This window comes from Choloepus didactylus, chromosome 3, assembly GCF_015220235.1.
Source record: "Choloepus didactylus isolate mChoDid1 chromosome 3, mChoDid1.pri, whole genome shotgun sequence".
Classification (NCBI taxonomy): domain Eukaryota; kingdom Metazoa; phylum Chordata; class Mammalia; order Pilosa; family Megalonychidae; genus Choloepus; species Choloepus didactylus.
Genome location: NC_051309.1, coordinates 139,852,302 through 139,909,364, shown reverse-complemented (window position 1 = coordinate 139,909,364; position 57,063 = coordinate 139,852,302). Strand labels below are relative to the sequence as shown.

General features: G+C 37.6%; 2 protein-coding genes across 2 annotated transcripts; both read right to left on the bottom strand.

Moving 5' to 3' along the window:
- Positions 1 to 406: 406 nt before the first annotated feature.
- On the bottom strand, positions 407 to 1,757 carry LOC119530458 (ras and Rab interactor 2-like). Its single transcript, XM_037831477.1, is given in 2 exon segments — positions 407 to 1,570; positions 1,572 to 1,757. Coding segments are annotated over 2 exon segments (954 nt in total). The 3' UTR covers positions 407 to 802.
- Positions 1,758 to 20,386: 18,629 nt separating this feature from the next.
- Positions 20,387 to 56,768, bottom strand: SLC25A31 (solute carrier family 25 member 31). Its single transcript, XM_037831476.1, has 6 exons — positions 56,531 to 56,768; positions 48,936 to 49,063; positions 36,284 to 36,401; positions 34,144 to 34,298; positions 32,572 to 32,697; positions 20,387 to 20,744 (listed from the first exon to the last, which is right to left on the bottom strand). The coding sequence occupies exons 1-6, from the start codon at positions 56,766 to 56,768 to the stop codon at positions 20,544 to 20,546; spliced, it is 966 nt and encodes a 321-aa protein (XP_037687404.1). The 3' UTR covers positions 20,387 to 20,543.
- Positions 56,769 to 57,063: the final 295 nt, after the last annotated feature.

Genomic DNA, 57,063 nt, shown 5'->3' with positions numbered 1-57,063 from the left:
TGGTTTAAAAAACAAAACAGCACAACACCACTGAACATGAACAAGAAAACAGTACATCAGATTTCTAAAGGCATCCTGTGGCCAGTGTCAGTAACATATTGCTTCAAGAAATCCAGCAGTCTCTCTCAACAAAGTTGCCCAAACATCCAGTTACAGAAGAGAAACTTGTAAAAGGCAATACTCTCAAATCCAGCAAGAGATTCATCTTGGAATATTAAATGTTAAAATCACATGCATAATTATAGAATATTTTAAAGTTACAAAAATATTTTAAAAACCAATCCTGACAGTTTACCTGCAACTGCTATAAAAATTTCTATGAAATATATAAAAACCCAAAGGCTCTTTATCTTAAAAAAAAAAAAAAAAGAAAGAAAGAAATAGAAAATAAGAAAGGAAAGAGCCATCTACAAAGCTGAGAGAAGTACCTGATGCACCGCATCGGACAGTCTGGTCAAACACGTGCTGGTGAATTCAAGGGAAGAACTTGTATCTTGTTTTCTCAGCATATGTATACACATCTAAGACAACACGGAACCTGGCTGAGGGGTAGGTAGCTAACAATCTCAGAACTCTAGAACCATCCAACGCCTTCTCCGTCGCTGAAGGAGACACTGACTCTTGCATGGACTTTAGCTACCTTGCTTGAGCGAGGCAGCTAAAGACATCCTCGGCCGCTCCCTGAACTGAGAGGTCTCCAGAAGGTGACTGCTTTCTAAGCTCAAGCACGTAGAAGCCAGAAGGCAATGCCCTCAGCACCCTCCCCTTTGGATGTACTGCCGGGAAGTCCCTGTGTCTTCTATCAGCTGGCGAGGTCTTCTTCGTCATTCTGGAAAATGACGCCATAAGGGTCATTCTTGATGCGTTTGTAGACAAAATGGAAGATGTGGGGCTGTGGCCGGCTGTGCAGCTCAGCCTTGATTTTCTGAGGGTAAGTGTCCTCGGCTAGTTGCTGCCAAGTCTCGTCAACAAAGAGAAAGAGGCTGTACTCCTGAGGGTCCCCCACCTTGAATTTCTCAGCGCAGAGCTGGCACACATCCTCGGTGGTGACGTAAGGTCTCACGAGGAGAGTCTTTCCTGTGCAGCCACTGTTGACCTCCTGGAATGCAACTCGGAGATAATTCTGAAAGTCATCCACGGAAGGGATCGTCCGGTTGGCGGTTCTTCTTTTGTGCCACTGCCGCAGGGTGTCTCTGGCCTCTGAGCTGAGCAGGCGTGCAGCTTGTTCTTCCTGGAAATTCTTCATCAGCGAAAGTGCTCCGTAGGCGCTGGTCAAGTAATAGCCTCCTTCTCCGTGTAACAGCGACGGGTCTAATAGTTCCATCATGTACTCGATTTCTGTGTCCAGCTCGAGCATTTCACATTGAGCTACGACATAGGTCAATACTGGCAGGAAGTCATCCGCTCCATACATTCTCCCTGAGTTGTTCTCCATGACGGTGTAAATGAGCTTGCAGACTCTCAGCAGCAACATGACTTTCTTCTCTGGGGAATACGTCTTCTGCATGGTCATGAATTTGACCTTGATTTTCTCCACATCCACAAAATCGGGGGTGGGGGCGAAGACCCCCCAGCTCCTGCGGATTCCTCTGCCGCACGAGCTGCAGGCTCTCCTTCAGCTGCCTCCAGGAGCCATCGGCCACATGGAAGTCTTTCAGCATGGCCTCCACGTGCCCCTTCAGGGGCTTTAAGATGCACTTGTGCATGGCTTTCTCCAGCACCACATCTGCCAAAGAAAGTGCAGCTACTGTGATCATTGTCTGAAGAAAGAAGAAACACCATGTCTGCTTTCTCGGAATGGACCTGCGAAACTCTCTATTTTTACTTTTATAGAAAATTCACCATTTCATCTAGTTTTCAAATGTGTTGGCATAAAGCTGATTATAGTATTCATTTATCATTTTAAAAGATATGTCTTTTTCTTTCTTGGTATTATTTGAATCTGTTCTCTTTTTTCTTGGTTCCTATTACTAGTGGTTTACAAAAAGAACCAGCTTTTTGTTTTCTTGTCCTCTTTATTGTGTCTTTGTTTCCTGTTTCAACTGCTCTTTATTATTTTCTTCTATATTTTTATATTTACCCTGTTCTTCTTCCTTGTCCCTTCTCCCATCAAAGGATCTCTATTTATTTTTCCTTTTATAGTCAGTGCTTATTTAGGTTTACCAACATATTTACCAGTTTGCTGACTTTGTTGCTTCTTGAATCACCTTCCTTCTTTCTGGGTTTAGTTTTCCTTCAGTAATTCTTTCAGCAAAGTTCTCTGAATGATGAACTGTCTTAGTTTTGGTCTGAAAATGTTAATTTTGAATAGTTTACCTGAGTATAGAATTCTAGATTAAAAGTTACTTTCCCTTATCTTTTAGCATCCATTTGTTGATGAATCTAAATATTATTCCTTTGTAGGTCATGCATTGATTTTTTTTTTTTTTTTTTGTGTTTTATATTTTGCAATCTCATTATAATGTGTCTAAGTGTGGATTGTTATCCTGAGATTGAATGAATTTTTGAGGTTTTGGAAAAGTCTCAAACATTCCTTTGATTATTTTGATTATTGCCTGTGCTCCTTCTTTTTAGTTTTTTTGAGATCTCTCCTATTAGACATATGTAGGATTTCCTCATTCTAACCTCTATGACTCTTGACCTCTTTCATTTTGCCATCTGTTTTTAATTTCAAGCACTCTGTTAACCATTTTCTAGATGTTCTTTTACAGACTTACCTGTTTTATTCATACTATGCTGTTTTTATTTATTCCTCTGTTGTTTGTTTTAAAAAAATTATTAGTTTAGTCATTTTAAACATTCTAATTTTACAGTATTTTTCAGAGTATACTACCGCATTTCGGTCTTTGAATCCTGATTCTCCTGTTTGTTGCCATCTACCAACTCTGCCACTTAATGCTTTATTGCCTCATATAATTTATAATTTTTTGATGATGAATTCATCTTCAGTGAAGGCTTTTATTTCTGTGGGATTTTTGTGTGCCCTGGGTTTTGGAAGTGTCCCAGAAAGGTTTTTTTTCTTTCTTTTTTTTTTTTTTTATCATCATTTTATTGAGATATATTCACATACCACGCAGTCATACAAAACAAATCATACTTTCGATTGTTTACAGTACCATTACATAGTTGTACATTCATCACCTAAATCAATCCCTGACACCTTCATTAGCACACACACAAAAATAACAAGAATAATAATTAGAGTGAAAAAGAGCAATTGAAGTAAAAAAGAACACTGGGTACCTTTGTCTGTTTGTTTCCTTCCCCTATTTTTCTACTCATCCATCCATAAACTAGACAAAGTGGAGTGTGGTCCTTATGGCTTTCCCAATCCCATTGTCACCCCTCATAAGCTACATTTTTATACAACTGTCTTTGAGATTCATGGGTTCTGGGTTGTAGTTTGATAGTTTCAGGTATCCACCACCAGCTACCCCAATTCTTTGGAACCCAAAAAGGGTTGTCTAAAGTGTGCGTAAGAGTGCCCACCAGAGTGACCTCTCGGCTCCTTTTGGAATCTCTCTGCCACTGAAGCTTATTTCATTTCCCCAGAAGGTTTTATATTTGTCTGTACCAGAGCCTTGAGGGAGTTTCACTGGTCCTGGAACAGTTTTAATATTTTAGCTTGGAGTTTGTGATAGCTAAGCTCATGTGTCTGCTTGGCAAGGTTATGGTGTCCAGTTGTTTGGTCAAGCAAGCATTGGCCTCATTGTTAGTGTGAGGGTTCTTTGTGGATTTAAATCATTAGTCAGTGGATTGCATCTATGGCTGATTACATCTACAATTAACACAGAAGATTGCCATCAGCAATGAGAAAAGTCTTGTCCAAACTGTTGAGGATCTTACAGGGAGAACTGATAATTTCAGCAATCAAAAAGAATTTGTATCTCTACTTAAGCCAGCCAGCTTCTTTCATCAGAGTTCTCTACTTGCAGCCTGCCCTATGGAATTCGAACTTGCTAATTCCCAAGGTCATATGAGCCAATTCCTGTAATTAATCTCATAATATTTACATACATACATATCCTGTCAATTCTGTTTCTCTGGAGAACCTTAATATAGGTAGTTCTTGAACCTACAGCTAGTGTACATATATATACATATATGTTCTATAGTTTGTTGTACCGCAAGCCTAGGGTTTTGATTTGCCTTAGAATGGATAGCAATTCTCCTTGTCTAATGTGGTTTGGTGCAAATTTTTATATTCCCTCTTTTTTTTAAAAAAATTTTTAAATGCAATATTTATTGAGATATATTCACATTCTTCCTGGTCCCTCTTAAATGAAGCACTCGGCCCCAAATTTTTTTTTTTTTTTTTTTAATCATCATTTTATTGAGATATATTCACATACCACGCAGTCATACAAAACAAATTGTACTTTCGATTGTTTACAGTACCATTACATAGTTGTACATTCATCACCTAAATCAATCCCTGACACCTTCATTAGCACACACACAAAAATAACAAGAATAATAATTAGAGTGAAAAAGAGCAATTGAAGTAAAAAAGAACACTGGGTACCTTTGTCTGTTTGTTTGCTTCCCCTACTTTTCTACACATCCATCCATAAACTAGACAAAGTGGAGTTTGGTCCTTATGGCATTCCCAATCCCACTGTCACCCCTCATAAGCTACATTTTTATACAACTGTCTTCGAGATTCATGGGTTCTGGGTTGTAGTTTAATAGTTTCAGGTATCCACCACCAGCTACCCCAATTCTTTTTTTTTTTTTTTTTTTTTTTTTTTATCATCATTTTATTGAGATATATTCACATACCACGCAGTCATACAAAACAAATTGTACTTTCGATTGTTTACAGTACCATTACATAGTTGTACATTCATCACCTAAATCAATCCCTGACACCTTCATTAGCACACACACAAAAATAACAAGAATAATAATTAGAGTGAAAAAGAGCAATTGAAGTAAAAAAGAACACTAGGTACCTTTGTCTGTTTGTTTGCTTCCCCTACTTTTCTACACATCGATCCATAAACTAGACAAAGTGGAGTTTGGTCCTTATGGCATTCCCAATCCCACTGTCACCCCTCATAAGCTACATTTTTATACAACTGTCTTCGAGATTCATGGGTTCTGGGTTGTAGTTTGATAGTTTCAGGTATCCACCACCAGCTACCCCAATTCTTTAGAACCTAAAAAAGGTTGTCTAAAGTGTGCGTAAGAGTGCCCACCAGAGTGATCTCTCGGCTCGTTTTGGAATCTCTCTGCCACTGAAGCTTATTTCATTTCCTTTCACATCCCCCTTTTGGTCAAGAAGATGTTCTCCATCCCACGATGCCGGGTCTACATTCCTCCCCGGGAGTCATATTCCACGTTGCCAGGGAGATTCACTTCCCTGGGTGTCTGATCCCACGTAGGGGGGAGGGCAGTGATTTCACCTTTCAAGTTGGCTTAGCCAGAGAGAGAGGGCCACACCTGAGCAACAAAGAGGCATTCAGGAGGAGACTCTTAGGCACAAATACAGGGAGGCCTAGCCTCTCCTTTGCAGCAACCGTCTTCCCAAGGGTAAAACTTATGGTAGAGGGCTCAACCCATCAAACCACCAGTCCCCTATGTCTGTGGTCATGTTAGCAACCGTGGAGGTGGGGTAGGCGAATACCCCTGCATTCTCCACAGGCTCCTCAAGGGGACGGCCCCAAATTTTTAAAGCTTTATTGGACATTTCTTATGGTTGACAGGCATGGTGTGCTTAAGTTTCAGCACCCCAACTTTACTAGGGTCCAAGTTCATAATTCCTATCTATATGTGGGTATCAAAACTGCCCTTAGGTTCTGCATTTCTGAACCCTATGGGCTGCTATTGTATTAACTCCAACCTACCTTCCTGGCCTTGAGTATCTTGTTTCTGGTATCTGGATTATTTCCTCTTTTAGCTATGAAGCTTAGGTAGGTTTTTTTTTTTTTTTTTTTTTTTTTTAAAAACACTTTTGGATATATTTTATCCAGCATGACCATGTGTTTGTGGGGGAGGGGCAGCTGTGTCTGTTCAATCTGCCATATTGCCAGATATTTAGTACATATGCTTGGAATAAAAGCTTGCTGATCCTGAATCTATTTCAACTGGATAATTGCTATAATTGCTCTTTAGTGTCTCTACCACTAGCCTTTCCTTTATTACAGTGTCAAGCTGTCTTCCTAAAGCATTGCTTTGACTTTATTCACTTAATTAAAATATTAGTGATGGTTCCCCACTGCCTAAACTCTTCATTCTGGTATTCAAAGCCCTTCACAATCAGACTTCCAGATCTACTTTTTCAACCCTCATTCCTATCACTTTTCTACATCTATTGTTTTATCCCAGCCAGTCTGGCTACATGCCATTGCTCAAATATGCCTTGGGTTTTCCCACTGAGGTTTTGTGCCATGATCTTTGATACCTCTCCAATTTCTACATGTTTTAAATCTTCAGTATTGTTTAAGGCTCAGTTTAAAGTATGATGAAGCCTCCCAAGACTGTCCCAACTTGACTTTGTTTCCTTCCTTTGTTTAGTACTTATGTTTGTTTCTTTTGGTATTTTTCACCTTCTGTCTTCCGTCAGTTATTTGTGTTGTCCATCTCCTTTACTACATTATGAACTTTACAAGATTATAAGGATATGGAATGTTATTTGTTTTTGTATGCTTCACTAGTCCATGGCCTTGCACTAGAAGGTGCAAAAAAAGTAGTTGCTGAAATAAGTACTTTGCCTTATGATAAATGCTATAGTAGGGGTTTGTATAGAAGTCCAGAAGCTTCTGTGTTTGAAAGGCTAGTATATAAAATATATACACTATAAAATTTGCCATTTCACCATTTTGAAGTATATAATTCAGTGGCATTATTATATTTACAATATTGTGCAACTGTCATTTCCAAATTTTTTTCATTACCCCAAAAAGAAACTTTGTACCTAATAAACAATATCCACCCCCAATCCCCTTTTGCCTCTGGTAATTTGGTAACTTCTAATCTGCTTTGTCCCTATGAATTTATCTAGTCTCAGTATTTTGTATTAGTGGAATAATACACTATTTTTCTTTCTGTGTCTGTCTTATTTCACTTAACATAGTATTTCAGGGTTCATCCATGTTGTAGCATGTATCAGAACTTCATTCCTTTTGATGGCTTAATAACATTCCCCAGTATGTGGATACATTTTGTTTATCCATTCCTGTTGCTATCCAGATTTTCCTTCTTGAGTCAGTTTAGATAATTTGTGTTTCTAGGAATTTGTCCATTTCATCTAGATTATCTAATTTGTTGCAGTACAGTTGGATCACTTTTATATTTGCCCATGTAGTTACTTTTACTTTCTTCATACGGCTTCCAGTTACAATTTAGTGTACTTGTTAGGGAAGCAGCTATTGTTTGACCTGCCACTCCTCCCTGGGCTTGCCCTAATCAGAGCTCTGGACCTATAACATTCCCTTTTTAGAGGCTGGGAAGTGAGCTCACGCTTGGCCCCGGTCTTCTTGCTTATAGGGGATCCTCCCTGTTCTAGTGCACAGTGAACTTCTTTGTCTTGCTTAAATGTGTGCATCATATAGTACCTGGCCAACGTCACTAGTCTGCCTGTTCCCTGAGGGAACAGGGTCTCACACTGCAGCATGAGAGGGGTATGAACACATCATTTCTCTGCATTAGCTGTTGGGAGGGACCCACCAGCCATGGGAGACTCACACCCACTTCTGAAGCTGGGCTTGTTTTCTCTCTTCTGTATGTGAGTAAAGTATTGTTTCAACCAGTGCTTGTGTGTGTTGTCTTCCTTGGTGACACTGTGGTACCATGGAGTGGGCAGAACTGTCTGGACTTTTTCTTGCTTTCCATGTAGGGGTCTTCTACCCAGGTGGTAGCCCAGAACTTTGGTTCAACAGTGCTCTTTTTCCAGAGTTCTGACAAAGTTGGTTCTAACTGTTTCTACTTGTTTTTCACTGCTACTAGATATTATAAATGTGTTAAAAAAGCACATATTACTATATCAAATTTGTATTTTTAGTATTTTAATAACCATATTCAAATAGTTTTCTTTGAAATCTTATGTATTTTATTTTATGCACTTAAAAACTTTATTGCAAGAAGGGGTTCATAAGCATCATCAAATGCCCAAAGGTGATTATGGCACAAAAACAGTTAAGAACTGCTGTTCTGGAGGATTAGAGCAAAAATACTCTCTTAAGCCATTGTATTTTTGAATCTGTTTGTTACTGCAGCTTAGCCTTTAGCCTCACTAATACTGAGGTTATTAAAATATCTCACATGAATGACACTGAGTCCTAAATTAAAGCAATGGCAGTCAAAATGGAAAGAAAAGAACTTAGCAGATATTTAGGAGGTATGATTTATAAGACTTGGTGATCTATTTACTATATGGACTGCAGTAGAAGGAAATCAAGAATGACTCCTAGGTTTCTAATGTGGATGAATGGGTAGAAAGGTACACTATTAATCGAAAGATGGTTTAGGGAAAGAGAAGCAGGTGGTGAGATGAGACAATGAATTAGGTTTTAGAAATGTTTGGCTAGAGGCATCTGTGGTACATAGAGAGAAAGAGATGCAAAAGGCAGTCAGAAATATGCATCTGGAAATTTAAGAGGAATCTGGGCCAGGCTAGATTCCTCTTATTTGAGGAATTTGAGTGCCACTAATATGGAGACGGTATTCTGAAGCTAAAGGTATAGAGGAGATGAGCTGGGGAGCATATGAAAATTAAGAAAAGAGCACAGAATTGGTATCCAGAGAATACTAACATTTAAGAGGCCGTAGAAGAAAAGGGCCTGAATTCACATTTAGGTCAATCACGTAAAGAAGAATCAAAGTATCATTTCTCCTTTATCTAGCACAATGCTTGCTTGTGAACAAAGGAATTATTTCAGAAATTTTAGTTTGAGGGGCCTAAAGTTCTATTATTATATAGTACTAAATCCAGAGTAGGGATATGAAACAGTAAACATTTCTTCAGAGTTGTGGTGGTTTGGAGCTATGTACACCAGCTATGTACACCAGCAAAACATGTTCTCAATTTTAATCCATTTTTGTGGGTATGAACCCATTGTAAACAGGATCTTTTGATGATGAGGTTACTTCAGTTAGGGTGCAGCCCAACTGACTCAGGATGGGAGGATGGTTTTTTTTTTGGCAACTCTCTTTAATATTTATTTTTAACTTTAAAAAATGGTGAACTACAATAGACATATAGAAATGGGTGCTTAAAACAAATATATAGTTTAATAAATGGTTATAATGAACATCCATGTAACCAAAGAACATTGCCAGCACTCCAGAAATTCCACTCCCCCTTCTATGTTTCCTGTCTATATCACATCCCCTTCCCCAGAAATAATCATTACTCCAGATTTATTGGTAATTACTTCATGTTCTTCTGTTTTTTTTCCTTCTTTCTACTTTTACCACCTAAATAGACATCTCTAAACAATGCTGTTAAATTGTGCTTGTTTTTGAACTTTAGATAAACATGATCATATTGTATGAATTATTTTATGCCATGCTTCTTTAATATGACATTTTAAAGATTCATCATTGTTGCATGAAGCTATATTCATTCATTTTCATTGCTGTATAGTCTTCCATTATACAAATATATTACAATTCACATATCCTTTCAAGCATTAATGGACATTTGGGTGGGTTGTTTCCTGTTTGGAACTATTATAAAATGCCCCAGTGAACATTCTTGTATGTGTGTCCCGGTGCACTGTACCTGAGTTTATCTTGAGTGTCTTTTTTTTTTCTTTTCAATACAGTTATACTGAGATATATTCACATACCCTGCAAGCATCCAGTGTACAATCAACTATAGACAGTACCATCATATAGTTGTACATTCATCACCAGAATCAACTTTTGAATATTTTTCTTACTCCTCCCCCCCAAAAATAAAAATAAAAGTAAAAAACACCCAAAGCATTCCATCACCCCCATCCCACCCTATTTTACATTTAGTTTTTGTCCCAATTTTTCTACTCATCTGTCCATACGCTGGATAAAGGGAGTGTGAGCCATGAGGTTTTCACAGTCACACAGTCACACCCTGTAAGCTACATAGTTATGCAATCATCTTCAAGAATCAAGGCTACTGGGTTGCAGTTTGACGGTTTCAGGTTATTTCCTTCTAGCTATTCCAATACAATAAAAACTAAAAGAATGCCCTCCAAAGTGACCTCTTAACTCCATTTGAAATCTCTCAGCCACTGAAATTTTGTTTCATTTCACTTCCCCCTTTTGGTCAAAAAGAATTTCTCAATCCCACAATGCCGGGTCCAGGGAGATTTATACTCCTGGGAGTCAAGTCCCACATAGGGGAGAGGGCAGTGAGTTCACCTCCCTTGCAGGCTTAGAGAGAGAGGCCACATCTGAGCAACAAAGAGGTTCTCTGGGGGAGACTCTTAGGCACAGTTACTGGTAGGCTCAGCCTCTCCTCTGCAACAAGCTTCACAAGGGCACGCCCCAAGATCGAGGGCTCATCCTACCAACCTGTTTGTGAGCACACCAGTAAAAACCCAGGTGGGGAAGTGCAACATTTCTACATTCTTCCCTGGTTCTCCAGGGGTCCCTGCAAATATATCTTCATTCTCTGCCCAAATTACTTTGGGATGTATTGGTATTTCACACTAATCTGTACAAACCTACCAGATCTCACTTTCCAAAGTTCCATGTAATTATGGTGTTTGAACAAACTGACTGTACAAGTTAAATTATTTAGTGTGCTACAGAAAACATAGATCTTGTACCAAATAAACATCTCTTCCCTTGGTCTCACACAGAAGTTGAAGTTTTAAAACACAGTCAATATCGTCCTTTACCCTTTGGTCTGATTTGCCTTAGTCCTACCCAGATCAGCTTCATTCATATCTCTAATTGAGTTGAGCCCTTTTTCAGCTTTTTAACACTTGCTGTATGAAGTAATACATTCATAGCTGCCAAGCTCCAGCTCTGAGTTTCAGGTGTCACACAGATACCCAAAGTTTCAGAGACCAGGTGTGCCGGTTTGAATGTATTATGTCCCCCAAAACACCATTATCTTTGATGTAATCTTGTGTGGGCAGATGTATCAGTGTTGATTAGATTTAATTCTTTGAGTGTTTCTGTGGAGATGTGCCCCACCCAACTGTGGGTGATGACTCTGATTGGATAATTTTCATGGAGGTGTTACCCCACCCATTCAGGGTGGGTCTAAATTAAATCACTGGAGCCATATAAATGAGCTAACAAACAGAAGGAACTCAGTGCAGCTGAGAGTGACATTTTGAAGAGGAGCTACAGCCAACAGGGACACTTTGAAGGATGCACAGAAGCTGAGAGAGGAACTGCAGATGAGAGACAGTTTGAAGACAGCTGTTGAAAGCAGACTTTTGCTCTGGAGAAGCTAAGAAAGGACAAACACCCCAAGAGCAACTAAGAGTGACATTTTTGAGGAACTGCAGCTTAGAGAGGAACATCCTGGGAGAAAGCCATTTTGAAACCAGAATTTTTGAGCAGACGCCAGCCACATGCCTTCCCAGCTAACAGAGGTTTTCCGGACGCCACTGGCCATCCTCCAGTGAAGGTACCTGATTGTTGATGTGTTACTTTGGACACTGTTCTAGTTTGCTAATGCTGTGGAATGCAAAACACCAGAGATGGATAGGCTTTTATAAAACGGGGATTTATTTCACTACACAGTTACAGTCTTACGGCCACAAAGCATCCAAGGCAACACATCAGCAACCGGGCACCTTCACCGGAGGATGGCCAATGGCGTCCGGAAAACCTCTGCTAGCTGGGAAGGCAGCCGGCGTCTGCTCCAAAGCTCTGGCCTCAAAACGGCTTTCTCCCAGGACATTCCTCTCTAGCAAGCTTGCTTCTCTTCAAAACATCACTCCCAGCTGCACTCCCTTCCTCCCCCCGAGTCAGCTCATTTATATAGCTCCGATCAAGGCCCACCCCAAATGGGCGGGGCCACGCCTCCATGGGAACATCTCATCAGAATCATCTCCCACAGCTGGGTGGGGCACATTCCAAGCAAATCCAACCAGCACCAAAACTTCTGCCCCACACAAGACCACAAAGATAATGGCATTTGGGGGACACAATACACTCAAACCAGCACATTCCACCCCCTGGAACCCAAAATGACATTATCTTTCCAAATACAAAATACATTCATTTCATCACAATATCACAAAAACTTAAATCATTTCGGTAACAAAAGTTAAGTACAAAATGCCATCAAAATCAATTTAGGCGTGGTCAGTCGCAAGGCACAATTCCCCTCTAGCTGTGGATCTGTGAACCTAGAACAAGTTATGTGCTTCCAATATACAAAGGAGAGACATTCATAGGATATCTCGCAAAAATTCTGTTGGCTTTGCATGAAGCACACAGGGGTCAAAGCCATTAGACAATAGGACTTTCCACAAATCCTTTCTGGATAATTCCATCCCCAGTCTTGGCTTGTCCTCACGTTGGGCTGTAGCTTCTGGGATTCTACCCACTGGAAGCCCGTAATTTTCCAAGCCATCAACTTCTGGTTTCTTTGAACCCAAGAGTTCAGTTCTAAGTTTATCTCTCTCTGCTCGCATTTTACTATAAGCTGCAAGGAGAAGCCAGGATACATCCTCCACATGTAGTCTGGAGATCTCCTCAGCTAAGTATTCCAGGTTGTTGCTTCCAGATTCTTCCTTCCATCTGACACCAGGACTCAATTTTGCCAATTTCTGTGCCACTTTAAAACAAGGATCACCTTTCTTCCAGTTTACAACAACACATTGATCATCTCTGTTCAAGGCCTCGTCAGAAGTATCTTTAGAGTCCATATTTCCACAAACAGTCTCTTTAAAGCAGTTTTGGCCTTTTCTATCAAGCTCCTCACAACTCTTCCAGAAACTCCCCATTATCCATTTAAAAAGCCGTTCCAACATGTTTGGTATTTGCAAACTCAGCAGCAAAAGCACCCCACTTCTCTCGGTACCAAAATCTCTCCTAGTTTGCTAATGCTGCAGAATGCAAAACACCAGAGATGCATTGGCTTTTATAAAAAGGGGGTTTATTTGGCTATACAGTTACAGTCTTAAGGCCATAAAGTGTTCAAGGTAACACATCAGTAATCGAGTACCTTCACTGGAGGATGGCAAATAGCGTCCGGAAAACCTCTGTTAGCTGGGAAGGCACATGGCTGGCGTCTGCTCCAAAGTTCTGGTTTCAAAATGGCTTTCTCCCAGGACGTTCCTCTCTAGCAAGCTTGCTTCTCTTCAAAACGTCACTCACAGCTGCACTCCCTTTCCTCCCCCCAAGTCAGCTCATTTATATAGCTCCACCGATAAAGGCCCACCCCAAATGGGCGGGGCCACGCCTCCATGGGAACATCTCATCAGAATCATCTCCCACAGCTGGGTGGGGCACATTCCAAGCAAATCCAACCAGCACCAAAACTTCTGCCCCACACAAGACCACAAAGATAATGGCATTTGGGGGACACAATACACTCAAACTGGCACAGACACTTTATGGCCTTAAGACTGTAACTGTGTAACCAAATAAACCCCTTTATAAAAGCTGATCCATTTCTGGTGTTTTGCATTCCTGCAGCATTAGCCAACTAGAACATCAGGTTATACACAAAGAGCTCAGCATCTCAGAGTTCAGAGATAACCATTACAGCTCAGGAATAGATGTGACTGCTGTAAGAGCTTACAATCTAGGAACCATTAAAATAAACATTCCTCTGTTAAGCTGTGCTCTAAGATTTAATTCTCAGAATTTACACATTATAGTTAGTCCATATTAGCGAGGCATTATAATGTTTGTCTTTTTGTTTTTGGTGTATGTCACTCCAAATGCTGTCCTCAAGATCCATTCACCCAGTTTCATGTCTCACAGATTCAATCCTTCTTGTAGCTGCTCAATATTCTATTGTATGCATACACCACTGTTCACCATTTTGTTCATCAGTCAGTGTAACATTAGGCCACCTCAATCCACTGCCAATTGTGAATATTGCCACCATAAACACCAGTGTGCAAATGTCCATTAGTGTCCCTGCTCTCAGATCTTCCAAGTATATACCCTATAATGAGGTTCCACTTAGCTTCTTATGGAACCACCACACTGTCCTCCAGATAGGCTACTTCTGCTTCCCCACCAACAGTAACTAGGTACATCCCTTTCTCCATGTTTTCTCCAGCACTTGTATCCATCTGTTTATATTTTTCTCTGAAATTGTATAGAGATATATTCACATATCATACAACCATCCACAGTGTACAACTGTTCACAGTATCATCATATAGTTGTGCATTCATCACACAATCAGCACTTGAACATATTCATTACTTCAAAAAAATTCAAGAATAATAAAAAAGATTAAAAAAATCAAAATGCCATATAATACAATATAATAATGTCAGACACCAACACTACTACCAAGAATTCCATACCCCTTCCTTATATCCCCCTCTCATGGACATTTAGCTTTGGTATATTGCCTTTGCTACATTTAATGGAAGCATATTACAATGTTACAGTAAACCACAGACTCCAGTTTGTTTCGATTATATTTTCCCCCAATACCATCCCTTTTTCAGCACCTTGCAAGGTTGAAATTCATTTGTTCTCCTACATGCAACAAGATTTTTATATTTGTACATTTAGTCACCATCACTGACCACTCCAAGTTTCACTAGGTTACACAGTCCCTGTCTTTATCATCTATGTTTCCTTTTGGTGTCATACTTGCCCCTAGCACTCTTCCAGCTTTACTCACACACATCTTTATTCATTGTACCTACAATATTGTGCTACCATCACACAGTACTGCGTTATCCATTTCTAGATCTATACAATCAATCCTGTTGAACCTTCTATATTCCTTCATCATCAAATGCCCATCTCTACCCTCTTTCCATCTGCTGATAACCTGTATTCTCAGCTTTTGACTCTCAAAGTTTGCTCATTACTGTTATTTCATATTAGTGAGACCACACAGTATATGTCCTTTTGTTTCTGGCTAACTTCGCGCAACATAATGTCCTCAAGGTTCATCCACATTGTTATATGTTCCTTGACTTTGTTCTGTCTTACAGCTGCATAATATTCCATTGTGTGTATATATCACAGTTTGGTTATCCACTCATCTGTTGATGGACATCTGAGCTGTTTCCATCTCTTGGCAATCGTGAATAATGCTGTTATAAACATCGGTTTACACACATCCGTTTGTGTCTTAGCTTTCAGTTCCCCTGAGTATATATACCTAGTAATGGAATTGCTGGATCATATGGCAATTCTATACTCAGCTTCCTGAGGAACTGCCACCCTGCCTTCCAAAGTGGCTGCACCATTCTATACTCCCACCAACAGTAAATAAGTATGCCTCTTTCTCCACATCCTCTCCAGCACTTGTAATTTTCTGTTTTTTGGATAATGGCCATTCTGGTAGGTGTGAGATGATATCTCATTGTGATTTTGATTTGCATTTCCCTAATAGCCAGTGAAGTTGAGCATCTTTTCATATATTTTTGAGCCATTTGTATTTCCTCTTTAGAAAAGTGTCTATCCACGCCTTTTGCCCATTTTTAAATTGGGTTGCTTGTCTTTCTGTGGTTGAGTTGTAGGATGTCTATGTATATTCAGGATATTAAATTCTTTTCTGATTTGTGGTTTCCAAATATTGTCTCCCCTTGTGTAGGCTTCCTTTTTACTTTTCTGACAAAGTCCTTTGATTTACAAAAGTATTTACTTTTGAGGAGATCCCATTTATCTATTTTTTCTTTCATTGCCCTTGCTTTGGGTGTAAGGTCTAGGAAACCACCTCCTACCACAAGATCTTTAAGATATTTCTCTAGATTTTCTTCTAAAAGTCTTATGGTATTAGTGCTAATGTTCAGGTCTTTGATCCATTTTGAGTTAGTTTTTGTAAAAAGTGTGAGAGAGGGGTCCTCTTTCCTTCTTTTGGATATGGCTATCCAGTTCTCCAAACACCTTTTATTGAAGAGGCTGCTCTGTCCCAGTTGCTTTGGCTTGACTGCCTTATCAAAGATCAATTGTCTGTAGATGCAAGAGTCTGTTTCTGAACACTCAATTTGATTCCATTGGTCAGTATATCTATCTTTATGCTGGTACCATGCTGTTTTGAACCACTGTAGCTTTGTAGTATGCTTCAAAGTCAGGTAGTGTGAGACCTCCCACTTTGTTCCTCTTTCTCATTTTTGCCTATTCAGGGCACCCTGCCTTCCAAATAAATTTGTTTGGTTTTTCTATTTCTGCAAAGTAAGTTGTTGGGATTTTAATTGGTATTTCACTGAATCTATAAATTGCTTTGGGTAGAATTGACTTCTTAACTATATTTGGTCTTCCAATCCATGAACACTGTATGCTCTTCCTTTTTTTTTTTTTTTTTTTTTTTTAAGATCCTGTTTGATTTCTTTTAGCAATTTCTTGTAGTTTTCTCTGTATAGGTCTTTTGAGGCCTTGGTCAAGTTTGTTCCTAAATACTTGTTCTTTTGGTTGCTATTGTAAATGGATTTTTTTTCTTGATTTCCTCCTCCTGTTGCTTATTACTTGTGTATAGGAACACTACTGATTTTTGCATGTTCATCTTGTTGCCTGTCACTTTGCTATACTCATTGATCAGCTTTAGTAGCTTTGCTATAGATTTTTCTGCATTTTCTACATATAAGATCATGTCATCTGCAAACCGTGAACGTTTTACTTTTTCCTCTAATTTGGATGCCTTTTATTTCTTTCTCTTGCCTAACTGCTCTAGCTAGCATTTCCAGCACAATGTTTTTTTTTTTTTTTTTTAATCTTCATTTTATTGAGATATATTCACATACCACGCAGTCATACAAATCGTACTTTCGATTGTTTACAGTACCATTACATAGTTGTACATTCATCACCTAAATCAATCCCTGACACCTTCATTAGCACACACACAAAAATAACAAGAATAATAATTAGAGTGAAAAAGAGCAATTGAAGTAAAAAAGAACACTGGGTACCTTTGTCTGTTTGTTTGTTTGTTTCCTTCCCCTATTTTTCTACTCATCCATCCATAAACTAGACAAAGTGGAGTGTGGTCCTTATGGCTTTCCCAATCCCATTGTCACCCCTCATAAGCTACATTTTTATACAACTGTCTTCGAGATTCATGGGTTCTGGGTTGTAGTTTGATAGTTTCAGGTATCCACCACCAGCTACCCCAATTCTTTAGAACCTAAAAAGGGTTGTCTAAAGTGTGCATAAGAGTGCCCACCAGAGTGACCTCTCGGCTCCTTTTGGAATCTCTCTGCCACTGAAGCTTATTTCATTTCCTTTCACATCCCCCTTTTGGTCAAGAAAATGTTCTCCGTCCCACGATGCCAGGTCTACATTCCTCCCCGGGAGTCATATTCCACGTTGCCAAGGAGATTCACTCCCCTGGGTGTCTGATCCCACGTAGGGGGGAGGGCAGTGATTTCACCTTTCAAGTTGTCCAGCACAATGTTGAATAACAATTGTGACAGTGAGCATCCCTGTCTTGCTACTGATCTCAGAGGGAAAGCTTTTAGTCTTTCCCCATTGAGTATGATGTTAACCATGGGTTTTTCATATATTGCTTCAGGATGGGTCTTAATCCTATTACTGAAGGTCTTACAGGGAAGGCCACAGAGAGAGGAAGAAACACAGGGGGCACCAGAAGCTGAAAGTTAATACACTCGGAAGAGAAGGGAGAGGCCAGGAGGCCAGGAGGAGAGGATGCCATGTACACTGCCATGTGACAGAGGAGCCAAGGACGGATTGCTGGCAGCCAGCCCCACAACACTACAGTCCTCTGGGAGAAAGCACTGCTTTGATGACACCTTGATTTAGGACCCTTCCTAGACTCAAAACCATGAGCCAATACATTCCCTTTGTTTAAGCCAACTCATTGCATGGTATTTGCTTTAGCAACGAAACTAAATGACGGGTTTCTGGCCTCTTATTACCCAGAGAGAGAGAGTAGTACTTTCATATACATTTTTCCTCTCTCTAGAAAAATATGCTGTTAAGAAACAATGTGAAATTCATTAAAATATATATACTTTCAATAAGAATAAATGTCTACCAACTTAAAAGATTATCTTTCTAATGAAGGATGTATGTTAATGAATTAAATAGAGAGAAATTAAATGAATGAAGTTCTCAGTGTGGAATTTTAGGTATTAATTGGGGAGATAATTTAGGCAGGGAATTAAAAATCCTACCTAAGAAGACATTGTATAAGATGTAGTTCACCTAGTAATTTAAGATGAAAAAACTACACACATTTAAAATATGCTTTAACTACACATTTTTCCAACATTTGTCTTAACACTTAGAAAATTATTTTCTTATGAAAACACCATTATGATTTTGCTCATTATGAGTTATCTCACATTACAAAAGTTTAATGTAATATAGTTGTGCTGTTTGTATCTATTATGTCTCCCTGAAAAGCCATGTGAGAGCAGACTTACTGTGGGTGGTTGGATCTTTTGATTAGGTTGTTTCCATGGAGATGTGACCCACTCAATTGTGGGTGGGACCTTCTGATTAGATAATTTCCATGGAGGTGTGACCCCACCCATTCAAGGTGGGTCTTAATTACTTTACTGGAGTCCTTAAAAGAGCTGAGAGCCAACCCAGACCTAGATGCTTGGAGATGCAGACAAAGTTGTGGAGGTGCCAAGCTAAGAGATGCAGCCCAGAGTTTGCCCCGGAGAAGCTAAGTGAGAACCCACAGACACTTAAAAGAGAAAGCCACTGGAAACAGAAGCTGAGAGTAACGCAACCCGCGAGCAAGGACCAGCAGACACCGGCCACATAGCTGACAGAGGTGTTTGGATGCCGTTTGCCATTTCCTCAGAGAAGGTTATCTAACTCTTGATGCCTGAATTTGGGCATTTTCATGGCCTTAGAACTGTAAATTTGTGAACTACTAACAAACCTCCATTGTAAAAGCCAATCCATTTCTGGTAGTTTGCATTTGGCAGCTTTAGCAAACCAGAACAGATTTAGTTCATTCCAGGACACTAAGTAACATTTTAATTTCTTTGGTCCAACTCTACACCTTCCAGCCTTCAAAGAATAGATTTTTGTTCTAGTGACTTGGTGATTAAATTCTAGTTTGACCCCTATTAACTACATTCAGATTTCTAAGATGTTTTTCCTCAGCATGTCTCTGTACAAACCAAAAACTTTTATATTTTCTTAGTTAATCTTTACCTGGTAAACTATACTTCTCACTTGATCATTTTAATTGCCTTACTTTGGAATATCTTAAATCTTTTACTGTGGCTAACAGAACTATTTGTATTATAGAATGAAAGGATATTATTTTCCTTTTGTTTATAACTTTCTGCATTATGTACACCATTGTAAGCAATCATGTTGAGAGTTTTCAAAAGTCTTAATTTTTCCCCTTGAGTTATAACCCCAACATACTAAAAATCATAGATTGGCTTATATTCTTGAAATATACTTTGCATTTTGCACCAGAAGTTCACCTTCTCTGCTTGTGTCTACTCCCAGCCTCCCGAAATCTTTCTATATTTTAATCCCCACTAGCTTAACATTCCTTTACTCCCTGAAACTTTTGAAATCCTGGGAATTTCGAATGTATTACCTTCTACAACATTTCTGAAAAACAAGACAGACTCCTGTAAGGAAACCCTGGAAATCTGCTTATACTTCTTCACTGAGAAATAACTTTGTTCCCAGTCTTTATACCAGTTCCCAATTCTGACAAAAACTCATTATTCTCTGCTTATAATTAAGTTAGAGTCAGGAAAAAAAAAGGTCAGTTGTAACAATTTAAAACTTCCTTTATTATCATCTTCCTTTATTATTACAGAAACTAATTTTCAAGGGGAAATTCTTTGTTCCAAAATATATTCACAAAAGAATTTATTTAAAGATAGATGTTAACAGATAAGTCATTTTAGATCTTTTATTTTCAAACCACAGGCTTATAAGTGTCACTGAAGTCATTATCAAAAAATTTTATGATCAGATCTAGAATCTGTGCTTACTAAAAGCTATATGATACCATAAACACTATATATGGTGACACCTAGGCTTATTAGAGATGTTGTAGAAGAAAGCTTACTTATGCCGATAGAACCAAATGTTAACATTTCTTGATAAGCTTTTAAGAAATATTAATCATACCATATGATTTGGAAAGATGAGAGGACAGGTATATTAAAAGAATAGTAATTTAAAAGAAGATACTTTCATTTTTTAGATTTCAGCATCATACATTTTAATTTTTCATAAGAAAAGTAAGAAAAGGATTATAAACTAATAGAAATAGCATATGCTATTTATGATAAGTAAAATGTCTCATTAATGTGAGTATAAGGGAGATAAGGAAGTCCACATTTATCTCAGTTTTAGTATTCAAATCCTTGAAAAAAGCTGTTTTAATGCAGAATTAGTACTTTAATACTGACAGTAATAACACACTATCAAAATGTATACAAATGGCAGCTATATAATATGTATTTTTAACAAGTTAAACACATGTGTCTCTCAACTTAATCTCCTGATGAACTACCTCCAATGTCAATATTAAGGACGTCTTTAATTTTATCATATAATACCAGCACCAAAGCACCCCCTGTGCCACGAAGGATATTGGAGAAGGCACCACGAAAAAATGCACTGATTCCCTCTTGTTGGTATATCTTCACAAAGCAGTCCACTGTTCCTTTATATTGCCGTTCGGCCTCACCACTCTACAGAAAGAAAAGACAGTTTGCTGTCATTTTAATATTTTTATCTTAAAATAGTCTTTCTTCAGCCTTAATAATAGATAAAATTAACACTGTGTTGCGTTAGCAGGCATATAATGAATATTGTACCCAATGGTTAGAGAATATTCATAATTTTCTAATTTCTAATAATTTGAAAACTGAACATATCTTAGGCATAACAAATTTTAAAGGATAGCATCTCACAGACTGGATTTATTCTCTGACCACAGTGCAGTTAAGTGAGAAATCACTAACAAAAAAAGATAACTAGAAAAATCATGTATGGCTGGATATTAAGAAAAAAAACTTTTGAGAAAACTTTTAATAACAAATGGTAACCAAAAAATCTTTTGCAAGACGCAGCTTGAGTGGCACTTTTAAGAAATTAATGACCTTTAAATATTAGAAAAAAAAGGCTGAAAATTAATGAGCAACCTAAATATTTTTAGAAAAAGAATAAACTAAAAGTAAGTAGATGTAAGAAATTAACCAGGAGAAATAGTAGAAATAAAGGAATCTGAAAATAAAGACAATAGAAAGCATAAAAAGTTAAAAGTTAGTTATTTGAAGTATATTACCAACAAATTTTCAGAATAATGTTTTAAGAAAAAAGAGTAAAGGCCCCCAAATTATTAGAAATTGCAAAGGTAATGTAACTATAGATGACCCAGAGATGAAAGAGTGACAGGGTATTATGGGCAACTTCATAATTATTTTTGAAAATTCAGAAGAAATGGTAAATTCCTACAAAAATGTAATTTACCAACAGAATTTAAACAAAACATTGGAATAATACTATAATCATTAAAGAAGTTTAATCAGTTTTTAAAAATCTTCTCATAAAGAAAACCATGCACGCAGATGGCTTTACATGTGAGTTCCACTAAACATTCAATGGACATTTAATTCTAATCTTACAAAAATTACCTTAGAGAAGAGAAAAGCGAGAAGACTCCCCCTGCCAGTTTGAATGTATTATGGTCCCCCAAACACCATTATCTTTGAGGTAATCTTGTGTGGGCAGATGTATCAGTGTTGATTAGATTATAATTTTTTGATTGTTTCTATGGAGATGCACCCCACCCAACTGTGGGTGATGACTCTGATTGGATGGCTTCCATGGAGGTGTGGCCCTGCCCACTCAGCACGGGCCTTGATTAGTTTACTGGACCACTATATAAGCTCAGACAGAAGGAGCAAGCTTGCCATAGTTAAGCGGGATACTTTGAAGAACGCGCAGAAGTTGAGACAGTAGCTGCAGATGATAGACAGTTTGAAGATGGCTGTTGAAAGCAGACTCTTGCTCCAGAGAAGCTAAGAGAGGACAAACACCCCAAGAGCAACTAAGAGTGACATTTTTGAGGAACTGCAGCCTAGAGAGGAACATCCTGGGAGAAAGCCATTTTGAAATCAGCACTTGGGAGCAGATGCCAGCCACGTGCCTTCCCAGCTAACAGAGGTTTTCCGGACACCACTGGCCTTCCTCCAGCGAAGGTACCTGATTGCTGATGCGTTACCTTGGACACTTTATGGCCTTAAGACTGTAACTGTATAACCAAATAAACCCCTTTTATAAAAGTCAATCCATTTCTGGTGTTTTGCATTCCAGCAGCATTAGCAAACGAGAACACTCCCCAATACATTTTATGAGGCTTGCCAAGCCTTGATATCAAAACTGTATTAGGACAATATATGATTGAAAAATTAAAAGTCAATGTCACTATATCTTCTTGAACAAAAGGGGGATGCAAAATGAAACAAAATAAAGCTTCAGTGGCTGAGAGATTTCAAATGGAGTCCAGAGGTCACTCTGGTGGACATTCTTACGTACTATATTAATAACACTTTTTAGGTTTTACTGTATTAGAATAGCTAGAAGTAAGTACCTGAAACTACCAAACTCCAACCCAGTAGCTTTGACTCTACTTTGAAGACAATTGTTTAACAATGTAGATTACAAGGGGTGACAGTGTGATTGTGAAAACCTTGTGGATCGCAATCCCTTTATCCAGTGTATGGATGGATGAGTAGAAAAATGGGGACAAAAACTAAATGAAAAATAGTGTGGGATGGGGGGTGATTTGGGTGTTCTTTTTTATTTTTATTTTTTATTCTCATTCTGATTCTTTCTGGTATAAGGAAAACGTTCAAAAATAGATTGGGGTGATGAATGCATAACTATATGATGGCCCTGTCAACAGCTGATTGTACACCATGGATGATTTTATGTGAATATATCTCAATAAAATTGAATTAAAAAAAAAATCAATGTCACTGAAACAGGGATGCAAAGATCCTAAACAGTACCCAGAAAATTAAATCCAGCAAAGGATACAAAACACAATACAACATGACCAAGACAGGTTTATCCCAGTGACACAAGGTTGCTTTACCAATAGAAAACAGATTAATATAATACAGTACATTAACAATAAAAGAAAAAAAAAGATATGATCATCTCGACAGATACAGGAAACTATGACTGGCATTCATGATTAAAGTAGTTGTAGCCAGGAAGAGAAATGAACAGTCATAACATGATAAAGGGTAACTACAGAATCCCAATGCTAACATTAAATTATATAACAGTGAATGCATTCTCTGTAAGTTCAGAACGATACAAGATTACCAGGTATAAATCTTCTAATAAAACACTGAATCAGAGGTTTCAGCTAGTGAAAAAAGGTTAAGAAAAGGATATAAAAAGTAGGAAAGAAAAAAATTCCTGATAACATTTTATAATCATTCTTCACACCTTGGATTGGAATAACTCATTAAAAAAAGACATTTAATTTTGAAAATAGTTTATTTTTTAAAATATGCTACAAAAATGACAACAAAAAGTTTTTAAACTACTCTTCCTACTGCCAAAATTTAAGAGAAATCTTAATGTAACTGTGTGACTAGTCTATATGTATTTATGTATGTATGTATGTATCTACATTTACTTGGTTTTAAAATGCCATTTTATCAAGGTTTTTAAGGTACTTCATACATTTCTTTTACAGTGGACACAAGTTAACACTACATTCCAATACTGAAAACCAGGAGAGACATTAAGAGAAAGGGAACTTAGTTAATTTTTGAATTTCTTCTAAATCAATCATGACCTTTTAAAGGTCATGAAGACTAGTACTAATAACTGCAATAACTGAAGGTTGTTAGATCAGGTAGTATTTCTCCCTTGTCCAACTGTTTGAAAAAAAGATGCAGTTATATTGGTTTTAAGGTGGGTCATAACCCTTTTTTAGCATCAGAAAAGCTTAGATGTGTTAGTTTCTTCTTAATCTGGAGAAATGTGACTTTGCTAGAAAGAGACATTTTTAGGCATTTCTGGTAACCTAAATCTCAGATTTTAGCATCCTTTAATACTATTACTTTGGGAAGGGAATATGGCTAGTTTTGTAAGAAAAGAAAAATATACAAGAAGAAATATTCACTGGATTTCATGTTACTACTATAGGCTTGAGGGGTGTGTGAAGTGATGTTATAAATTTATTGAAGTATGTTGTCATTACCAATTCATAGCATACTGCTACCAAATGGTGGATGTTAACAGTAAATGTAACAATCTTTCAAGATTTCAAAATATTACAAATTATTTAATAATCTTCTACATGGCTAAAATTGTGCTAGGTATTACAAGAAGATACATTAAAATTTATTTCCTATTCAGAAGGATTTTATGATTAATTACAGTTTGATTCATGGAAGAGATCATTATCATTGGCATCTTTCAAGGCTTATAACCTGTTCTTTATTTTTAAATTTTATTTTGATTCCATAAATAATCCATGATCATTATAAAAATAAATGAGCAAGTATAGATTAAAAAGTCATGTACAATCTTACCTTTTTCTATTTTTTTCTTGTTTAGATCACTTGGTGTCATTTCTTTAAAGACAGTTAAAAACAAATTTTAGTTTTATTGTTTAATTTTCATTTTCTTCAACAGTTGTTTTACAATTTTCTTTTTGTAGTCTAAACTCATATATTTTTAATTTAACTTTTCCTTAAATCTTGTTTCTTCAATTTTCTTACTTTCGACTAAGAGTTTTAAGTTATTTTAAATTTTATACTTAATTTATAGCATCATTTTTTACTTTATTATTATAATTTTGCAATGACTATGCTGTTTCCTCTATTTTATTCAGGAATAAGGGTTTGAAGTCAGGAGGGCAAATTCCTGTGCCTCTTTTACTCCTAACCCAATTACCTTCTTGTCAGCTTCTATGTCTCTTTTTTTGCTAATGGCTTTTTAAAAAAATCATATTTACAGAAAAGTTATAGCATAAAGAGCTTCTCTAGAACCTTTACCCATTGTTTTAGTTTTCTTGACTGCTCAAGCAAATACCATGCAATGGGTCAGCTTAAACAATGGGAACTTAATGGCTCACAGATTTGAGGTTAGGAAAAAAGTTCAAAATAAGGCATCATCAACGTGACTGCTTTCTCCCTGTAGATTGTGGTGTTCTGGGGCTACTGGCGATCCAAGGCAAGGCACATGGTGGCCTCTTCTGGCCTCTCCCTTCTCTAATGGGTTCCACTGATGTCAGCTTCTGGCTGCTCTCTCTGTGGCTTTCGCTTTCTCTGTCTGAATTTCATTCCACTTATAAAGGACTCCAATGATAGGATTAAGACCCATTCTGATTGAGATGGCCATACCACCTTAACTGAAGCAACATCATCAGAAAGGTCTACTTAACAATGGGTTCACACTCACAGGAATGGATTAAATTTAAGAACATGTTTTTCTGGGCTACATACAGCTTCAAACTACCACATTCCACCTTCTAACCTCCCTGCAAACACATGTTCTTTCCATATGCAAATACATTCATTCCATCATAACATCCCAAAGCCTTAAGTCATTTCAGTAACAAAATACAAAGTCTCATCAGAATCTGTTAGGGGTATGGTCTGTCCTAGGGCATAATTCCTTCTGTCTGTGGATCTGTGAAACCTAGAAAACAAGTTATCTGCTTCCACTATACAATGGAGGAACAGGCATAGGATAAACGTTCCCATTCCAGAAGGGAGAAGGAAAATAGGGGCCATAGGTCCCAAACAATTCCCAAAGGTCTGAAAGGCATCTATAGATTGATGTTTTGTCTTCCAGGCCTGATGGAGCAGCAGTTCCACCCCTTCCAAGTGCTGTGCAGCAGCCATGCTCCCTAAACACTGGGGTAAAGGCTCTACCTGCTCTGAGCATTGGGATGGTGGACAGGCTCTCTGCAAACTCCAGGGCACAGCAGCACCCCCCTCTCCAAGCATTGGGGTGGTAGCCAGACATTACGCAAATGCCGGGGCACAGGCTCTACTATCTCCAAGCATTGGGGTGGCACCACTCTTCTTGAACAATGGGGTGGAAGGCCCACCTGCTCCAAGTACCAGGGCAGCCTCTCCCTTTCCACACAAATGGGTGGGACAGCTTTCTTGGACTTAGATCTCTTTGGTCCAGACGTTGGCTTCCATGGTTCTGCCCTTGAAATCATTCTTCCTTCAGTTTGTCCCTTCTCTGTCCCTCTCAGTCCAGGCAGGCAGTGGTTCTGTTCATACAAATCTTGCAAAAAACTTGTCAGCTTTGCATGCAGTTCACAGGATCCAATCCATCAGACACAAGAACTTTTAATAGATCTTTCCTGAATAACTGCACCTTCAATCCTGACTTGCATTGAAATGGCTGACTTGAACCATGTTCAGTTAAACCCTCACATGAAGCCCTATTCTTAAGGGACTTGCTATCCTGAAGCTCAGGAAGGTCCCTGTAAGAGTCACTTCTGACTCTAGTCTCAGACCATACTTTAAGGAAAGGCTCAGACTTTTCCAAAGAATCAATTTCTGGTTTCTTTGAGCTTAAGAGTTCATTTATCAGCTTAACCCTTTCCTCTTGCATTTCACTTCAAGCTGCAAGGAGAAACCAGGCTGCACTTTTCACACTTAGCTTGGAAACCTACTCAGCTAAATATCCAAATTCATTAATTTCAACTTCTACTTTCCATCTGACATAAGAACTCACTTTGCCAAGTTTTCTGCCACTTTAAAACAAAGATTGTGATGACATCCATCTCACATCCAGGTGGTATATCTGTCCCTGTTGGGGAGGAAGCAGGGTTCCTTCATTGTGGCAGCATGTGAACACAAGAGAGGGGTGTTGTGCATAGATCATCTCCCCATGGATTTAGACCCACTGGCTTTGGTGAACTGATGCCCACTAGTGAAGCTGACCTTGCTCTGTCTCTTCTCTATGAATCCAGGCATCCCAATGCTGAGATGGCGGACACCACTGTGGTCTCACATTACCTACAGCCTGAATTTCCTATTCTACAATCTTGGTTTCTCCATTTCCTGAAGATACATAAGCTGGTCCTGACATTTATGACTGCTGCCATAGCATCCAAGGAGGTTTTTTAGTTCAGAAAACCTAAGAACATTCTAACTTGGCCAAGCCACCTTTCTTCTGAACAGAGTTCCTTAGGGAAATAAATCTACAAAAGAGTTAAGAAAAGCAAACCAGTAAGGCTTTTTTTGGTCCATGGTTAACACACTCCTTCAAGTTCACACCTGTTTGCCCTCTACTTTCCAGTTCTGAATTCTGTCTTGTAGAAGCTTATTTTCTTGTAGCCTTGTCAAGGAGAGGCTGTTTGTGACTCTACAGTCCAAATGAGAGCAGCTTTTACCTTCCTCAGACTTCACACTTCTCTGTTACACACTGAAGACCTCATGATTTGGTCACGGTTATCTTCTCTACTGAGTCCTGATGTCATCATCCAATGGCCCTACCTATCCTATTTGTCCTTTCATAGCTTTTTTAACTACTTCACTCTGGGAGGGCCCAAGCCATATCCTTTATTCTTTGTTGTACATTTTTACAACTTGCTATTTTGTGACCAGGTATTCAGAGTTATTGAATTAGACTGGTTGAACTGGTTATTACCCTCTATTTGGCTCTGAATTAGACATATCTAGTAAACTAGGTTAGAACAGTAATCTTAAAACTGGGTACTATGCCTAGGGACATACAATTACAGAAAGTTTAAAAGGAATAAATTTCCAGATCCTTAATTTCTACATATTCTTTCCTAAATTTGCCTGAGAATCAGCCTGTGACTAATGAATCATGCTGGTTTGCTTTTCCTACCTCTCTGTTCACAACTACCCTACTCCTTTTCTTTACAAAAGAAAAACATCTCTCTCATCCACACAAAATTGATGTCTGATGTGCAAAACCTCTAGGAAATAAAACAGAGGGATAACTGAAATATGGTGTCTAATGACTGGATAGTCAGTATTTTGAAAATCAAGTGGTTTCTAAATCTTTGCCAGCTGAAAGATTAATTTTTTGATAGATGATTATGTGATGCTCTTAAACATATATGGAGTTTAAGAATTGAGTGACATGGCAAAAACAAGTTCTCCATTTCCACCAACTAATTTATTTGAAAACATTTTCTCAGTGCTCAAAGCTATACACCTAAAAAATAGGAATAGTATTGATGTTGAACCCTATATCAATAAGGAATATTTAACCTTGGATACACAAACCAATTAAAAAAAGTTTCATCTATGAGACGCATTTCTAATGATATATTTCTATGTTTGTATTTGTTAAAATTTGTAATTTACATGTATTATTTTGATCATACTGAATAATAATTGTAATAAATAAATCAGAAGTAACTTTTTAGCACTTAGAAATTTATAGTTACAGAAAAAAATTAAATTATATACACAATTTTGTTGCAGAAGAACATGAATCAATAGTAATCCATAAAATAATTTCAAGCATAAAATAAGAAATAAATAAAACAAAGACTGCCTTTCCTCCAGTTTCCAATAATACATTTATCATTTTCTTCTAAGTCCTCATTGGAAGTACCTTTAGCATTCATATTTTTACTAACAGTCTCTTCAAAGCTTTTGAGGCTTTTTCTCTCAAGTAGCTCACAATTCTTCCAGCCTCTACCCATTACCCAATTCCAAAGTCATCTCCACATTTTGTGTTTGCAACAGCAGCACCCCATTTTCTTGGTACCAAAGTCTGTTTTAGTTTCCTATGCTGCTCAAGCAAATACCATGCAGAGGGGTGGCTTAAACAATGGGAATTTATCAGCTTATGGTTTTGAGGCCAAGATACAAGTCCAAATCAAGACATCATCAAGGCCATGCTTTTTCCCTGAACACTGTGGCACTGTGGGGCTGGCTGCCAGTGATTCTTTGTTCTGTTTATTACACGGCAAGGCGTAAGGTGGTATCTTTTAGTCTCTCCCTTCTCTTCCAGGTTCTGTTGATATTCAGCCTCTGGCTGCTCCCTTTGTGGCTTTCTGACTGCTCCCTTTGTGGATTTCTCTGAATTTCATTCTGCTTATAAAGGACTCCAGTAATAGGATTAAGACGCATCCTGGTTGAGGGGGACCACATATTTACAGTTAACATTTTGTCCCATTTACTTTATAATTTTTCTGCCTGTCTCTCCCTCTTTCTATAAAATACACACACACACACACAGAAAAAACACTCATACTCACATTTTATGCCCCTTTTTCTTTAAATACTTCAGTATGTATTTTCTAAGAACAAAGACATTCTCCTACATACTACAGTACAGTTATCAAAATCAGGCAATTTAACATTGACACAATACCACCATTTAATTAACAGTCCATATGCAAATTACTTTTCCATTTTTTAAAGTTTCTCAATGCATTGAAACAGAACTAGATGTAACAGATCTAGAGGAAACAAAGATATAAAAGAGATAACTTAAAGGGTATCCCATGAGTGAAATAAGGGGTTAGACAGGCTTTATCCTATCGGTGGCCCTACTGGGTTCTTCAAGGACCATTATGAAGACATATAAAATGAGGGTAATTATAGTACCTACACCTCATAGCATTGTTTTCAGAATTAAATGAGTTAAGTGTAAAATGCTCAGGACAATACCTGGCTCATAGCAAGTACTCTATTACTTTTCTAGTTTTCTGGTCTCATTATTATTATTTTTTAATCATATTTTTTATTGTGGAATATAACATATATAAATAGAAGTGATAACTTTCCAAGTGCAATTTAACAAGTAGTTAGCAAATTTCAAAGAATGTTATGTGTTACAGTTCCACAGTTTCAGCTATTTTCTTCTTGTGAAATAAAGAATAATAATAATAAATAACATAGATGCAAAACAGTAATAATTTTCAAACTATGATTTAACAAGTAGTTATATAGGAAATTTCCAAAAATGTTATGAGTTACATAATTTCAGTTATTTCCTTATTGTGAAATATATATATAAAAAGATGACAACTTTCAAATTACACTTTAACAAGTAGCTACAGAGCAAATATCAAAGAATGCGCAAATATCAAAGAATGCTATGGGTTATAGTTCCATCATTTCAGTTCTTTCTTTCTAGCTATTCTAATACCCTAGCAACTAAGAAAAAGTATCCCAGGTTCCATCTTTAAATCATTATTTTCTAAGGCTCCACAATACGTCCCTGATCTAACATATGATGGGATGATTAACAATTTTTCAACTCTTGGTCATTAGAGACAATAGAGGCTGTCTCCAATTTTTTCTGTTGTAAATAACACTGTGATGGACACTATTTTGCACATGCTGTGTCCATGCTTTGGCACTTATGTACAGAAAGCTACTACTAACGGCTATTCCTGTTTGCTAAAGAGGATGTATGCCTTCCCTCATCATAAATAAGAGTAGGTGGCCATGAGTAGAAGGCTGGCGTCCCACTGCCTGCTCCATGGCTCTCTGTTCCTCATTCTACCAGGAAATGAGGAACAGACCGGGAAACAGGAAATGGGAACCTGTTTTGCAGAGAAAATACTGCTGCCTTTTCACAATTTAATGTTTTAAATATTTAAATACCTTTAACTGCTTAAAAAATATTATTTGCTATTTTGTACTCATGATCTTTTACTTTTCTAATTTAATTTTATATTGTGATTCCAAACCTTTTTAGTATGTTAATGGTTTAAATAATGTATAGTTCACCTTATCACTATTAATCAGTGTTATCCCTATTAACTGATCCTTTCTGCTTTTCATCTCAGAGTTTTACGGCATTTTTCTTTACCTGATTTTGTTTTCTTACCCCCTTATAAACTTTCCCCCTAAATTTTTGGTTATTATTTTTAGATGATTCCATAAACTGTTACTAGGTTAAATTTACACAAATACATTTCTGGCTCTTTTTGCATATGCCATATATAAAGGTGCCATATTCATGCTACCTCCACCTAATTTTAGTGTTTTTTATAACAAAGTTATTAATATATTTCGAAACAGAGCTTTAGAACAATAATCATAGGACTGTGCAGCAGGAAGACACAAATCCGTCTGTAAAAGCGTTTCTGTCTCATTGCCTACCTATTAAAAGAATTTATTGGTCTGTAGCCCAGAGGTTGCTGACCTTTACAGTTGTCAGAAGTAGCACTTCCCTTTAATTCTCAATGAAAGGATCTGAACCCTCATTGTATTTGACCACAGGAAAGTTAGGCATTTATGAGGACCCCTTCCCCATGGGTTTCTGGGACCCCCTGTAGGATACCCATATGGCCCTAGATGAGTCCTAGGTTTGGCTGTGTTCTTAGGCCAGCGGCCTCCCTCTGGGCTGCATCTCTGCTCTTTGAGCACTAACTTTGTATTCTCTCTTTTTTTTTTAAAAAAAATTCAGTTTTATTGAGATATATTCACATACCATACAATCATCCATGGTGTACAATCAACTGTTCACAGTACCATCATATAGTTGTGCATTCATCACCCCAATCTATTTTTTGAACATTTTCCTTGTATCAGAAAAAGTAAAAATAAGAATAAAAAATAAAAGTAAAAAAGAACACCCAAATCATGCCCCCCCACCCTATTTTTCATTTAGTTTTTGTCTCCATTTTTCTACTCACCCATCCATATACTGGATAAAGGGAGTGTGATCCACAAGGCTTTCATAATCACACTGTCAACTGGTCTCATTATTTTTGCTTGCCCTTATGAAATGTATGATTTTGCTATACTGAACTGCTTCTCAAGCCACACATACCTCTCTGCATGTTTTCTTCCCTCTGCTTAAAATGTCCTACTATTGTCCAAAGAAAGCCTACTCATTAAGATTTAGTTCTCCAAGAGGCCATATTTTAGGCATTTGGGCACCACTTCTCTATGCATTTCTGGCCCCTTTAACTGTGTATATGTCTTCAACATTAGACAGAGCTATAGGCTCTTACTTTGTTGTGTCACCATAGCTCAGCATGGATGAAGCACTCAAATATTTCCTTAATTTAATAAATGTAGCAAGTAACAGCAATAGAGATTGAATGTGGCTAAATTTTGGTTTGGGGGTTTATATTTAGTAATTAGGTAATTATTAACAAGCTTTCATTTTGGAACTCACAATTATTTACTTTTATTAAAATATACTACAACAAATTATTACATATATCAATAGCTTATGACTGGACTTATTCTAGATCATCTAACATCTGAGTCAAGATAGACATACTCATCCAATCCCTGTCATCCCCCTCCCCTCCACTCTCCAATCAATGTATGCTATTGAAGTGGAAGGCATTTCTGTGTGTTCTGATGGAAGAGGAGGAAGAAACTCTGTTTTCTGATGGCTGTTTCTGGATAGAAAAGACTACAAGACATAACACATTACACATTCATTTTAGGCAGATAAAACAAATGACATCCTTCCCAACCAAAATTTTTCTAAAATTTGAATAAATGTTACCTGGATATAGGAGATGTTAGAGAGCTCAATTAGACTTACAAATAATAATATAAATACCTGCATCATCATACGTCTTCTAACTGTGTCAAAGGGATAAGAGAGTATTCCAGAGCATGTAGTCACAACTTGAGCAATGAGAAAGGAGACAAGAAATGGGGTTTCCTTTGGTTTCGGTAATAAGCCCTAGAAAAAAAAAATGTACCAAGTAACCATCTAATTTCCAAAATATCTTAATTTCCTAAGTCAAAGGATAATTCTTATAAATATATGAAAGAGGGCTCAATTATATTTGAAATGAAACAAAAACAATTGTGTCTAATGTGATTAAAAATAACAAGAGATCAATAAGAAAGGGGAATGCCATGCTTGACTATATTTCAAAAGTATATTTCCTATTACAAAGAATTTGTTTGCACCTAAAACTAGGGATAATAGGAGACCGTGGCCAAAAAAAAAGTTTTCCTATGACTCTTCCTCACAGAGTTAAAAAAAAATGAAAAAGAATTGCACGCTCATTATCATCAACAGATGATGTTCAGTGAGCAGCTCTTCATCAGTTTAAAGTTCTAAGCTACTGAAGAACTGTATCCTTAAATTTCACAACCTCTGCAGGAGATGAAAGAGAAAAGCCAAGGGAGAGTACAACATAACGTTTTTCTGTGATTAAATAAAAGTACATGAGATCCTGTAATTTCCTTTACCATATCTAAAACACACTAAAAACTAAAAGTAATCTAGCCAGATCACAATAAAAAGGAACTTCAATTATATTTATGCTAATTAGGGAGGGCAGAGATAATATATAAACTGATAAATTTTTTCTCACGTTTTAATCTTACTTAACTTACAATACTGATAAAAATTTCATTGCTTCCTTCCAGAAGCATTATGATGTAGTGATTAAGAGCTAAGATTTGCCTGTCACTTAATAACCAAGTTACTTAACTGATTTTAGATTATTTATCTTTAAATTGGGGATATTAAAAGCTATCCAAGAAAACTGTGATGATGTAAAGTACTTAACAGGTTTCCTAAAACCAGGCAACAGCTCAAAAAAATTTTAACCATTATTACAGTCTTTCCTTGACCCCGTTGGAAGTACTATTAAGATCTGAAATGCCCAAGCAAGTTTCAAAACAACCTAGAAACACAAAATCTAACAGTCACCATAGACAACTGAGCTACAGTAACATATATTTAATTATTAAGGTTATCTTGCCTACTTCCTAAAATGAGACAGTAAACTGACTTTTGATTATCTGCATTTAAAGACGTGATAAAGTTAATGTAAAATCAGAAAAACTGTTAGAAGATGGCTTACTATATACCAAAGATCTGATTATGACTAAGCTTAATCATGTTTTCCATTTGCAAACTGATGCATACTGAATCTTTCTGTGCAAACACCAAAAAAGCCTAATGTTTGGATATATGTTTATATCTAAGCCAGAACCATAATATAATTAAAATTTAATTAGGTTATGGCAAAGTAGTGATTAAATAGAATTCCATAATGTCTATCCTTATTCCATTACAGTGATTTCTCTAATTTTAAGAGTAAACATATCTTTTGAATAAAAATAAGTGAACCATTTATTTAATATATGCAAGTTAACATCCCAAAAGTACCTTTATTGTGTCATAAGCTCCAAAATAAGAGGCTCGGTACACGATGATGCCCTGAACTGAAACACCAAACCCTTGGTATAAACCAACAATTCCATCAGATCTTGCTATTTTCATAATACAGTCACCTAAACCCTTGAACTGTCGCTCTTCAGGACCTAAAATAAAGCCATTTAACATTCATTAGCAACATTGCATATCAGATAAACACTATAATAGAAGTAACTTAATTAAACATTTTATAGATTTGAATTTTCCTGAACTGCCATTCAGAAATCTTTCTAACGAAGAAGGCACAAATCAAAATCCTCCCATTCATTTAAAGATATTGAGATTTCAAGTAGTACCTTAGAAGAATTCAACTGAAAATATTAATCTCTTATGAAAGGATTTTATTCAAGCAATCTGACTTAAAACATTTCAATAAAATTATCAGCAGTTATTAGTTGGGGTTCAGAAAATACTTAGGAATGAAAAACTCCAGGACTGGCTTTAGCTGGGAGGCAAAAAGACAAAGCCCCAAACTAGTAATTTCAGGGTAGATAACATTTTACATGAAGTATAATATTTTTCTAGTTGTTTTTTTTTCTCTTGACTTAGAACTCCTTGACAGTATTTTAACTCTTCTATGTAGAAAGCAGTCTTCTAACATAAACCATATTCTCGTAATTTCGAAAGAAAAAACAAACTACAGAATTCAAAACAAGATACAATGAATTATTTTCACTTTCTTAGTAAGAAAATTTGGACTTCTAGTTAAATGCAGTAGATGGAATTTGTACTTTCATATTTTCTCAATCTGCCACCTCTTCTCAAACATTTTCTCAGATCACTTATCTAAACTCTCTTTTCCTACTTTCTCTTCATAGCATTTATCACTAAAGTGCCATTTTATTTTAGTCACTTCATTATTTTTTATTATTTGTATTCTCCTCTAGACTATAAGGTAGATGGGGCATGAGCTCCATGTCTTATATGTGTTTTACACACACACACACATTTCTAGGAGAGGGCCTGGTTCACAGCAGGCACTCAATATTTGTTGAATGAACCTATGCTCCTTGAAGAAAACCCAATTAAAATGATAGTAAGGGGATAAAACAGGTTAGAGGCCACATAAAAAAGAGTATGTGACAGAAAATGAAATTCATAAATTTTTGCAAGATAGAAAAGGTAGATGGAGGAGAGGTAACTCACTTAGTAGAGAAGACAATGCTGAAATCTATTTTCTTGCAAAGGGGGATATAGTTGAAAACAAGCCTCTTTGTTCCCAGTAACCCCAGAAAGACTTAGAAATTAGACTACTACTCCAGTAAAAGCAGAGGAGCAGATGGATGCTCAACACCATCATCACTCTAAGCAGACAAGTGACTTACTCCACCATTCTCAGAATTGAACATTAGGCTCCAGATTGAATGGAGCCAACTGGGTGATCTCCATAATTACTGAAGAAAGACTCACATCAAGAGTGAAATGTCAGAATATCAGGGACAGACAGTAACAAAAAAGAAAAAAACATGTCACATAAAAAAGGATCAGGAGAAAGACAGAGATCCAATTTCTTAAGAGGTACACCAGAAACTAGAAGTCAGGGTAATGCTGTCAAAATTATGAAGGAAAATGACTTTAAACCCAAATTTCTATAAATGACCAATTAATCACGTGAGAGAGTAAAACAGAGACATTTTTAGACATGCAATTCTCAATTTATCTCATATTTACTTTCTTGGGAAGTTACCAAAAACATACTCTACCCAAACAAGGGTATAACAAAGAAATAGGAAGATGTGATATAAAAGAGGCAAAGGGAATCCCTAGGATCAGAGTTGTACAACTGGACAGTAGCCATAGTTGAGACAGGAGTAAGTGCATGGAGAGATCTAGGAGTTGGCTCTCAGGTAAAAATGGAACTAAGCGATAAGCAGTCTTTGTGTTTGCTGTCTTGTTAGTATAGTGTTAGATATCCCCTTCTGTCTTTTAAGAGAAAAAGAAAAAGCTAGTTTACTTTGGGTCTTATTACTTCCATTTGGTTGACAATAAAACTTTTAGACTCTAACAATGTTGTTTCAACATTAACTCTACAATAAATATCACATGGTTCAAAGCACAAAGAAGGTAGATTTGCATTTCCAAAAATCCCTACCTTTTCCAATGTCAACACCTAATCGAGTTCGGGCAAAATCTAGTGGATATACTACACATAAGGATGTTGCCCCAGCAGCTCCACCAGAAGCCAGGTTTGCCAAAAACCACCTCCAGAACTGAAACATATTAATTAAAAAGTGGTTACTGAACTACAGAATATGACTGTTTAAAACAGCTGGTAAATTCTTATTTCTATAAAGGTTAAAAAGAAAGATCTACAAACTGCTTTTATAAAATAATTACCTATAATAATATATATTCTTTCTCTAAAAATGGATATTAAGGAATAATTTAAGAAGAAATGAAAGCTGTACCTTTAGATAGATTTTAAAATTCAAATATATTATCAAATATTAAAACCTAACTTCTGAATAAACTTCAATGAGCTTTTGGAGAAAAGTTTTTAATGGATATGGAGAGAATCCCAAAATACTGCTCTTCATATCCATTGTTTCCCAAAAACTACATCTGGGAGATGTAGAGTAGATGCTGACATGCTGAAATTCCAGGATATTTTAATGGCCTCCAGTAAAAGGAGCAAGAGAGGCCACATAGGATAATCATAAATTACATGAATTTTTTGTTAATAACAGTGTTAGCTATGACTAAAATGTCAGGCATATATGGAGACTTCAGTGGTATCCTTTTGGGGGAGATACAGTAATATTTCATAATGCCCCAAACTCACTTTAAAATTTTAGTAGAATTAAATTTGAACAGCTCAAAAATACATATTTAATTATGTACAAATGCTGACATGAAATTGGCAGAAATTGATTATACGATCTGAATGGTGTGTTAGGCCTTATTGGTCTACTGGTTCACATGGGCTGGTTAAAGAAACAATTCTTTCTGATAACATTTAAAATGTGCCTGCCTCAGGTATGGCAGGCACTTTTCAATACCCAGGGTTTATGAAAGAAGTATTTGAATTGGAGCTGTAATGGAAAATCTAGGCTATCTGGCTACTGTAACCATTAAATACATTAAAGTGAAAAATGTTCTAAACAAGCTCAGTTTCTTGCTTTACTCTTTGTCTCTTACTTTTAACAATAGTTTTTAAGTCTCAGATAACTTTGGAATGCTCCATTTTCTCTTGGCCTAGAGTGCCCTTCCAATCTTCTTACACAAAAAATATTTATTGCTTCATGCTCTAATTCAAATTCTACCTCTTTCATGAAATCTTCTCTGGTCTCCAATCCATGCAAACTATATGTAATCATACCCTCTTCCCATAAATACTTCATCTCTGTCAAAGAATTAAAAGTGAATCACATGACCAATATGTAAAACGTGTCAACATGTTCCAGACTCTCATCTTTAATAGTATTTCAGCCACTTTCTACTTTGAATTTATAATTATTTGTGTACATGTCTTAACTTACGGACTATAAGTTTCTTGAGGTTGGGATTATTTTTTGCGTAAAAACTTTATTAAGATATAATCTACATACCATAAAATTCACTCACATAAAATGTACAGTTTGATGGATTTTAATATATTCAGAGTTGTGCAACCATCACACTTTTAGAATAGTGTTACCACCTCACAAAAAAAAAGAAAAAGAAAAAGAAAAAGAAATGGAAATCTCATACTCCTTAGTAGTCATTCCCTACCCCTCTCTGCCACCTTACTTCCAAGCCCTAGGTAACCACTAACTTACTTTCTGTTTCTATAGATTTGCCTATTCTGTACATTTAATATAAATGGAACCACACAACATGTGGTCTTTTGTAACTGCCTTCTTTTATTTGGCATAATATTTTCAAGGTTCATCTATACTGTATTATACATAAGTAATTCATTCCTTTATATTGCTGAATAATAGTCCACTGTATGGATATACCACATTTTATTTATCCACTCATCAGCTGATGGATAATTGGGTTGTTTCCATTTTTTGGAGGCCAGGATTCTTAATTCATCTTTTTAATTTCACACAGCAAGTCATGGGGTCTTGCCCAGAATAATGCATTCAATAAATATGTGTTTAATGAAGTGTACCAGAAATGCCAATTACTGTTCCCAGCCTCCCAGGCTCTTTTCAAGTGAAAGTCATAGATTCTACTGTATTGGTACCCAGGTTTCACAATCATCATATTAGTTAGGGTTCTCTAACAGAATCAACAACAGGTATCTATGAATATAAGATTTTATAAAAGTGTCTCATGCAACTGTGGGGATGCATAAGTCCAAATTCTGCAAGGCAGGCAGCAAACTGGCAATTCCAATGAAGGTGTTCAATGAACTCAGGCAGCGAACTGGCAATGCCAATGAACTCCTCAGAAGTGCTTTGCTGGCTAGCTAAAGAAGTGAAGGTCCTCTATCTGTCTCGCTTAAAAGTCTTCAACTGGTTGGATTAAATCCAGCTGACTGCATTCTTTCATTGTGGAAGACATGCCCTTCGTTGATGTTATCAGTCACAGCTGCAGCCAACTGACCCACAATTTAATAAACCAGCCTTCCAGTTTATTAGCAAGCCATAAATGTCCTTGCAGTAACAGTTAGGCCCAGTGCTTGCTCGACCAGTCACCTGGACACCATCACCTGGCCAAGTTGACACATGAACCTAACCATCAAAGTCCACCCCTTGTCAACTTGGCCAGTTACACACATCACAATAAACCATACTTTATCTTTAACTAGAGAACAATAACAGACATATATTTCGCCTAACAATACTCCGTTGTCCTGCGTACAACTGAAAATGCACTCAATCTCTCCAGAATAGGGTGCAAGTCCTTGAGTGACATGAACTGTCTTAAAATTGATTTCCTTAAACTTAAATATCATAGAAAAACAAGAAGGAAATATTCATATCATCATAGTCCTCATTTCTGTAACTGGTTATGTGGTCATAGTTCACATTTATCACTACCTTCTTCCACTACCCATTCCATGTTCCCTTTACCCTCAGCAAGCATTTCAGCTGGCCATGGTTCACTGTCTAGTGGGGTGACCCAGACCTTCATTCCTGAAGTTTTTTGGCCATTTGTAGTCCTGCCTGGATTGGATTGTTGCAGTTTTCCACTGACTTTAATCACAGGGCATGGTAGTACTGAGAGATGCCCTAGGGGATATCCTATATGCCAGGAAATCTCTTCTTTATCTCCATTATGTAGTTGCAGTGCTACTTCCCCTTGATAGTCAGGATCAATCACCCCAGCCAGCACAGTAATCCCCTTCCTTACCTGTAGATTCAGAGGCACTAGAAGCCCAAAGTGGCCAGGTAGCAGTCTTAACTTCCAGTTCAATAGAATTATTGTGTTTCCTAGTGGAAGCACTTCTCCTTTTGGAACTAAGACCAGCAGAACTGTAGACCAGCAGAGGTTAAGCTTTCAGGGACAGGAAGCAACAACTGTCCTAGTGGATCACTAGGAGTGATAGTGAGTGGTGCCACTCCTGTTTCCACCCCTTGATTCCTGGACCCATGAATCCTGGCTATGGGAGAACAGCACCATAGAGTGGATGCTGATTCAGGGCATACACAGCCTCCTGGAGAACACTGCTCCAGCCCTGCAAGGTACTGCCACCTAGCTGGTGCCGTAATTGAGTCTTCAACAAGACATTCCACCGTTCTATCAACCCAGCTGCCTTTGGATGACAGGGAACATGGTACGACCAGAGAATTCCATGTGCATGTGCCCATTCCCTCACTTCATTTGCTGTGAAGTGGGTTCCTTGGTCAGAAGCAATGCTGTGAGCAATACCATGATGGTCGATAAGGCATTCCATAAATCCACAGATGGTAGTTTTGGCAGAAGCATTGTGTGCAGGGAAGGCAAACCCCTATCCAGAGTATGTCTATTCCAGTGGGAACAAATTGCTGCCCCTTTCATGAAGGAAGTGATCCAATGTAATCAACCTGCCACCAGGTAGCAGGCTGATCATCTTGGGGAATGGTGCTATATTGGGGATTGAGTGTGGGTCTCTGCTGCTGGCAGACTGGGCACTCAGCAGTGGCTGTGGCCAAGTTGGCCCTAGTGAGTGGAAGTCCATGTTGCTGAGCCCATGCATAACCTCCATCCCTACCACCATGACCACTTTCTTCATGAGCCCGTTGGGCAATGACAGGAGTGGCTGGGGAAAGAGGCTGGTTGGTATCCACCAAATGGGTCATCTTATCCACTTGATTATTAAAATCTTCTTCTGCTGAAGTCACCCTCTGGTGAGCATTCACATGGGACACAAATGTTTTCATGTTTTTTCCCCACTCAGAAACGTCTATCCACATACCTCTTCCCCAGACTTCCTTGTCACCAATTTTCCAATCATGTTCCTTCCAAGTCTCTGACCATCCAGCCAAAACCTTAGTAACAGCCCATGAATCAGTATACAAATGTACCTCTGGCCAGTTCTTTCCAAGCAAAGTAAACAACCAGGTGCATTGCTCGAAGTTCTACCCACTGGGAGGATTTCCCCTCACCTCCTGTCCTTCAGAGACATCCCAGAAAGGGGCTGCAGTGCTGCAGCTCTCCACTTTCAGGTGGTGCCTGCATACTATGCAGAACCATCAGTAAACCAGGCCCGAGTTTTCTCGTCCTCAGTCAACTGATTGTAAAGAACTCCCCAAGATGCCATAGCTGTGGGCTGGGAAAGAGAAGGTAAGGTGGAAGGAGTGGGGGCCATGGGCATTTGGGCCACTTCCTCAGGTAACTTACTTGTGCCTTCAGAACCTGCTTGAGCTCTGTCTCGTATATACCATTTCCATTTTATGATGGAGTGCTGTTGTGCACCCCAACTTTATGGCTTGGTGGGTCAGAAAACACCCAGTTCATGACAGGTAACTCAGGTCTCATGGTAACTTGGTGGCCCATGGTTAAGCGTTCTGTCTCTAAGGCCCAACAGCAGGCCAAAGCTGTTTCTCAAATAGAGAGCAGTTATCTGCAGAGGATGGTAAGTCTTCACTCCAAAATCCTAAGGGCCTGCATTGTAATCCTCCTATAGGAGAATGCCAAAGGCTCCAAACAGCATCTCTATTTGCCACTGACACTTCCAGGACCACTGGATCAGCTTGATCATATGGTCCAAGTGGCAGAGCAGCTCGCTCAGCAGCCTGGACCTGTCACAGAACCTCATCTTGTTCCAGTCCCCACTAAAAACTAGAAGCTTTTCTGGTCACTCAGTAAATGGGCCAGAGTAGTACACCCAAATGAGGACTATTTTGCCTTCAAAATCCAGAGGCCAACTAAGTGTTGTGTCTTTTTTTGGTCATAGGAGGGGCCAAATGCAACAGCTTATCCTTCACCTTAGAAGGGTATCTCAACATGCCCCATACCATGGGACACCCAGAAATTTTACTGAGGTGGAAGGCCCCTGTAATATTGTTGGATTTATCTACTTTCCTCTGACATGCCAATACCTTACGAACAAATCTAAAGTAGTTGCTACTTTTTGCTCATTAGGTCCAATCAACATGATATCATCAATATAATGGACCAGAGTGATGTTTTGTGGGAGAGAGAAACAATCAAGATCCCTGTGGACAATATTATAACACAGGGCTGAAGAGTTGATAATATCCCTGAGGTAGCACTGCCAGTGTATACTGCTGGCCTCATCAGCTGAATGCAAACTGTTTCTGGTGGCCCTTACTAACAGCTATTGAGAAAAAAGCCTTTGCCAGATCAACAGCTGCATACCAGGTACCAGGGGATGTACTGATTTGCTCAAGCAATGATATCACACCTGGAACAGCAGCTGCAAATGGAGTCACCACCTGGTTAAGCTTACGATAATCCACTGTCATCCTCCAAGACCCACCTGTTTTCTGCACAGGCCAAATAGAATTGAATGGGGATGTGGTGGGAATCACCACCTCTGCATCCTTCAAGTCCTTTAGAGTGGTATTAATCTCTGCAATCCCTCCAGGAATCCACTATTGCTTCTGGTTTACTATTTTGCTAAGCAGGGGCAGTTCTAGCAGCTTCCATTTGGCCTTTTCCACCATTAAATGCTCTCACTCCATGAGTCAGGGAACAAATGTGAGGATTCTGCTAGTTGCTGAGTATGTTTATTCCAATTATGCATTCCGGAACTGGGGAAATAACCACAGAATGGGTCCAGGAACCCACTGGACCCACTGTGAGTTGGACCTGAGCTAAAATTCCATCGATCACCTGACCTCCATAAGCCCCAACTCTGACTGGTGGACCAGTCAGAATTAATGTCACTTCTGAACCAGTGTCTAATAATTCCCAAAATATTTGATCATTTCCTTTTCCCCAATGCACAGTTACCCTGGTAAAAGGCTGTAGGTCCCCCTGGGGAAGGCTGGGAGGAAAATTAACAGTATAAATTTTTGGCAGTGTAACAGGGGCCTTCCCCAAGGGTACCCAGCCTTCCCCTCATTCAAGGGCCTCTGGATCTGTAAACTGTCTCAAGTCTGGGAATTGATTAAGGGGCCATGACTCTCTGTTTTTGTAATTCAAGGTAGATTTTTGTTCACTTGACCTAGAATTCTTCTGCTTATACAGCTCAAACAAGAATTAAGTAGACTGCCCATCTATTTTACTGCTAGGTACTCCATCTCCATGATCTACTAGCCAGCACCATAAGTCTCTGTGAGTCAGATTATTCTGACTCCTGCCTTAGGTCTGCTTTTCATATGCTAGCCACACCCACCTTGTCTTTGATGATTAACTGCTGCCATGTGGCTTCTGCCAACTCAGGATCCAATTTTCCCCATTGTGTTTAAGGATTCCAGCTCAGTGACAACAGTTCCCATAGTAATATCTGACCTACAGAGAATGACAACCACATAACTCTTCGGGGATGATGCAGCTAGTCTCACAAATTTATTCCTCATGGTCCTGGTAAAAGGTGTGCCCTCTGAACATTCCAGGGGTGTGTGAGCAGGTATTCCATGATAAATCCACTCTAACACTCCAATTTCTTTAAGCCTTTGAATCCCCTCCTCTACATTATACCAGGGCAGTTCTGGCATTTCAGCCTCAGGTAATGTTGGCTACCTTTTGATCCATGTTTCAGCCAACCACTCAAACTGTTAACACCCTTTCTAACCCCTTGAGTTACAACATTGAATGCAGAATCTCTGCTTAGTGAGCCCATATCAGTAAATTCAGCCTGATCCAACTTTATATTCCTTTCACCATTATCTCACACCCTGAATATCCATTCCCATACATATTCCCCTATTTCTACCTCTTTAAATTGGAAAACTCATACAGTTCTTTTGGAGTATAGCGTACTTCCTCATTGGGTCACACTTTGTACCTCACCCTTTGGGGCCTGTTGGGACTTTGGTCTAGTTATGATCTTGAAGCAAAGTCTGGTGGTGGGGGTGGGTCATGAAAAGAATCAGAAGTATCCCTCAAGTCATTTACTTCAGGACATTCTGTTGCAGTTCCATCTTGTGAAACAGAATTAAGCTCTCCATACAGAGGAGTGAGGGTTGCTTTCTCATGGGAGGTGATTACAGGTTTAACAAGCACTGAAGTGCTAATCTCTTTAGGTAGAGGTTGGATGGCAGGCTCCTCAGGGCTGACTGGACATCTGGAAGCTGCTACCTCAAAGCAGGCTTGAGGTTGGGTAGCTGTCTTCTCATGGCAGACTGGAGGTGGGGGGGCTGTTTCCTCAGGACAGACCACTACAGGTATATCTAACAAAGACTCAGCAGAACCCAAGGTTCCAATATCCTCATGCCATATCCATATGTCCCCATCCCAAGTTTCAGGATTCCATTCTTTTCCAATCAATGCCTTTACTGTAACAGTAGACACTCTGTGAGGTTGAGACTTTAGTTTATGTTGTAAATCTGCTACTCGCACAATGAGACTCTGGGTCTGGTTTTCAGAAGTCTCAAGTCTGTGGCCACAGGAAATAAGGTTTTCTTTCAGGGCACACATAGAAACCTTCACATCTGTCATACAGTACTTAAGTTTCAAAACTGAAACCTTTAGCTTGTCCCCCTCTCTTACAACTTAATCCAGAGTATCTAAGCGCAACCAGCCAACATCATTATACCTCTTAATTCTGCAAAACTCTGTTAAGGTGTCAAAAACACTGTCACCAGAGCCTTGCCTCAACTGATTGGATTAAATCTAGCTGACTGAATTCTCATTGTGGAAGACATACCCTTTGTTGATGTAATCAGTCACAGCTGCAGCCAACTGACTGATGATTTAATAAACCAGTCTTCTGGTTTATCAACCAGTCACAAATGTCCTTGCTGTAATGGTAAGGCCAGTGCTTGCTTTACTAGTAATCTGGACACCATCACCTAGCTAAGTTGACACATGAACCTAAGCATCACAATCATACAGAGGTATTAGAACAGGAGACTGTACCTGATCCAAGGGTAGCTAATATATAGATTAGCAGATAGATGATCTGTAACCTGGTAGAAAAAGATAAGCTGGTTCAGAGTCTCTCTCTTGGGAATTTGACTTTAGAGAAGGTTCAAAAATGTGAAAGTTATTAGATAACTTTTTTTTTAGGTCTCAGACTACTTTGAGACTGTTGAAATCTCTCCCCCAAATAATCACACATATACAAACATACATTCTTAGTGTGTTTAAGGTATTCCTAAAGCATCAATGGACCCAAGGCTAAGAACGTCTGACTCAGAGAAAGGCCAGAAGGGACCACCATGATATTAACACAGAACTTAAATGGAATAAGAAAACATACGTAAGGAAGAGAGGCTGGTAATAATGAGAAAATAGAGGAAACACAGACAAAAGAAACAAGTAATGAGAGAGAGAGACGGGGGGCAGAGAGAGAGAGAGAGAGAGAGAGAGAGGGAGAGTTTGATCCCTAGAGCTATCATTGGTTCAAATCCCAGTACCAGTATATCATTACAACAAATCTCCTTTTTCCTGAGGTAATCTCAGTGAATCTCTGCTTCTTACAACCAGATAAGTCAAACCAAATTTGAATTGCAGCATAAAAGTTTATAAAGTACATCTTAAGTTCTACTTCCTTTCCAGGTAAAAGAAAGAAGGCAGATCAATGACTTTTCTGTGGATGATCATTTAATTTATCATTCAAACCAGGTCACTTCTAATGGTGAAAATTGGAGCTATGAAAAAAATGATACAGGCAGGCACATGAATAAATGGTCAACCTAATAAATGAAGGAAGGGTGGAAGGAAAGGGAGAAAGGGAGAAAGGGAGAAAGGAAGAAAGGAAGAAAGGAAGAAAGGATCTGTATATGCTGACTCATGATCCCGCAAGAAGCTCTTCTCTGTAAAGGGTTGCTGAGGAGAGTCAGGGAAACCATTTTATGACCAGGCTTAGCTGAGGGTCATCCAGCTCAGTTTAAAGACAATTAGAGTATGGTGAAAGGATCTGAGTTTGGGAGTTAGAAAGATCTGAAAAAATTATGTGGACAAGTGGTGTAAGTTTTGAGCCTCACTTTCCTCATTTGTACCTTTGGGATAAAAATAACTACCTCACAGGGTGAGGTGAAAATTCAATACATGGTAGGCACACAACTCTCTTACCATGGTCATTTTAAAAAACATTTTAGTTCTAGATAACTGCAGGTTCACATGCAATTGTAAGAAATAACACAGAGATCCTGTAAACCCTTCAACTCAATTTCCCCAATTGTAACAATAGTAAATGGAACTGGCATTGATAAAAACCTACTTTATTCAAATTTCACCAGTTTTACAGGCATTTATTTGCATGAGTATTTAGTTCCACGCAGTTTTATCAAATGTGCAGATTCATATGGCCAGTATCACAGTTTCACTTTCCTATTCTTCATACTATCCTTCTATAGCCATAGCCACCTTCCTCTCTTTGGCAACCACCATTCTGTTTTCCGTCTCTAAAATTTTATTATTTCAAGAATGTTATATGAATACACTTAAACAGCATACAATCTTTCCAAATTGGCTTTTTGTCACTTAGCATCCAAAATTTCCGCATGAATTAAAAGTTCATTCCTTTTATTGCTGAGTATTCCATGGTGTGATGTATGATAGTTTGTTTAACCACTCATCTGTTGAAGGACATCTGGGCTGTTTCCATATTTTGCTTATTATGAAAAAAGCTGCCATGAACATCATTGTGTACATTGATTTTTGTGTGAATATAAGTTTTCATTTCTCTAGGATAAATGCCCAAGAGTTCAATTGCTGGGCTGTGTGGTAAGCACATGTTTAATTTGAAAGAAACTGCTGTACTCTTTTCCAGAGTGGCAGTATCACTTTACATTTCTACCAGCAATTTAAGAGTGATTCAGTTTCTCTGCATTCTTGCAAATGTTTGGTGTTCTCCACATTTTTTATTTAGCTGTTCTGAAAGGTATGCAGTAATAGCTCATGGTAAATCAACAAGTTTTAAATTCATATACTATATTTATTTTTTCTACTTTCCCTGCATCTTTTAAGAACATATAAGAAACAAAAAATAGTGATTTTTATTTTTTAGTTCTTTTTTTTTCATGTTTTTTTTGGGGGGGTGGGGTGGGGTGGGAGAGATGAGATAAAATTTTGATGTCCAAGAGCAGAAATAAAAGGGTCATTAATATTTAAACTGAGTAAATAATATTTAAGTATTATACTACTACATATTACAACAATACCCAATATTATTTAAGTATTACATTATTATGATGGAATACCTCTACATTAAAAAAAAAACCAATATGTTCTTTATAGGTATATTAAACATGTTTTCAATTCAGGCTCTACTAATTTGGAATTTATTACCGATTTCTGGCAAGGACCAAAGTTAACTTTTATAAAACTCTTAGAATTGTGTTATTTACACTGTTAGGAACAGATGTTAGCAACATAAATACTCTGATTAATTCAAGAGTTAATTGCTCTCTTTGGCTTAGTTCTATATAATGATCTTTTTGAGGAAGTAGAGTGGGAAGTTTTCAGTAAACAGTTAACTCAGCAAGCCTGGGTTGCCCAAACCCTGGGCATCTCAAAGATCTTCAGGACTGTCCTTGACCAGCCTCTGGAAGATGACCTCTGAGTCCCTGGAATGTTCTGCCTGATAAAGTGTCTTAGTATACCGGAGGCAGTAGGCCACACCAAATATTTTATGGAAACTATGTGATTTATGATAAATGTCTGTTTTTATATGCCTCAGGTTTTGGGACATGCTGTGTAAATCTGACTTCTTTAGTGGGGTGGGGAGCAGGAGGGTTAGGGACTATATAACTAAGATCAGTCATATGGATGCTCCATGCCTACATGACTGACCCCTTATAAAAACTCTGAATACCAAGACTCAGAAGATAAGCTTCCCAGGTTGGCAACACTTGGCATGAGTTGTCACACAAAGTTTCCGGGAGAAACAAGTGTTGTCCATGACCCCATTGGAAGAGGACAACTGGAAGCTTACATCTTGTTTCTCCTGGACTCTACCCTATGCATCTTTTCCCTTTGCTGATTTTAATTTGTTTCCTTTCACTGTAATAAACCATTACTGGGGGTCTAACAGTTTTTCTATATTCTAAGAGTTCTTCTAGTGAATCATTGAAACTGGTGGTTGTTTTGGGGACCAATGATCCAGAGAGAAAGATTCTGAGTCAAGGGAAGTTCCAATTATTAAAACATGGCACTATGCTTAACACTTTAAACATAATCTTATGTAAACTTCACAACAGAACTATGAAGTAGGTATTACTATGTCCAATTTTCAGGTGGGTAAACTGGGGATTAGTGAAGTAAATTGACTTCAGGAAACTCACACAGCTAAATAAGAAGATTGCCAGGATCCAAGTCCAGATCCTCTGATTCTAAGTCTTAAGAATTTTCTTAGTTATCTTTATACCCCCTACCATATATAAGACAGTGTAAAACATTCAGTAAACATTTGTTAACAAAATACATTGTGAAAAAAAGGGAATAAGGAGTACAAAGGGAAATTAAATGCAACAGTACAAAGAAATATTCCATAGACAGTTGCTATGGAAAAACCTACTAGTACAGCTTAGGACTTTGGTTTGGGAGACATGGAAGGGAAAAATGAGGAGTGAGGGTAAAAGAGAGTTTGTAAGGGTAGAGGGGAAGACTTTGAGAGTAATATAGGTTATATGGTATATATGGAGGTAGCTAAACAAATGGAGACCAGGATAGATGACATACAGTTCATATGAGCTGGAAATTTTGAAATTGAGATTTTGTAGTCAATGGAGTGATTACTTCGGGGGAAAAAAGAAAAAGGACACTTCTGCAATTAAAAAAAAGTTTTCTAACTTAAATTTATCCTTTTCATCTTTTGTTTGATTTGATCTTCCTTTACATTTTAATGTCAGCTAAATAGATGCTTAGTCCTAAAAAAGAAACAAAGTTTACTTCTTTAGGGAATAAATTACTTCAGTAGTAGGTAAGCCTTTTTCCTTAAGGGAAGCAGATAAAATGCTGAATTTCTCCAGTGCAGGAGAAGAGTGACTCTAAGATGTGAATTAGTATTTATTCAGAGAAATAAAGACTTGAGACAAAAGATCCCTTAGTTATTAAAGTTGTATTAACAGTTATTATACTAACTTGAAAATATAATTCTATGTTCTTCATATATAATTTCTATAGCTTAATACATATTATAATCTTAACAGTTACTATGCTCTGTTTTAATTATTATTTTTCTGTCACTTGAGCATCCCCTTCATAAGACAATTATTTTTTAGAAAATTTTAGAGGCATTAAAATACAATTACCTGTTTTTCTTTATTAACTCCAGACATGAAAAGTTGTTTGTATTTGTCCTTAAAAGCAAAGTTTAGAGCTTGTGTTGGAAAATACCGGATAACATTAGCCAAATTGCCACGCCAGTAACTGAAGAAACCTATAAAAGAAAGTATACTAAATATAAACCAATATTGCATTATTACTAAATAATCCCCATGGTTTTAACAAATTTAGCTATTTGAACTATTTAAAACTTATACCTTTTCTTATTAGAAAAATAAACTTTTTAAAAATGTCTATGTCTCCACTGAAGGAAAAAAAGCAGCATTGGCTCCATTTCAATTTTGTTATGAAATAAAAGCCTTGAATATCTAAAATCCAATGGAAAGCATTACCATTTGAATTTAGGGCTATTTACTTGTAGAAAAACAGAGCTCAATAGAACTAGTCAGAGAACCTTTAGCCTCATTCCTAAATTACTATGGTAGTAAGGCCGTTAGCAGTGAACAAGCCTGAAAGAACAAATACATCTTACTTACTGGTTTATACATCTACTCACGAGAATAAGAAAGGGGTAAAAAAAAATCAAAAATATCCTTATTTTTATATTCTGGAACCATTACGAATGGGGGCTGGAATTTAGCCAGAAAAGGGATCCGTTTACAATTCAAGGCAATCTCTAGAGTCCTAAGGGAGAAACTAGAGGGAATTTTTGAGACCAATAATCTATCTACTTTAAAGGCCTGACCAAACCAAGTGCCTTCTAGACTCTCTGTAAACACTCTTATAATTCAGAGCTGTCCTAGAATAAGGTAGGCTAGTTCAGCACCACCCTTGGTTATTCTCACTAGACTGCAAATCAAGTGGTGTGACCCTGCTACTCTGAATAGGATACCTCTAGCCCTAATTTGGAGAATACCAATCAGTCTTCTAAAGATTAAGATTCAGGTGAAAATAATCTCAGTTGACTCAGCGAGTGCTGAGAAACTGACAACAGTTAGATAAATACCGGGAGTGAAGGATATTTACTTGTTAAATAAGCAAATATACATTGTAGAGAAAAACAAAACAGAATTTTGATAAATCCTAAGCTGAATGTAAAGCAACTGCACAAAGATAACTAAAATCATAATTTAATAACCCAGAAATAATCTCAATATTCCAGCTGATGTAGTCTTTACTAGGGTATTTAATGTGTGATGTAATAGCTACCACTTACTGAACATTTACTATTTGCCAGGTACTGGCAAAAGTTATACATATACATGTATATTTCATTTAATCATCACATTATGTTTATGATAAGTTCTCTTACTGTCCCAATTTTAAACATGTGTAAACTGACACTTCAGAAGTTTAAAAACTTGTCTAAAGACATGTTTAATAAACAGCCACATCAGGATTTAGAACCAGCATTCTTTCTGACTCCAAAGCTTTTTTTTTTCCCCCATGCAAATGCAATTTTGCTAAAAGGAACACATTCTTCAGTCAATTCTAGCAAACTCCTTTAGTCACAAATCTGGCACTGTATCATGATCATATATTAATTACCAAATATCTTTTTTATCAAAATCTTTCATTTATATTTAATACGTAATTCAAAGTTACAAACCTTTGTACTCTCTTATATATGACATTCATTTTGTGAAATACTGATTCAATACTATAATCATAATTACAGAATTATAACAACTCACAGTCTAAAACCCACATGTCATATACTCAGCCAAATATATCAGCCATTTCCAAGTGGCCATTAATATTTAGGACTTATGTGTGTAAAATGGGAACCCCAGTAACTGATTTATAGAAAAAAAAAAAAAAGAAAAACCTACAGTACTCATCAAAACAACTGCAATGTCACAATAAAAATCTAGAGACAAAGTAAATTCCTAGAAGTTTAACAGGAAAACTGGCAATCTTACTGGGTTATGTCCAAAAAAAAAATAAAATCTCACACACACAAAATATTTTTGCAAATAATTTCACAGAATTCATGGACTTCCCAAAGCTATGGATCCCAGGTTAAAAACCTATTTGCTAACCACTTTTTTCCATACATCATAGTAAAATTTTATTCTTATTCCCTTCTTTGCCTCTCACTGCTGGACCATGCTGCTAGAAACTCCAATCTCCGTGCTAAAGCTCAAAGAGGAAGATCTCCAGCGAGGAACTCTGGATGCACTTTCTCATTATTACTCAGAGTCAGGTTTCAGGATTTTATTCAACTATACTTCAGGTACACAATACACTATAGTTATCCATCTATACTTCAGGTAGTTTCCCACAGACAGATTGCAAAAATCTGCTCTATATGTAATGTAAGTTTATCCCAAATAAACCCACTTACAAATGAACACAAGATGTTTGCAACTTTAGGAATGCATTGATAATGATTAAATAGTTAAAATTTTAAGCACTAACTATGCAATAGAAACCATGTTGAATATTTCATATACTTCATCTCGTTTAATCTTTACAACTACCATATCAGGTAGGGACTATTATTAAACCCATTATAAAACTGGGGAAATTGAGGCTGAGAGGTTACATAAAAACTACTGAAAGTCACAAAGCAAGGGAAACGCTGGACTTTGTTTTCAGGTCTATCTGATTCCATATACAGTTGTTAAATTTCTACTCCTTGTGTATAAAAATCCATTCTGGATAAAAATAGTAGTATTTTTTGGTTAGAATAACAAGGGAAAAACAGAAGTGATATTGTAGGGGTGTTTTGACTTTCTAGTCAAACAGAATAAACAGACAGTTTCTTAATACATATCACATAATTGGTCAACAAAAACAGTGCTTGACATCTTTCTCTACTAAAAGAATACATAAAGTTTCTGACTTAATTGCTAAGAAAAAATAATCTCTCCAAAATTTAACAAGAGTGAGAAAAACATCCTCTTAATTCTGAAAAAAATAAGAATTAGAATAGAAATGATGGGAAAATGGGAAAAAAGATACCGGATCATTTACTAGCCACAAATGGGATGCTAGGCACATTTGGATATATATATTCCAGACCAGTGGCTCCAGTATGTTTTGAGAGTATACGCAACAGTAAAAATATGTACGTCTGACTCTCAAATATGTATATATTTTTAAATTTTTAAAATAAATTACATATATTTGCAACCATACTGCCATATTACACTCATTTGTAAAACATATCCCAACTAGAAATTAAAGGATGAGATAAAGATCCTTCATTTAACAACCTTGTATTGGTCACCTACCACACACCAAACACTATTCTACCCACTGGAGATAGCACTAGGAACAAAGTTCATGATCTTATGGCGCTTACATTTTGAGGGGGGTGTGGACAGGGAGACAATGAACAAATAAATGTCATTGTCCATGTTTCGAGGATTTAATTAAAACTTGATAATAGAATCCATAAATCCATTTAATTGGGCAAACAAACTATAATGTTATTTAATAATTAAGGAAGGGTCCCTCTCATCCCCTCTACACTGTGTAACTCCCACTCTTTTCTCAGGATATCTGTGTCCTGTGATATGTAACTGCCATAAAGCCCAAGCACAGGTGCCAAGCTGATTCGTACATTAAATATCAATAAAGCTTATTTTCCCTTTTTATTTAGGTAACAATAAATATCAATAATGCCTAATGTTTTCTTTCCACACTCCAAAGTACTGTCTTCAAGGTGAACCCTAGGATATAAAAAACTTCACTGTTCTAGCCTTCAGAAAAACAGGCTTGGAAAAGTTCAGATTAAAGATGAACTCATGGCCAGAGTTCCTAAAAGAGAAAATAGTACTGGTTGGCTCTTAAAAATCAAAATGAAAATGACCTTAATGAGGAAGAAAAGTTTCATAAAAGAAACCCTTAAGGTAAAGGGAGTATGACGGTTTGGATTTATTATGTCCCCTCAAAAGCCATGTGGGGGCAGATTTTTTAGTCTTTTAATTAGGGTGGAACCTTTCAATTGAGTATTTCCATGAAGATGTGACTCACCCAACTGTGAGTGATACTTTTGATTAGATTATTTCCATGGAGGTGTGTCCTGCCCATTCAGGGTGGGTCTTAATTAGGTCACTGGAGTTTTTAAGAGAGAAGCTAAGAGCTGACAGACACCCGGATGCTTGCTGATGCTTAGAGATGCTTGGAAATGCAGACAGACGGATGTTTGGAGATGCTAACCTAAGAGACGAAGCCCAGAGTTTGCTACGGAGAAGCTATGAAAGGACAACCAGATGCTTAGAGAGAAATAATGGAATCAGAAGCTGAAAGCAATGCAACCCAGGAGCAAAGGACCAGCAGATGCCAGCCATGTGCCTTCCCAGCTAACAGAGGTGTTCCAGATGCCATCCGCCATTCTTCAGTGAAGGCATCCTCTTGTTGATGCCTTAGTTTGGACAATTTTACGGCCTTAGGACTGTAAATTTATAACCAAATAAACCCCCTTTATAAAAGCCAATCCATTACTGGCATTTTGTATAACGGCAGCATTAGCAAACCAGAACAGGGACCTCGAGGATAACATTTTTAAAGGGTTATGTTCACAATATATTAAATAAAACAATTGTTTTAATTAAAAACATTTATATATATATATTTTCCTCAGTGGAAAAACAGGATTTGTTTTAGTAGTAATTTTTCTTTTTTGCTTCTGTACATTTTCTAATTTTCTATACTAAACACTTCATTATATTTTTGTATAATATTAAAAATACATGTACAAAGCTGGAAGGTCATAAATTTTTAAGAGTAAATCTTTAAGACTAGTATTAGGCTATATACAGAATGAGACAAGGAAAGCTTACAAAAAATATCAAGGACAGTCAGACATTGAAAGGTATGTTCAGAGTAGGAATGAAAGTATCTATACTCAGAGTGGAGAGAAAGCAGAGACAGATACGACAGTATGAAAGCATTTAGTTGTGCCTTCTGAGTTCATGTTGCAGACTCATTCCATGTTACCTAAAGAATGGAAAAGTTGTTAGTAAAATTAGAGAAATCATGAAAAATAAGAGAAACCTCAGAATACTTGAGGTGGGTAAATGTCTTAACTTTCAAAAGGCGAAAGACAACAAATTCCAGAAAATATAATTCCAGAGTTTGCCTAGTTAAGTTCCAAAATTACCTAGCACGGGGATTCTTAACCATGTCATGCTCATGTCCTTTCTATATAAAAAGTATTTTACAATGTTTCCTTTACTATCCAGAAATAAAATTCAAAGACAATTATCTCTTCACAAATTTAAAAAAGTGAATATAATGCCCTCACTGATATATAAAAGGAATAAAGGAATTTATAATAAAATATATGCTTTAATAAGTAAAAAGGGGGGGCATGACTATATCATAAGACATAATAGTCAGATGTTTGCCTCTATTTACAATGATCAGTTGTAATTAAGTTGCACTTCACTGACTTTTTGAAAAAGGGCTTAATAAACATATTTGTACATAAATATTTGCAATAGCTGTGAATGCAATAGCTACAAGTACAGATAACCTAGGTGGAGACCACAAATACCACAAGCAAACTTTTGGACATGAGTTTTTGAAATGATGAAAAACATTTAGTAAATTTCTAAACACAACAAAGTATAGTCTTCCCTCTACTTAATGGTAGCTGCATTACTGGAATCAGTGTATACTAAAACTATGCCCCTAATAATTTGTGTTTATAAGTAAATCAGTTAGGTTGCAGGCTCAGATAATCATAAACAAGTTTTACTGCTACCTGAATATACAGCGGTAGGTCTGGAAGTAATTCAGGTTGCAGAACAGTCCTCATCGCACAAGACAGGCCTATGCATAGTGGGTTATTTAGTAATCCTCCCCTTTTTCTTCATATCATTGCAATTTAAGATGGCATTCTTCTATCTTTGTGGTAAACAAAAATTCTCTCACATTATTTCTAAAAACGCCCCTAGAGGGCAATGTTATCAATGTTGAGAAGTACTGATCCCTTAGCAAAGGCTATATCATAGTGCATTCATAACAGCACCTTATGCATAAAAACAGGAAACATCTTAAAAGTTATGCCTGTGTTACTAAAAAAGTAAAAAATGAAAAAAAGGTTGTGCTTGTGATCATCTTATCTTGGAAGATAAGGAAAGCAGGGATCAGAATACTATTTACAATGATCTCAACTTCCAAGAGCCTTTTTGAATATGTTAAGTTTAAATATTGCAAAAAAACCAAACCAAAACAAAACAAAAAAAACAAACCCACATTTATTTCATAAAATAAATTAGCACTGGTCAGCACAAACTGACCAGAAAAAAAGTATTTTGATTCTTATGTTTAACTTTACCTGACAAAATATTTAAAGCAGAAGAGCTAATAATAAAAAGGCCCCTACTTTAAAGAAGGTTGTAGAAGTAAAGCAAGGAAGAGAGGTTCCTGCTTTCCATAAAAACCTTGGGGGAAATAGGAAATGTGCTCTAATAAAGTGAATGGGGGTTGGTTGAAGTGCACCACTCACTATGAAACTGAGCTCACTTCTCACATTGGCTTTCTAAATTCAGTTTAGATAGTGCCTTAAGATTCTACTCCTGACCCCAAATACTCCATCCAGAAGGTCAGGAAGAGTTGTAATTGTATCTTCAGGGAGAGAATGCTTGTTTTATGGGAGAGTAACCTGCCCTAGGCCTAGGAGTGGAAAGGATGACACTGGAGTTATACATACTCAGAATACCCAATAAATAGGACTTTTCAAAGTTTGCATAGAGTTTTCAACTGAATCCAACTACACTGTGGATTTCTGATATACTTATCTTCCTAGCTAACTTAGAAGCCATTTGGTACAGGAGGGCATTTAATGATTCACAAATACTTTCATTATTTATGCCTTCAAATCATTTAAACATTAATAGAAAAAATTCCACCATGAACATAATAAAATTTTAAATAAAGACAGGATCAGTAACAGAGCAGTTCCAAGCCATATTGGAGCCTGACGCAAAAGGAAAAATTCTGCCTTTATTCAAAGTTTTGACATTTTTGTTCATCATGGATTTTTGCATTTTGACTTTTAAAAATACTGCATATAAATATTATTTATCCAGATTACTAAGTTTTCTGTTGTTCCCTTAAAATTCTGTTCAGAGGTGAGGGCCTCACTTGCCTTATCCTAAGGTCAAAACCTGGTCTTTAGCAGTTCTCAAGAGTGAGTACAACCTCTTCTCATTTGATCGATATTAGAATACTGGGAGGCTCTAACGCTTCCGTTTTTGTACTTACCTTAAACATACTATTTCAACAGGTATTTAACTTAAAGCACTTTTAAAAATACAACAGCCTGCCTAAAGGAATCTCCCTCAATCCTGGGAGGTCAACCACTTTTCTTCTAAGCCACGCACAAGTGCACCAAGACGTAAGTCCTGCTGCAGCGGAGTAATTTAGAGAAAGTGGTCTCCCATGCTCCAGGACTGGTCGTATGTAGGCCTTTTGGTCCTGGGAAAGCAGAGCCTCTTAGATTGGTTAAGAAACTGAATTCTCGAACGTGAGGAAACAAACTCATCACTGACAGACATGGCCTTGGCTCCCACAATGGCCCCTTCTCCCGGCCCATCCTCCTCTGGGAAGCTGACGAGGGGCAGGGAAAGGTTGGCGCAGTGACCCAACTCTCCTTACGCACCCTGCTCTCGGGGGATCCGCACCAGGCAGTCCACCATGCCTTTGTACTGTGCTTCGGGGCTTATTTGCTTGGACGATGCCTGCACCTGTAGCAGCAGCTTCACCCGCTCTATGGGTGCCACCGCAGTCTTGGATATGGCTGCTGCGACCCCGCCCGCCATTAGGTCCTTTGCGAAGGACATGGGTTCAAACAGCTTTTCCGCCACCTTCTTCTCCGGCTTCTTCTTCGCAGCTGGCATGGTTGGGCAACAGAGATAAAAACCGTCCAAACGAGCGCAGGAGGAACAGCCAAGGGAAAGAGGAAAAAGCTACAGCGACGTATAGGCGGGAATGCCACGCTCAGGACTCTGGGAATCCAGCGCACAAGCGCAGAAGCAGGGGATCAGGAAGCTGCGCAGGCGCCTCCAACGGCCTCCTGCCACCTGACCTCCAGCACGTGACTTCTGGCGCGTGATTTCCTGGCGCGCGCATGCGTTTTCTCGTTTCCTAGCGGAGGCTCCGGGCGTCTTTTACACAGCATTATCGGTTCTGTAC

Excerpts from the sequence above, each read along its gene's own strand:
- SLC25A31 (XM_037831476.1), bottom strand. The coding sequence starts at position 56,768 with ATGCCAGCTGCGAAGAAGAAGCCGGAGAAGAAGGTGGCGGAAAAGCTG. Across the intron at positions 36,402-48,935 it reads GAGTTAATAAAGAAAAACAG|TTCTGGAGGTGGTTTTTGGC; the intron begins GTAATTGTATTT and ends AATATGTTTCAG. Across the intron at positions 32,698-34,143 it reads GAGCTTATGACACAATAAAG|GGCTTATTACCGAAACCAAA; the intron begins GTACTTTTGGGA and ends TTTTTTTTCTAG.